The sequence below is a fragment of the Nicotiana tomentosiformis genome, chromosome 3, assembly GCF_000390325.3.
Source record: "Nicotiana tomentosiformis chromosome 3, ASM39032v3, whole genome shotgun sequence".
NCBI lineage: Eukaryota > Viridiplantae > Streptophyta > Magnoliopsida > Solanales > Solanaceae > Nicotiana > Nicotiana tomentosiformis.
Window position 1 is genome coordinate 38,975,630 of NC_090814.1, and position 72,089 is coordinate 39,047,718.

The following is a 72,089-nucleotide window of genomic DNA, read 5'->3' on the forward strand; positions in this document are numbered from 1 at the left end:
AGTAACTCTATTAAAGCATGAAAAATAAACTACATAGCTAAAACCGAAATCTCCACATTTAGCCTGTGTACGCACTCGTCACCTTGCGTACACGGCCTCCATATGTCACAATTGGCACAACAATATCGAATCCTAAGGGCAATTTCTCCCACACAAGGTTAGACAAGTCACTTACCTCAAACCACGCTAAATCAATCAACTAGAAGGCCTTTCCCTTGATTTTCCATAAGAACTCTTACCCCAACCATCCCTCTGAAAATCCCTTGAAATATCTCCTCAAACCGAGCTCTCTTAGTCCAAATTGTGAAATATGAAATTAACCATCGATTTCAAACTTAAGTTCTGCTACCCAGTTAATTACACATCGCGATCACGAAGAAGAAAACAAGGTTACCCCCAAAATGGCCTTCGCGAATGCGGATAACGAATACACAGACCTACGCGATCACGGACATGCCCACGCGATCGCAAAGCACAACTTCGTGTAACTCTATTGTCTTACTTCCTTGTATGAGAACGCGATCAGCTCTACGTGTTCACGAAGCACAAGCTTCACCACTGCCGCGATTGCGACCCTCTCTCTGCGAACCCGAAGAGTAAAAGCCAACAGTCCACAAAAATCCCTCTGTGATCGTGGACCAGGCCTGAGAAAACTAGCGATAGCATTGAAGGAAACCAGACCTGAGAAAACTAGCAACTTCAGTTATTCCTAAATGATCCGAAATGCATTGAACATGGTTTGAATTATACCCGAGGCTCCCGAGACCTCAACCAAATATACCAACAAGTCCTAAAATATCATACGAACTTGCTCGAAGTGTCAAATCACATCAACCAACACTAGATTCATGAATCGCACAACATTTCAAGCCTAAGAACTTATGAACTTCAGAATTTCGAAACCAATACTGATTCATACCAAAACAACTCCGATTGACACCAAATTTTGCACACAAGTCATACATGATATTACAGACCTATTCTAACTTTCGGAATCAGAATTTCACCCCGATATTAATAAAGTCCAATCCCGGTCAAACTTCCCAAATTCCTCCAATTTCCAACTTTCGCCAATTAACGCCGAAACGACCTACGGACCTGCAAATCAACATCCGGACATGCTCCTAAAACCAAAATCAACCTACAGAGCTATTGTAACCGTCAAAACTCCATTCAGGAGTCATATTCACACAAGTAAAACTATAGTCAACTCCTATGACTTAAACGTCCAACTTAGGGACTATGTGTCCCATATCACTCCGAAACTATCCTGAACCCGACACCAGGCACCCCGACAAGTCACGTTTGATCCACTCCTTAAGCCGGGGGACCGCATTGGGAACCCGGGCAATAGCTGCACGACCATAAATACTGATGATGAGAAAGGAGTTAAAGTGAAATTGACACTTAAGGGAAGGCTACACTTACAAGATGCATTCCACTTATCGGGGAATGGTAGAAACCCGGTAGGGATCGTGTCTTCTATTTTTTCCCAAAAAAAAATGCCCCTGCTAACCTCGATCCCGATCTTCATCGATACTCAAAAAGGGAGCCTTGCTGGTTCGGCGAGCAAGCTTGATTAGTCCTTCTTGGAAATTTTGGGGTCTGTACAGACAGAGCAGATGGTCGAGGGTAAAATAAGGAAACTCGGTGTTCTTCATGAAATGATGAACGAGGATCACGATCCTCCAAAGAGACGGATGGATTTTCTCGAGTCACGCTTCGTACCTCTTACAAAAGGACAGAATCACTGGGTCTACTGGGCCCCACGTGAAGAGGTAAGTGTAAATTCTTGAATAACCCTCCACGTGGGTAGTAATATCGTCCTTGGGACCGGGGACAACCACAACCTTGTCTTCCCATTTACAATCTTCTCGGACTATGGGAAGGATATCTTCAGTAATGGAGCATATGTATCTCCATGATTGGAGAAGGCTGTCTCGACTTTGAAGTCATCTGTGATTGAACAACCCCCATGAATAAAGCTTTTCATGGGGGGATCTGGGGCCGATTCGGTAGCAGCTTTTTTGGGAGAAACCACCTTGGGAGCAGCCATCTTGAGAGAAACCACCTTGGGAATGGCCGCCTCGGTACCTGTGGCAGAGTGAGAAGATAAAGAGGCAGCCTACTGAGGAACTGATTTGGAAGTCTATCCATCGTGATCTGGAAAATAAGAAGATTTGAAAGGAAGATATGAAGGTTTGAAGGAAAGGTATGAAGGTTTGAAGGAAAAAGTATAAAGGTTTGAAGGTAAGATGAATATCTAGGTAGAAACCTAAGAAGATTTATGAAGATTTGAAGATCAAAGGTAAAGAGACGATGATTTGAAAGAGTTGATGGTGGTTAAAGCTTTTATAGGAGAAAATGTAATCAATACGCGACGTTTCACATTTGGGGGCAACCAACCGATGATTGACACATGTTCGAAGTCAGAATGCCGCGACTGATGGGACGTTTTGGCTTATTCGTCATCTTAGTTGTAATGTACGAAGGAAGGAACTAGGGTTCATCTATCGTTTCCCATCATTTCGGTGAACCTACTCTCTGAGAAACGAGGGGACTATCTGTATACGGGTAAACTCGGGGTCAGCACACACCCCGAGTTCTCGGTGAGTCAAACGAAGTAAGAATTATGATTGTATGAGATAGAGATCGAATCTGAGAACTCTTTGAATCAAGGCTGGAACGAGGTGTTCACCACCGGGCCTGACAAGACAACACCCCTCAAACCCGGAACGAGCTTCGATTCCTCGAAAAGCACTACGAATGGTTGCACACGACTAATTGAGGGTCGTGATATCCGCACCCAACCGGATATCACGCCGCGGATCTCGCTCGATGTCGGTAGCGTATCGGTGATTGATGTACAAGGAGGATTTTTACCTTTCTTAGAATTATACTAGGGGTAAAACTCCCATACTATATAAAAGGGAAGTTTCTTATTCATTAAACATATTGTAACACGCATATCAAGGCAATACAAATTTATTTCTCTGCTTTCTAGCTATTGACAGGTTCTTATTTTAACCATAGTTCTTCATACATATTTGGCTTCGAATCAAGGGTCTAGTTGAGGGCAGAACTATTGTTAAGCTAAAATCCGAGCCCGGACTCAACATCACAACTGGTTTGGGTATTTATTTTATCTTTTATTTATTTATCTAACATCCTTGATTACTTGTGTTGAATCAATTCACATATCCTTAAAATCGTGTACAAATTTAATTGTTATCCATTTTAAGGTTAAACAATATTCATTACAAGCTATGATGGATCAATGGTGATGCTTATACAAGTAGTGCATGCAATGGTCGAAGGTAAAATCAGAAACATATTTGTCAACATCAACTCCCTCTGCGCTTCTCAGCCAATAAGTTGGGAGTAAGAGAGGCTGCACCATTTGAAATATCATTGTTTACCCTAAAAATTGAGTAACAATAAAACTTATATTGTGGTTTTAAGGATATGTGATTTAAACCAGCACCAATTGATAAACAACGAATTAAATAGATAACTTGGACAATAAAATAAATCAAATCGGTCTGCAAACGATGCCTCGACCTCGATTCGAGATAGTCTCGAGGTTAATTAATAAGAACAAAATAGGATAGAACAAAAAGCGATGAACAGTGATGAACAAAGAAAACAACGTATATGGATATTCTTATCAGTGAATAATATTTTTTTACAAGTGAATGGGATCCCTCTTTATATAATAGAGGGATCCTAAATAAGGTAGAACTCTAATAACGGAAGTAGATCCCATGATTGGTGCTAATAACTGCTTTGATATGATCTATTCCGAGATTTCCACCCTGACTTTCGACCGGTTACTGATATCTTGCCATTCCATTATTACGCCTTACTCTAAGTCAATCATACTCGATCTCAATTACTGCTGGCCTCGATCTTAATGGACACTTTGATCTCCACGTGATGTTCTATCTTCGAGCTCGAGCCTGTTCTATTATAAGGTTATCCTCGAGGTAACTCCCATGCTAACAAAATCGGGTACGCTCGATTTCGACCGTATACAGATAGTCCCTTCATTTTTTTGAATGTAACGAGAAGAAACGAATTTGAGACTTCGATTTAATACCTTGATCAATTATGACGTCAAAATCATGACGTAAGCGATAAAAGCGATTGAAGCATCGTGTCTGAGCAGTTCCCATGGTCATTAATTAACGCCAGTTGATGGTCGGCCACTAGTGTTTTCAAATCTTTTCAAACTTTACTTTCAAAGTTCTTCTAATCTTCAAAATCTCTTCTAATCTCTTCAAGTCCATCAACTTTGTCGGTTTCTATTTGCCAATCTCTTATTAAAACACAAATTCCGCCTTTTCGTTTCTTAAACTTCATATAGCAATAGCAAAAATATTAAAGACCGTTCCTCAAGAGGAAAAGGGCTCCTCATCGCGGTCGGCCGATGACAAAACACCGGTGGAGCCACGTATCGAATAGTGCATCCCCGGTCCATGTGAACTTACTTCCGACTTTAAAGTCGAAAAACCCTCTTCGGTTCATGGCCGATGCGAGCCCATGTCTTGATACATCTCTTCGATATTCGAAGGCAATCTCCAGCAGGTGAAAAAGGACTGCCACTGGGAGAATAAAGAGGTGGTGATTCCTATCCCCGAAGGGGACATCACCACTCATGTAAAAGGGTTCTTAAGTGTGTATACTTACCCTTTCACACTGGGTTTCGTCGACCCCGTCATAATCAACTTCTGCCGCCAATACCGGGTAACCCTAAGCCAGATCTACCCCTCTTTTTAGCGCATTGTCATTTTGCTCAGATTCTTCTCGAGCAAGATCGAGGGGATGTCTTTCACCCTCGATCATCCCATTAGGCTATACAACCCTCGTCTTTATTGGGGTGGACTGATAGGTCTTGAGCGCGAGGCTACGAAGGTGCTATTCTCGAGCATAGACGAGGACAAGGACCGTGGATGGATGTGCCGGTTTGTCCGATTCAGGACCTCCGATTCAATCCCCGCCAAAAAAATGCCATTCCCCTAAGAATGGAACATAAAGTGCAAGTAGAACTTCACCTATAACGTTTGGTCACTTGTTATGTTTCTTTTACCTCTTCTCATCTACATTCTTCTTTATGGTGCAGCTTCCCCCTAGTTTCTTGGTCCAGTCCCGGATCTTGCAGGTTGGGTTCGACAACTAGTTTTAACCTCTTCCTATGCTGAGCGCTTGTATGCTGAGCGCTCGTATGTTGAGGCTCGATGGGAGGCCAAAACTCATGGTAAGTTCCCCTGTCTGTGTTTGATCATTTCTAGTGAAATACTTACTTTTAACTTGATTTCTTGTCATACAGGTCTTGGAGATAGTGTCGCTATGAGGCCACCTCCCCTCGTGGAAGAGGAGGTCCCGAAGCCGACCAAAGATAAGAAAAGGAGAAAGGCCTCGCCACCAGATACCCCAAGGCCCAAGAAAAGCAGGGCTCGGAAGTCGAAGACTGATCTCACCGTTCTGCCTGCCGAGGTAGTCCTAATACTACGAGATGAAGATGAGGAGGGAGAAGATACTGACTGCCTGCTGGTGGCTCGGAAGAGGGAAAACATCGAAGCTTCGGAAGCTGCTGAGCCGGTGACGGTCGAGGGGGGTCAGCCGCAGACCGAGGTAATCTCGGGGGAAGGTCCGAGCAGAGTCCCCGAATCATCGGGTGTTGATGATGCCTCCTGCCGTGATGAGCAACCAGTGGGTGTGACCGAAGGGTCTAGATATGAGGCCCTTCAAAGAGAAGAAAATGCCCCAAGTGACTCGCTCGGGGCAATTAATATTGACGATTCGCCGCCCCGCCACACGTTCTCTGAGGGGCAGTTTCGGGATGCCCGATCCATGGGGACCCCTGATGTGGGGACGGCCCCCGAAGGGGACGATATATTTTGTGGTTGCTTCGCAGGGGTCGATGATGTTTCCGACCTTGATGCCTCACTCATTTTTGATGAGGCTTAGCGGCTTCTGAACCAAGTGAGTTTTAGCCCATGCTACCATGCTTGCGTTTGTTCTTATTTCTCTAAGTGTGATTTCCTTTCTTTCTGTATAGACTACAACGCTTCATCGAGAAGCATCTTCCAAGTACCGAGCTGAGCTGGCCTAATGTGAGGCTGATCTCAAGAAGCTTACGGAGGAGAGAAACGCCCTCAAACTCTTCTATGTGCGAAAAGAAGAGGACATCATGAGCATTCAAGCTGAGCTGACAAGAACTCAACGAGATCAGACTGAGCTCATTGAACGCGTAATGTAAATTTTTGGGAGCTTGTTATGTATTAACTTGATATTGGTAACTAACACTTTGATCCTGCAGGTTCAGCAGAAGGCCGAATTAGTTGAGCAGCTTCGTGAGGAGGCCAAGATAAAAGAGGCAGAGACTTTGGGGTGGAAGCAGAGAATGGACCGTCTCGCCTCGGAGAAAGATGCGGTTCAGGCCCAACTATCTTCGGTTGAGCGTCAACTCCAAAGTGTGAAGGTGGAGAACTTTGCCCAAGCCTAGAAAGTTGAAGAGATCGAGACTCGGTTGGCCGCTGAGCTTGCAATGCCCACATCCTAGGCGGAGGCGCTCGTGGCCTCCTACCGAGCTGACGCTGAAGCCGCTAACACTCGAGTAAAGAAAATTTATGATGCTGCTGAGGTTAGATTGTCCTGTGTTGCCGATTATGCTAGGTGCCAGTCTCGAAGAAAGACTCGATTTCATCATCTTCTAAATCGTTACCCTTGATGGTGCATGTATATGAAGTAACTTGCTCGTTGGGATCAGTGGTCCAATTATATTTGGGTATGTCTGGCATACGATACTTCTTTGGAATAGGCTTTGGAGCCGTACTTGGAGCAAGCGGCTTTTGTACAAACATCTTCAAATCCATTCCTTTCAAGATTGGTGGCGCCCCCGGTATCTGGTCAACTCGAGAGTTGTATGTCTCCACTTTTTTTTCATTGGCTTCGATTCTCTTCTCCCCTGATTCAATTATTTTGGTGAGCTCCTCGAGCATTTTCATTACTGTAGGATCAGTCCCCGATTCGTTACCATTCGACCTTTCTGGTACTGGCTCAGTACGGTGAGTAATTTTTGGCTCGACCCTATTCGGAGCTCTATGTTGATTTTGTAATTGAGCAATAGTGGCTTGCTGAGCCTGAAGCATCTCGAATATTACTAGGAGGCTTACTCCTTCGTCTCCTCTGCCCTGTGTTCCTTGGTCACTAGATTGGCCTTCTCTGCGTATGCTCCCATCGAAACGTGCGCCTAGGTCCGCCTTTAGAGCAACGTGCGAACTGACATCGACTGGGTTGGCAACCAGTGCTTCTCCAAAATAAGCATGTGGCACCTCGACTCCAGGAGCAATCACATTTTCGTTTTCACCGTGGAATCCTAGGCCATTGTCACCGTGTGAGGATACGTTTTGTGAGTTTGACATGTTTTAACCTGAAAGCAAAGAGGCTTGACAAGAACAAGTGTAAAATAGTGCGTTTTACCAGAATCAGTATTGAACAATCACTATTATCCTTAGCCCCACGGTGGGCGCCAACTGTTTATCCTAAAAATTAAGTAACAATTAAACTTATATTGTGGTTTAAAGGATATGTGATTTAACCCAGCACCAATTGATAAACAACGAATTAAATAGATAACTTGGACAATAAAATAAATCGAACCGGCCTGCAAACGATGCCTCGGCCTCGATTCGAGATAGTCTCGAGGTTAATTAATAAGAACAATATAGGATAGAACAAACAACGATGAACAGTGATGAAAAAATAAAACAACGTATATGTATATTCTTATCAGTGAATAATATTATTTTTACAAGTGAATGGGATCCCTCTATAATAGAGGAATCATAAATAAGGTACAACTCTTATAACGGAAGTAGATCCCATAATTGGCGCTAATAACCGCTTTGATTTGATCTGTTCCGGGATTTTCGCCTTGACATTCGACCGGTTACTGATATCTCGCCATTCGGTTATTACGCCTTACTCGAAGTCAATCATGCTCGATCTCGATTACTGCTGGCCTCGATCTCAATGGACACTTCGATCTCCAGGTGTGATGTTCTATCTTCGAGCTCGAGCTCGATCCATTATGAGATTACCCTCGAGGCAACTCCCCTGCCAACGAAATCGGTTACCATATACAATCATCCATCAGTCTCTCATGACCTTCTCGTAAATATATCGCTGTCCAACATGACGATTTGTTCTCTTCCATCGATCTTTCAGGTTTGTCCCTTTCCTTCCATCCGCCGTGCAAGCTTAGCTTGCTCATCCAACTTTGACGTTGAAGCACCTGCTTAAACCTGCAACACAGCCTTGAATAAGAGTACCCCTACTAATCGGCCGTAATTCATGTTTCTCTCCAGTTTCCTCCTATAGGCTAGATCTCCTCCTCTAATTAAGACAAACATCAACATTTTAATAATGCCTGCTGCAATTTCTTTATCTTCTTGCACCCATTAGTGATATACAATATATACTTCTCCATACCTTTATCTCAGATCACAAATACATCGAGTAGTAATAGGATGATGCATGCTAGCTGGTTGAGAAATCAAGGTTCAGAATCTACAAGTATTAATTTGTGTAATCTTGTGGACTTCTCTTGATTGAGCATATGCTAACATACACTAATGATTATAAAGCCAAATTAATTAATTAATTAATCGCTCCATTTAACAATTGTCAAGAAACATAAACCAATGTAGTTGATCAACACGAGAAGGAAAGTAGTACTGGGCAACCTAATTAGCAGTAATCTCTCATGAAATAGTCATGATTCTTGTCCTAGTCATGGCTAGTCGATAAAGGGAACCAGCAAGCGGTAGTAGAGTACCGTTTGCAGGGTTTTATTATTTATATATATGATGTAGACTATCTATAAATCAATTTTCATGTCAAAGAAAGAATCAGATTTTATTCTCTACGGCAATTGAACATCTGGTTAAGGTTTCCAATTTTAAAAACTGAAAACCAGAGCTCTTTTGCAAAAACATATATTGTGATTTGCTTATTCTGCAAGTGTTAGACGGTTAATAATATGCACGTCTAGAGTTTCTAGTTATCACCAAGTGAGAATCATATTCTTTGGATTAGCAATAAAGACGTTAATATTCAAGAAGTTGAATTACGAGGAGGAGTCGATGACGGTTGACGATAGGCAAATAAGAAAATTACGGTCAAAAGAAATTGTATTTGTGAATGTTTTGTGGAGAACTCATACCGTTTCGAAAGCGGAAGATGCTATACAAGGTAGTAGCCTCACTTGCTTCAGTTTACAAATACATACTTATTTTATATTGGGGGACCGTATTTCATAAGTTGATGTAATACCACATAATTTGAATGAGGACATATTGGTCATTTAGTAAGACTAATTAAACAAAAAGAAAAACAAAGAAAAAGCAATGAATGGGCCGTTGCCCATCAGATGGAGAAAGACATGAACTAGGGTAGTGGAAAACTTTATCTCCAACTATGAAGAATCTGAAATAAGGAAAACTGAGAAGGAGCCACGAAGCCTCTGCAAAAGAAAAATTTACCTTCATAATCAGAAAGCATTACAAGAAAATTAAAAGGGAATGAGGTCCTTCTGGCAACAAGTTTTAAAAGGGAACATGAAGAGGAATTTCACCTCGATTCAGTGTAGGTATACATAGAACAAAAACTGACGCAGTGAATAAAAGAATAAGGTAACAGTGTATTCTTAATTTTATTAAACTAGTAATAATACATACATGATCATTGACTTGAGTTAAATTGTGATACTAGGATTAACATTGATGTTTAATTATTATAGGTATCATTAAATATGAATTATTTTATTATGATAAAATTAATTAATTAATGAATGCTGAACATTCCATGAACTGGGGAAGAAAGAATTACAGTGAAGTGTTTGATAAGGTCATGGGTAGCGTAACTAAGGGTATTATGAATGGAACAGTCACTGACCCAAACTCCAACCAGTCATGATGGTATCTAATCCAACCTGTTAGGTAAGCCAAGTAACATTCAACACAACTCGTATGAGAATAATTAAGAGTAAATGAGTAAAATAATTGAATTTTATATACAAACTCCCAAGGATTGATAGTACAAGTTATGAGCTTCTAAGACTTAGAATTTATAAAGTTGGAATGAAATAAATACACCATATGTTCGAAATATTCATAAATAGAATTTCAAAATCTAAAGCTACCAAGGACAAGTAACAACTATCACCGGAACGCAGGTACATCTTCAATGCCAGCTACCACCATACACAGCAAACTCAGCTGCAATATCTGCACGCAATGTGCAGAAGTGTAGTATGAGTACAACCGATCTCATGTACTCAATAAGTAACAAACCTAACCTCAGATTTAAAGTAGTGACGAGCTCGGAAAACGGCCAGAGTCCAACATCAATAGCCAATGACAATTCATAATAATGAAAAATAGATAGCAATAGTGAATGACTTAAAAGATACTATGCTTGGCTCGTTCATAGTTACAGGAAAGGAAACATGCCTTTCAAGTATAACAGTTAAAGTTCAAATCTTTCACTAAAATCAATTAAACTTGAGTTTATCAAAAGAACCATATTTTTTCCCAATTACAACATCAGATAAGCCCTTTTTGTTTACCAATTATTATGCGAAAAAGGCATTTTTATACCTGTATGGCAAGTATATATGTCAAGTAATCAAATGTCATATCACCATCTAGTATGAGAAAGGTACATCTCTATGCTTATATGTCAAATATACATGTCAAGTAATCAAATGTCACGTCACATGCTAGCATGAGAAAGGTATATCTCTATGCCTACATGTCAAGTATACATGTCAAGAAATCAGTTTTGATAGTGGAATCATTAAGTACACACAATCTTGGTACACTCCAGGTGCCTTGCTCAAATGCCCCAAATAATATCAATGTGGATCCATCAAAATAATCACACTTAGCACTGTATTGGTGCCTCACATAAATGCCCATCATCGAGTACGTGTATATAACAATGTGCCTGCGCCCACTGCTAGCATATCAGACTTCGGAGGGGCAAATCCTATCCAAGCGCTAATGATAATCATATAGCCCAATAGTGAGGCCTGATGTACGTGTCGCCCCAAAATAATAACACTTAGCCCAATATGGGCCTAGCGTATGCTTCACCTCATAATCAATACCAAATCGACTTCATGGCCCAAACTCAGTCATTTACCGTTCAAATCTCAGATAAACACATCTCATGATACTCAGTTTATCAGTGTTACACATAGGAGGCATCAACAACATGTGAGCAATCAAATAAGAAGTACTGAGACAGAGATATCATCTACGGATATAGCACCATGACTAAGAACATGTGTACAAATAAGATAAATAGCTCAGAAACGGCAAGAATAACCCTATCAAGTCTCGAACAAATAGCACATAACCTAGACATGATGTCTAACATGAATAACAGTTCAAATAACCGAACAAGTAGGGAAAACACAGGTATAATAAGGTATGATAGCAAAATAATTCCGATCATAGTCTAAAAGACACCACAAATCAGAAACACACCAGTGCATGTATACACGCCCGTGACCTAGTGCATATATCACCCCAATACCTTTCATATAAAGTAGTTTCTAGGGTTAAATACACTCAAATCCTAGTTTGGATATGTTACTTACCTCAAACAAGCCAAATCAAATACCAAGCAAGCCAGCAACACTCTAGAAATGCCATCCCTCGCAAATCATCCTCCAAACGGCTCAAAACTATCCAAAAGCAACTCAAACATATCAAATAATGCTATAGAAAATAAATCCAAGCGATAAAAGTCGAATGTTTAATTAAATACTCAAAGTCAAATCAGAGCTCGCACCTCAGACCCCGACAAAACTCATAAATTCCGATAACCCATTCGAATACGAGTCCAACCATACCAATTTTACTCAAATCCGACTCTGAATCGATATTCAAAACTCAATAATTCACTTTAGGAAAGATTAGACAAAAAACCTCCAATTTCTCTTTTAAATTAATACTCCAAATGCCAAAATCGAAGATAGATCAAGGAATGTAATCAAAACCGAGTCAAAAATACTTACCCCAATCCATGTGGTAAAAATTACCTCCAAAATTGCCCAAATACGAACTTCATAACTCAAAATATGATAAAATGACCAAAGCCTTCGAAACAAAGTACTTATAGATCTGCTCCAGATATACTTTTCGCAAACGCGGAAGAACCATCCCATTCGCGATGAACAAAAATGCACTGCCACAAAATGCCTTACGCGTTCGCAACACTTCCCACGTGAACGCGATGCCCACATACGCCACATTATGCGGACGTGACCCGTATCCCACCGACGGGAAGAAGGGTTCTCCAGCTCCGAGCTTACAAGTGCGAATGCGACTCCAGAAACGCAAACGCGAAGTTCATTTTCCATAGCCTCTACGAACGGGTTTTAACACTCGCGAACATGAAGATATAAAACAACCCATACCAATTTCCTCTACCCGATCGCGATCCTATCTCCGCGATCGCAATGCTCTGCAAATACACCAGCAATCATCAACACAAAATCCACCCGAAATGGCCTGAAACTACACTAAAACTCACCCGATCCTCTCGGGACCCCGTCCAAACATGCCGGCAAGTCCCAAAACATAACACGGACTTACTCGGGACCTCAAATTACACATAACAATATCAAAACCATGAATCGCACCTCAAATGAAGCTTAATGAACTTTTAAACTTTCAACTTCCAAACTCGTGCCGAACCATATCAAATTAACCGGGAATGACCTCAAATTTTGCATACAAGTTCCAAATAACATAACAAACCTATCATAACTCCCAGAACAATAATTCGAACCCAATATCATCAAATTCTACTCCCAGTCAAACCTATAAACTTTCCAAACTTTCAAATTGCTAACTCTCATCAAAACTTCTAAGATGAGAATCATTCTTTCAAATCTCAGACCTAAAGGAATCATCAAAACTCAGATTAGAGGTCAAATACACGAAATTCAAACTTGGTTAACTCTTCCAACTTAAAGCTTCTAAGATGAGAATCATTCTTTCAAATCAATCCAAAATCAAAAAAGACGATACACATAAGTCATATTACACCATATGAAGCTAATCATGACCTCAAACCACCAAACTGGATACAAATGCTCAAAATGACCAGTCATTATATGAACCAAGAGGAATTTGATAGAATAGTTCCACGACCCATAATTCTACCTTAGGCGTCGTTATGGCACCTAGCCTCTAAGTCTAGGTAAGCCGAATACTTACAACAATTAAGCCAGTTTAACAATGATAATTTAAAATAAAGTTTAATATGAATACCGAAATAAAAGGAAAAGAAGCCTACGCAGCAATAATCATAACAACCTCCCAGGACTAGGTAATACAGAATCACGAACTCTAGCTGAATACATGTAAAAATCTCAAAGATTGAAATACAATACTATTCGAATAACAAGCTGACAGTACAATGGAAGGAAAGGACTCTAAGGGACTGCGATATCTCTACTTGAGTCGGATATCTCCAATACCTGGATCTGCATAAAAATGTGCAGAAGTATAGTATGAGTACACCACAGTCGGTACCTTAAGTATTAAGACTAACCTCGATGGAGTAGTGACAAGGTACAAGTAAAGACACCTACTAGTCAAAATAACCTACGCAGTATAGAAGTATAAAGCTAATAATAAAATCAGGGATCAGTAAATGGCAACAAGAGTCAACATGTTATATAAATAGTAAAGTAGTAAGAACACCATGAAAGTACCATTGAGACCAGATAAGGAAAACAATTAATAACCAATTAATCAAGTCGTTCTAACATAAGTCTCGCAATGTAATTTTTCTGAGATACCTTATCTCATAATCACAAGTCACGAGTCTCAAACCACAAATTGTACGCAGACGACACCTTGTGCCCAAAATTCTAATCAGAACCGCACGGACAACTCACGTGTCAATATCTCAATCCTCCCGGCATGATCACAGGCTCACAATCACAATCCACCCGGCATGGTCATAGGCTCACTATCACAATCCACCCGGAATGGTCATATGCTCAATATCAACAAGAAAGCAGATAATACAAGAATACATGGGAATGATCAATAAACGTCAAGTTCTATACTCTTAAACTAGTATAAGCTGCATGCTATGATGTATGCTTGTGCGAATGTACTATTACAACCCAAGTCAACAAGACATATCAAAGACATCGAGTAGCTCATTGAAAGTAACACAACAAGTCACGTAAGGTGTATGACATACACAAGTAGAATCACACTAACACACAGATATTGAACATAATGCCCCCAGGCCATCACACACCATCCCTGACATTGAAATTCTTATCTCTCTGATAACCACTTGTATCATTCCGCCTTGACAATATCATTAGCCACCCGTATCACTCCGATAGCCACCCGTATCACTCTTCATAATAGTCACTCTTATCTCTCCGCCTGAACAATAACACAATATCCACCCGTATCACTCCGCACAATCAATAGTGAGATTCCACCCTTATGCCCCGCATAACAACAACAGTGAAATGCAACCTTTATGATCTGCATAACAACAACCAATCCTCATAACAATTTACATATGATAACATCACAACAACCCAACATATCAATTCGTACAACAAGTGCCCATAGGCCACAACCTTTCCAAAAGAACCAACGATATCAATATTTCCACAACAAATAGCCCACGACTCAAACACAATATGTATCGAATCTCAATAACAACAAAATAAACGGGAAGGTAACTCAACAATGAAAATACCCCCTTTAAACACAACATCAATTAAAATGGATTAATGACTTTCAATAACTTCAACTTCAATTAATTCCCTTAAAGATATACTCGATAATGAAGGCATTTCCATGAAATGGAAAACTTCTGATTCTAGTATATGAAATAGACTAACAATGAAAGAGATGGAACGAACTCGCAACTACGTCTAAATGCATGAGAATAACCTGACAACAAAAAAATATCATGTAACAACAATTTCAAATAAGGCATGTGAAAGTAAACATGACAAATAAAGGATATAACATGTGCTAACAATTCCAAATAAATACATGAAAGAAGAGTAAGAGTCTAAACAAGTCAATTTCCACATATAAGCCCGAGTAGGCACTCGTCACCTCGCGTACACGGCTTTCACACAACACAAATGGCATGGAAAACTCAAATCCTAAGGGTTAGTTGCTCCACACAAATTTAGGCAAGATACTTACCTCAAAGAAGCTAAATTAATACTCTAAAATGACTTTTCGTGTGGAACAATATCAGGACGGCTCAAATCAAGCCACAATGACTTAATGAAATAATTCTGGATAATAAAAATTCGATCTTTAATGAAAACTAAAAAGTCAACTCCAAAGGTCAACCCCGGGCCCGCACCTCAGAACCTGACAAAACTCAAACAATCCGAACACCCATACCGATATGAGTCCAACCATATCAAAATTATCCAATTCCGATTTCAAATCAATATTCAAAACTCAATTATTCACTTTAGAAAAGTTTAGACAAAAAAACCCAATTTTTCTTTTGAATGCTCATGTTTGATGTTAAATCTAGTGATGGATCCATGTAAATCTCATAGATATATTTTAGATTCACTTACCCCAAGCTTGTAGATGAAGGTGTAGGTTGAAACCCTTCAAACTCGAGCTCCGAAGTCTCTAATGTGGTGAAAAATAAAATAAAAGTCCAAAAATCTCATTTATATTGTACAAGATCTAATCTCCCACAGTGCTGACCGTACTTTTCTTTTGTGTGGTCCGCACTTCCAAGTTCTGCGGCCGCAATCCATATTGTGCGGCCGCACTTCAGTAGTAACGGCACTACCAATCTTTAGTAAATTGATCATTACTTTTTGTACAAATAGCCAAATGATGAACGGTTTTATTTTTTGGAAACTAGACTCAAGATCTACAACTTTTATTTTTGGATCATCCCCACATTCTTCAAAGATTGAGAGATATATGCTCCCGAATTTGGACTAACAAACCTGCATATTCCCTGTTGCGGCTCTCAGTGCGATCCGCACTTTGACCAGTGCCTCCGCACTTGGGGGTTTGCGGCCGCACTTGAGGCTTTGCCTCAGCACTCCAAAAGTGACCTCAGCACTCCAAAAATTGCCCTCCACACTTCAATTGCTCCAGAACATCATCGAAGTGCCAAAATGCCCAAACTTGCTCAAAACTCACCCATAAGATACCCGAGGTCCCCGGGACCCCATCCAAACAAATCAACAAGTCCTAAAATACAATACAAACTTACTCGAAGCCTTAAATCACAACAAACAATACCAAAACTATGAATGACACATCAATTCAAGCCTAATAAACCAATGAACTTCCAACTTCTAAAATTCATGTCGAACCATATCAAATCAATTCCAAATGACCTCAAATTTTGCATGCAAGTCCCAAATGACAGAACCAAGCTATTTCAACTCCCGAAGTCATAATCCGAACCCGATATCAACAAAGTCAACTCCCGGTCAAAACTCCCAACCTTCCAAACCTTCAACTTTCCAACTTTTGCCAAAATGCATCAAATCAACCTACAGACTTTCAAATCAAAATTCGGGTCCAAAATCATCATACAAAGATATTGAAATCATCAAAACACCATTCCAGAGTCGTCTACATAAAATTCAAACTCCGGTCAACTCTTACCAATTAAACTTCTAAAATAAGAATTATTCTTCCAAATCAATCTCGAATCATCTAAAAACCGAACCCGGCCACACACACAAGCTATAATACATAATACGAAGCTACTGCAGAGCTTAAGACTCCGAAAGGAATGCTAATTCTTAAAACGACTGGTCGGGCTGTTACAAATAGAACCCAATTATGTTGGTACGTCACGAAGTTGATACTTAGACTTTTGTTTGCGGTAATATAGATTGATCAAAGAAGTCGTATGGACTGCTTGATTTGACATGGTTGGTATTTCGATACGAGTACTGTGAGTAGTAATTTTACTGCAACAAGTGTTTTCATAACTTGCATCATTTACACATAATTTTTAAAATGAATATGTTACCGACTATTTTGAATTTGCATATGGAACCTTTACTCGATTTGATTTCGAAACATTTATTTTGAGATGATTACCGTTATTTTAAATGTTCTCACTGTTACTAGACATGTGTTTAATGTTACTTGAAATATGATTACCGTTACCAAAATAAAATTACATGATTTAAGAAGAATTAAAATGTCCTGTACTGTTCGTACGAGTATTTACTGATTACAAAGATAAGTATAAATGGGAGGAGACTTTGAAAGATCCCGTAGCTAAAGGCGAGTTCATTAGACCTGGTGAACTTTGTAAAATCTGAATTACCGATCACCGATTACTAGTGGGAAGGTAGAACTAACATACCGTTACCAATTTTTCTCGAGTAGGGACTACTATTATATTTGACTTCTCGCAAAAAGATCCACTGTTATACTGATTTCATGATCCTTTACTGAAAACCTCCCAAACATAAATATTTGATATGACACAGTGATTACTGAATTTATTAATTAATTCATATTCACATGAAACACATAGTGAGACTGATTATTATTTACTGAATCTAAAAGGACATTTTCATATATCTTCTGATTATTATACTGGTATATTTTCTGACCTGCCCCCATTAAAAATAATTGTGGTTAAATATTATTACTCACTGAGTTAGCGACTCACTCCCCATAATTTTTTAATAGAAACAATAATTGACGCAAGCGAGGATCTCGTTAGCTAGAGCATACAAGTTAGAAAATTCTGGTCAGTCCCTTGCTTCACATGGGCAAATAGTTTATTTAATTGTTATTGTCCTTTTCGTTTGAACTTTTAGAGTCGCTCCATATTAATCTTTTAGTGTCATAAGTATTCTTTCGTTATTTTAGGCTTGTGACGAGTATTGCACGTTCTTACTGAATTTGAAGATGCATTTAGTATTTCTAATTGTGAGTGGGTTGGTTAATAATGGTGGAGACTTGTTTTGATTAATTGATAAAGTTATATTGTTTGTTGATACTACGATGTTCTTTGTTGATTTGACACAAAAATATTTGGATAGTTCAAAAACAGATAAAATTTTACTGATTTTTCTATAAAATACCGATGAGACTTGCTTGGGAATACATGCTCCTAAGTGCCGATCATGAACCTAAATTGGGCCGTGACATATTCTCTACGCCAATTAATTTGAACATCTGGTTAAGGTTTCCAACATAAAAAAGTGAAAACCAGAGCTACTTTGCAAAAACATATATATTGATATGATTATTTTATAAGTGTTGATGGCTAATAAGGCGCATATGTCTAGAGTTTCTAGTTATCACCAAGCGACAATCATATTCTTTGGATTAGCAATAAAGGCATTAATTTTCAAGAAGTGGGTATCAACTACCAAAAGAATACAGGTGAGGATTTTGATGTACTGATCTTTTGTAACGTCCAACATTTTCTATGTACAACAAAAACATGCACTATTCCTTTCATGATGACTCGTGCAACAACAATTTACCTTGTGTTTAGGGCGGAACAAGGTGTATGTTAAAGGCAAAATATTAGTTTATATTAATTGCCAAACCTATTATTGTAGATGTATCGCATCAACTGAACTAAATCATCAATCCCTTTCTACTGCTCAGTTGTTCTTGTATTTGGCTTACTACCATTTGTACAACAAAGTTGATAAATATTGAAAAGTGAATATTTTTGAGTGTGTTTGCGTATTATTTCTTGTGTGAGTTGGGGAAGTTCACATTATTTTTTACCTGAATTATGCTCATCACATGTTTCTTATGTGTAAAAACAATCTTGTGCGAAAAATGATAAAAATGCGAAAAAATTGGCGAAAAAGAGTTGAAGAATAAGTTATCGGCTAACGAAAGCGGGATTTGCTTCGCCAGACCGAAACCGGAGATGCCAAGTGATAGAATTTAAGAGTCCACCAAACTATATAGAAAACTAGGTTCTCTATTAGTTCCCACAGAACACACGCATGCTGCAGCAGGTAAGTCACAGAAGGAAGTTTTACGTGGAAAACTCCCAACTCACGGGATTAAAAACCACGACCTACCCTTGTAGGATTTCAACTTCACTACTGAGCAAACTTTAGATTACAACCTATTGTAACCTAGGAATTAACCTCTTAATCCCTCACTAACTTGTAACTACTTTATTACAAGCCACTTTATAATAACTCTATTACAAAGACTTACAACTCGACTAGTTCTAGCCAAGACACAAACATAAGGGTTTATGATTTATAAATATTTCCTACACAATGCTTCTAACTAAGCTAAGTAGGAATTATAAGTAAAGAACTTTAACAAAGGTGCAACACAACGAAGGATATGTAATTACTCAATACAGGGAACTGATCCGTCGTTATGTTATTCTTTGTTCTTGATGTTCTTGAGAATCGCTTCCCAGATTGATTGGTCACTTGAGAGAGTGCTTGATGGATTCTTCAAAAGTTCAAGTGATGTTTTGTCTTTGGTTTAATATTAATATAACAATGGTGACATCACTTGAATGATGCAAACATGGATGGTACAGGATCATTCCCATTGAAGTTGACTGCTGCACTGTTTCGTACTATTGCGTGTGCATGCAGCAACTTTACAACTATTGGAGAGTTGACTAGTACGATCACCAGGGGAAATAATATCCATTTGTTCCCCTTGTTGATTCTTTGACTCATGAAGCATTGATTAACAATTTCAGCTTAAGTCTTGTTGCCACATACTTGAGGATGTGTGTCGGGTTCCTTATCTGGTTCTTATCATTAATTTTGTTAGATCATCAATACATAACAAGGTACATATAACGTATCAATTTCTCCCTTTTTGATGATGTCAAACATATAATTGAGTTCCTCCTAAGAACCAGAATGGCATACACACGTATCCAGTATTCCCCCCTGAATCTGTTCCCTAGCTTGTTCCCCCTAAATTATTTTTCCCCCTTTTGGCATCATAAAAATATCAGTAGCAAGCAATAAGCAAAAAGAAGTCTAGCCTTGTTAACTCATGCCACATGTGTGCACACAATCATGACTAAAAACAGAGCAAAAGAGCAAGACATACACATCAAAACGATGAAACTTCTATTAATTTTTGGAAATTAAGCAGGGAGCAGTTCCATTGTTACCAACACATCCACAAAATAAAAACAACAAAAACAGAAGTACCAGTCATAAACATCATCAAAACTAAAACAAAGGACATACACTAGGATTTGATACTGGAAAGGGAACACGTTCTAGCTTAGTGGAAGAGGCAAGGGTTTTGAGGACTATGTCCATTTGAGCGTTTGCTGATATCTGCTCATTGAGCAGTTTCTCCTTCAGGTCCTCAACCTGTTTCTTGATATCGGCATTCTCCTTGGACAGACGGGCAACCTCTGTACTTTGAGAGCTACTAGAACTAGGTGCCTCCTGAAGCTGACCCTCAAGAATGACATTCTTTGCCTTCAGCTTCCTAATCTCGTCAGTGGCACTGTTTTGGGCGTTGATCAACTGGGAGATAGTAGAAGTGCTTCCAACCCCTCCAACTTTATCAATACACCCACACTCCTCTAGAGTGGTCTTAGAGAAGGTTTGCTTACGAGTACCCACCTTAGCTTTTCCCAGAGGGACTTTGAAGAACTCAAACACCTTGGTGAGAAGGAACCCATAAGGCAGACCATGATTACCATCCTTAAACTCTGCCACCTTTTGCATGTGTTCTATCATAATGCCAGGCATGTTGATGGTGGTGTATCCATCCAGTGCTTGCATGAGAACTAGGTCTGCTCGAGATGTAATTGACCTTCTTTCAGCACGAGGGAGCAAAACCTTGTTAACCATCTCAAACAACAATTGGTACACTGGAAGGAGGGCCTTCTTGTGTACCTGTTCCCCCTGCTGAACTGCCTTATCCTTCACGATAGCATTTCTAAAGTTTGAAGAGCAGGAGCCTTGAATCGACGACAATCCCTCAGCAGGCACACATAGAATAGATCCCAGCACAACAGAGTCCATCACAAAATTGACACCATTCACCATCATGCAAATATGATCATCCTCAACTGTGAAGAAGTCAGCATAGAAACTGCGCACTTCTTCCTCATACACTTTGGGACTGTCACTTGTGACCAAGTGCGTCCATTGTTGAAATTCACAAATCTCCACCAACTGTCGCATGCCAGCCATATCCAGAATAGCAGGGGTAAATGTACGGCCCCACAACATCTTTTTATTTTTCAATTTTTCCTTCCCAGCAGCCAGGGTATCATCAACCTTTGCCTTCTTGGAAGAACCAGGTTCCTCACCGGCATCACCCTTTATTTTCACCGATTTGTGAGCACTCTTTCCTTTTCTCAGCCGACTTCTCAAACACTATCTTTCCAACTGATTTTTCTATCACTTTTTCTCAAGATTCTTCCACTACTTTTCACCAGAGTTATCACCTTCACTCTTCTTCCGACTCTCACCACTCGCAGAAGATCCCCTTTTTGACTAGGAGATAGAATGCTTCTGTGAGAACTTGCAAGTCAAGGAACCATGTTCCTCACAATCTTCCCATCCTTTACCAATCTTCTCCTCTTTCGGTGTTCTTGGCTTTTCCTAATAACAGACTCAAGAGCCACCTTCTTTTGTAACCTAGTGGTAGGTCTCTTAGGAGTTGGCGCTTGAGTAGTGGCCTGTCCACTTATAGCCCTAATAAAACTAACAATAGCCACAGTATTATAATCAATCTTCACTATCCTCATTCTCCTCTTCAGATAAAGATCTCATTTCAGCAACAACCATAGATAAAGGCTCATCTTAGAAGTGAGGAGAGGGAGCGGGATCAGTACTGACCTGGGGTTTTGGGAGAGAACTCAAGAGTTGGCTCCTCTATGGAGGGAATATGTCCCTCAGTAGGTGCCCCAGTAGTATTGTCCGATGCCGATGGTTTAACAGGCACAAGTTCCCTATTCTCCACCAGAGTCCTATTTTCTTCCCCCAGAGACTCAGACGCACCTTTACCATCCTCAATAACAACACCCTCAACAACTATCGATAACATATTTTCTATGGCTTCTTTTTCTTGTAACCCCAAGGAAAACCCGGTAGAAGAAGGAATGTTACATGTAGACTCAAGACTAGGGGCTGTCATTGTTGATTCAGCATGGACATGACCAACAACTTGGTCTTGATCAGTGTATTCTTCCATTAGTAGACTCGATATTTCTTGTTTTTCTTCTTCTTCGACTGTATCCGCTTCAACTAGTTTTTCCGGCGAGGCAGAAGGAGAAGTCGTAGCCACAAACTTCTTATGAGTCGATCTTTTGCGACTCCGATGAGAACCAGTACTCGATTGGGTAGGAGAGGAGGCAGAGGGTGGTGGTGATTCTGCCTTAGGGTTTGGACTGGTTGGTGTGGAGAGTGTGGGTTCTATGATTGGCGTTTCAATAGGTGAGGGCTCAGTGGGGGTGACACTTGGAACATTTTGAGTTTCCTGGTGTTCAGACATGGTGGGAAGCTGTGAGTTGATGAAGAGATAGTTTTGGTTTAAAGATAGAAAAGAAAGGGAAATTTTGGATTTTTGATGTGAATAGTGCTGGAAGTGATGGTTAAAGGATGTATTTAAGATAGATGAGGGACTGGTTAAGAAAGCCCGCAGTTTGGGTAGTCGGGTCGCTCCACAATGGGTGAAACGCTTATGTTCAAAAATTAGAAAAGTAAAGAAACTGACAATGTGATGACATGGCGCCGTTTGAACCATTTAAAAATTATGAATGAGAGTACAGAGAAACTACTAACCTGTGTCAAAGGAACCAGGTTCCCTGACAGTTTTGTAAATGTAAGCTTCATCCTTTGACCAACGTGCAATGCATCAACTACTTGTTTGCTCTGTAATCATCATGCGTGTCTTTACCTGTAACGGTATAGAAATGAGTTAGACTTCGCCAGAAAACACTTTTTAGCTAAACTAGCTATATATTTCTTTCATAGAAAAGCATCGAGGGACCAGGTTCTCAACTTGGGTTTATCAGCCCTAGTGCCAAGCGGTTTCTTTCAAAGTGCTCTCTGTTCAGTGCTTTGGTGAATATGTCTGCAATCTGATCTTCTGTGCTGCAAAATTTCATACATATGAGCCCTTTTTCAACATTGTCTCTAAGAAAGTGGCGACTCACATCAATGTGCTTTGTTCTCTTATGTTGGACTAGATTCTTGGCCTGCACTGGTATTGTCACATAGCAAGGGCACACAATCAGAGAACACTCAAAAGTCTTCCAACTGCTGCTTAATCCATAGTAGTTGAGCACAGCAAGATGTAATTGCCACATACTCTGCTTCTGCAGTGGAGAGGGCCATTGAGTTTTGTTTTCTTGTACCCCATGAAATTAGACATGAACCTAGAAAATGTGCCATTCCAAACGTGCTTTTCCTGTCCACCAGATACCATGCATAATCAGCATCAGCATACCCAACTAAGTAAAAGTTATCTCAAGAGGGGTAGTAGAGAACCAGGTCCTGTGTTCCTTTGAGATATCTCAGGATTCTCTTGGCAGCCTTCAGATGAGATTCCTTTCGATTAGATTGAAACCTGGCACAAAGTCCCACACTGAAGACAATATCTGCTCTGCTTGCTGTGAGATACAGGAGTGACCCTATGATACCTCTATACATGGTCTGATTCACAAGGGAACCAAGTTCATCCATGTTTAGACGAGTTGCTGTGGCAATGGGAGTGTCAATGATTTTTGATGCTTCCATGTCAAATCTCTTCAGCAGCTCCTTGATGTACTTCTGATGACTTATCAAAGTCCCCTTTTGAGATTTCTTCACTTATAAACCCAAGAAGAAATTCAATTACCCCATCATGCTCATTTCAAACTCACTTCCCATTAGTTTTGCAAATTCCTCACATAAAGAGTCAACTGTCGCTCCGAAAATAATGTCATCAACATAAACTTGCACAATGAGGAGGTTCCTCCCGTGTTTCTTCAGAAAAAGGGTGTTGTCAATTTTTCTTCTTGTGAAACCATTTTCTAGAAGGAATTTTGACAACCTTTCATACCAAGCGCGAGGACCCTGCTTTAATCCATATAAAGCCTTGTCAAGTTTAAAGACATGCTCAGGATGCTCATAATTCTCAAATCTAGGAGGTTGCTTGGCGAAGACTTCTTCTTTTAGAAAGCCATTCAGAAATGCACTTTTGACATCCATTTGTAATAATGTGAATTCCATATGTGATGCAAAGGCAATAAGAATTCTGATAGCCTCCATTCGAGCGACTGGAGCGAAAGTTTCATCATAATAAATCCCTTCTTCCTGATAATAGCCTTGAACTACTAGCCCTGCCTTATTTCTTGTGGTGTTTCCAAACTCATCAAGTCTGTTCCTGAATACACACCTGGTTCTAATAACAATACGATCCACAGGCCACGGAACCAGGTGCCATACCTTGTTTCTCTCAAATTGATGAAGCTCTTCTTGCATGACAGTAATCCAGTCTGTATCTTTTAATGATATTTGATAGTTTTGGGGTCTATTTGAGAAAGAAAGACTGAGAAGGCAAGTGTGTTTCTAGCCTTTGATCTGGTTTGAATTCCTGAATCAAGAGGAGTGATTATGTTTTTAAGAGGGTGTGAACCTTTGTGCTTCCAATTTGGTACCTAAATCTCATTGATAGAAGATCCAGGTATATCTAACTATGGTTCTTGGCCGCTTCTCATCTCAGTATGTAGGGTGCCTTGGACCGCATCGACAACTCTGTTCTCAGTTTCTGTTGTCGTGATTGTGGGACTAGGTTCCTCTCCATCAATTAGAGACATATGTCACGACCCAAATTGATGGGCCGCGACGGGCACCCAGTACCTTACTCAACCAAGTACCAACATAACATATCTTTTCATATCATACTATCATAGATAACTAAGCTGGGGAGGCTGCCGTGAGATAAGTAGAATACAACATGTAATACCAACTTATACATAAGATATATGGGCCTATAAGACCAAAATAACCACTCGTACACTGAACATAGGCCGACAAGGCCATACAATCTTTTACGTACATGACATCTATCTACAAGCCTCTAAGAATACATAATTGTCATAAGGGTAGGGACAGAACCCCGCCATACCAAATAATACACATCTAAATCATACTGACCAAACAAGAAACTCCGGAGCAAAATGAGTGCACCAACATCTTCCGCTGAGCTAATTGCCTACTTGGAGGACTTTCGACCTGTCTATCGAGACCTGCGGGCATGAAACGTAACATCCCCAGGCAAAAATGGATGTCAATACAAATAATGTACCAAGTATGTAAGGCAATATACTGAAAGCCGAAACTGAACTAATAATATAATAACTGAAAGTAACTGGGAGTCAAAGATAGTCTGAAGATATGCTTACCTGCTGATACTAACTCAACTCTCTCAATATAGTAAGTAAAATAACTGTCCGACCCTATAAGGCTCAATATATATAATTGTTGTGCCGTAGTAGGCTCGCTCATAGGCGCTCGGCCATACTAGGCTCTGTATCTCGGCCAACTGGGATCGCTCATAGGCGCTCGGCCACAGTAGGCTTGGTATATAACTTACCATCTGACCAGAGGTTGCCCAATAGGGGCCTGCCCATTGATTATAACTCTCTTGACTGGAAGAAGACAATACTCATTTAAATATGAAGTCCTGATAAGGAGAATATTGTAATTTATGAGACTAGGATAATGTATATAAATTCGGGAGTATGAACTTCTCTTTATGCCTCGTTATCAAACACATGTAATTAAGAGATCATGCCAAAATGAAAGAAAGGTTTAGTATTAACATACCTGAGCCGATTCTCTTGACAATCCCTCAAACACGCGTCAATTGCGACAACACATAACTGCGGATCGAAATAGGAAAAAATCCGTATGATGTTCTTGATAAAGATTGTACCGTGCTCTCTTAGAATTTCAAATCTCGTTGCGATTACACTAAATAGCTTCGTTGCAAATCTCTTAGAGTTGCGAATCCGAATTGAAGCTAAATCCGTCTCTTGCCATACTTAGAACCATACTTAGAATCATACCTTAATAAGGTAAATTTCGTAAAATTGTTGGATTTTTGTGGGCCCTACTTGATAGGGATGTCTTGGCCAAATAATGTCCAAATTATGACACCTAGCAACTTAATTTAAGAGTCATTTGATTGACTACATTTTGCTGCAACGTTTTTGGCTTTAAGATTATCCAATAACTTAATTAACTTTGTAATCCCCCACTAATCCAATAATTAATCAATTACCCACATAATTAAGAATTATCCCAAATTACTCAGATTACTACTCACTTTTAATACACTTCATGTACCTTATGATCATGGTCATGTGGTACCTTATATGACACTAGTCTATAAATACAGGGTATTTATGGCCCGAACCGTATTTTATCTCAAAATGCCAAACTTTGATGAAATTCATTTTCATCGATTTGCTTACCCTCTCACCTTTATGAATTTACTTATCACTTGCTTGAAATAGCGTAATACCTATAATCCCAAAATAATCTCATTCCCGAGCTTACATCGATGAACTTACGATGAAATTTCAACATACGAAAATGCGGGATGTAACATCTCATTTTTGAGCTTCCATCAATTTACTTATGGCGTACTTTCATTAGTACTCCTCTTGACATCTAGGCAACTGTGCTGTGAATGAATCCCAAAGGCCAGGGCATTCCCCCCTTTTGGCCTCTTTCTCACACCACTACTCGAGGTCGGAATCCTCCCAATCTTGTAACTATTGCTACCTTTTATCATGCAGCCTGTACGACTCTAACTTTGTAAGTGCGTTTATGCGACCCTTCTCTCATTTTCTTTCCTCCACCTTTTAGCCAAACTTTAGGCTTCACTTTGTGTTCATATATAAAATTATGTCAAGCTGTCCCTCTGGGCGTCATTAGCTTTACTTCATCTAAGTAGGCCATACAATACCATAATTCTTACATCAATTTATCGTTACTGAGGTCTGCTACCAAACTCCAGGTTACTCTCGTTGCTTATCTTATATGCATAAAACTAAGTCTTTTAATGCTTCTTCATTACTGTTCATCTTAAGAATGATGGCCTAATCTCATCTTGTACTTTGCAGCTTTTACCCATCCATTGTTGATTTACTCAATGTTGATCTATAATCTTCCATTGATAACTTGAAATTTCTTACGTAATATATTTCCACTAGGGCTTACGCTGCATCGTGGAACATTTGAAATGATTAGATTGATCCACCAGGGGTGATACCATGCTTCCATAACCGTATTTCATAGCATCCCAATGTGATTCACCTTACGTGAGTATTTTAATCCTATACAATGCATGAAATCATTACTCAATCGAAGGCCCAAATGTGATCTTTCATTTATCACAATTACACCCTCATTCTACTACCAGGGCAGCATTCCATATCTTCTAAATGCTACTAGTCTTAGATTCCTTTGAGTTCACTCAGGCTATACTGAGCTTTCTATAACTTAGAGAAACCATTAGCTCTCTTGTTTTAATGGGCTTAATCCTGAGGACTTATCCATTCTCATCACCTTCTCACTCGTCATTTTTTATCCTGACTCCTGCCTTCCTAAAAGCTTGTCGCTTTACCATACTTTGGCTTGCGACCTCCACATATCTATTTATACTACTCGTGACCTTCCTTCAACTTGCTTGCCTCGTGTTATTTTGGAACATCAAGCGAGACATCACATCGTCTCTAATTCTTCTTTACTCTTTTAACTAGACCTTTCGATGCATAGAAGCCATAGGCCAGAAAATATGCCACTAACGATGCCGTTATCATTCTTGGATACTGAGTCTCAGCGCTTCTGGCCTTCTATCTGAAGTGTGGACTATTCACAACCTTATGCATTTGAGTATCTCGTACGTTGTTCACCTTTACCTTACTTACCTTAAAATCTTGCCTCACATCTTCTGTCTCTTTTATGACCTCCCTTCCACATAGGTATAATTCACATCTACGACTTGAAGCTCTATTATAATACCTGCACCTCTGGTGCATACACAATCCGGTGGGAGCTTCATACTGACTTCTTATGTGGCTTGTACTCTTCTAACTGGCTTTCTCGTAGAGCCGTTATGGAATACGATTGTTGTACTATATCTCTTGTACCTATGATATTAAGGGTGATTCCGTAATGTTTTCAATCGTGATTTCTATAATTTTCTGGGTCCAATAATCAGACTCCTGATTTACTTGGTTGATGTAACTCTTTAGTTTTCTCTTCCTTATGATCAACCTTTATGTAAGCTTAAGCTATCTTCTGATTTACGGCTCCTGGTATTAGTTATTACTTTATCCTTTTATCGGCGCTATGGAATATCTATGATACAATCTTCTGACAATTCAATCCTTTATCTATGCCCTAAGCTCAAGTCATTCTTTTAATTTATACCGGAGTCTTCTACGGCTGTATGAATGTCAACATATATGTTGCATGGATATAACTCTGAAGTCTTAAGCGCATAATCACTTTTGTTCCTTCTGAGCTTCCTTTAAACGTAAACTATTACTTTTCTTGGTCTTTCTGCCCCTCTGTTGCGTGTATACTTAGCTTTTTTTAGTTCCTATGCATGCCGGAATTTTTTTGCAACTCACATGGTCTCGAATATTACTTTTGGTTTCATTTCCCGCTCATTAGCTCCGATAGGTGCCACTTTCTTATGGAGTGCATACAATGTTTTAGTGAGACTGCTATTACAAGACCATTTCTTCTTCAAGTTACTATGCTTAGGTTGAACCCTTCTTCCTTATTTCCTCAGCTAGTCTTTTGTTGTCATACTTAGGGAGGACCCTCTAACTCTTGTAAAGCTTCGAGCTTATTACATCGTATACTTGACAAAATTTTTGATGTTCTTCCTCACCTATAATTATCCGTAGTTACTTATTTTCATGCACTTGTGCTTGTAGGGTTGCTCCTTAACTGAAGTTTTGACTTTCTTCCCAGTGAGACTATCTTTTATTTCCATAACATTCATACGGTACCTTTAACTACCCCAACTCTTGTCTGAATATTTCCCAAGGGTCACGATGTCGTATCTGCTAGATTGAATTCCCCATGTTAGGGTTCACTATGTTCGTCTTACACAATCTGTTGATTTTTCTGTGTCCTCTTGTTTAGCCATAACTAAGCTCTTCCTGAATCAACTACTAACTACTCGTTGGCCCATTCTCATATCAATATTCCACATAATCTTTCTTGGGTTATTTACTTTGTCTTAACTTACGTCTCGCACTGGTTCCTTATCTATCAATAACATCTCGGGTAGGAACCCTTACTTCCTCTTCTTGACATCGTGCTTGCATAATGTTCTAGAATCATAGCATATCTATAGGATTTGAATGAGTGCAATCTCATCTCTTTCTCATTTTTTATCGCATTCTTCCTTTACCATTCCATAGTTACTAGAACCACTTAATTTTGACTTAATGCCACATCACACCATATTCCCCTCTTTAGGGGAGCACTAAGATTTAGTGCCACGATGATGTACGTATAAATGTTTTACCTTTTCATCTTTGGCATCTTTTCACATTATCGATGATCCTTCCTCGCCTCGCGGTAATCCTTGTGTACAAGAGATGACAAAATACCTCACTCGCGAGGGTGACACTTAGTGTAATCGGCACATACAGTCCCTTAAGCTTAACTTTGCTCACCTTGCTTGCTTTAGGGAAGCGTCTTCCTGAATGGCCTTTAAAGGGTATTCTTCTGTCCTCTATTCTATTATCGCCATGACACAATCTCTGAAATTCTCATGATGCTGACTATTACTCAGTCCCTAGTTCATGTTTAGTTTACCTTGTTCATCAGTCCATACTGATTTCTATTACTCTGGGGTCTAACTTTTCCTTCTAGTAGTCGCGTTGGAGTAACAAACTTATTTCTCAAAATGAGGATATGACTTTATCGCCTATATTCTTTTGTTGTCTCAAGGCCTGTCACCTCTCGTCTTTTCCTTCACTTGACTATAGACTCTGTAATATTGTCATCTTCTCATCTACCATTGTCATCCATGTATCATGTCTTACTCATAATGCTTCATTAACTCTTTTCTTATTTCCCGCTAACATTTATGTCTATCACTTTATTCTGAAAACTCGAACAAGACATTCTTTTGTTCTTAGCTCTCCTTTGCTCCTTCCAGTGGCTCTTCGGGTTGCTTAACATTCTCTCTCTACTAGAGACGCGAGCCACACTAAGGTAATATTTATCCCTTCCAGGCTTTTAGTGCCTATCTTCTGAATTTGTTTTTTAATCATGCTAGTATTCACATCTAATTATAATATTCTATAGTGCACCACCTGGGTGCCTCACAAGGAGATCTATTAGCACCTTTGTAATATCCTTCGGAAATGTCAACTAACACAAACAATCCATTCAGCATTTTGGGTTACTCTAACCCCAACCGGATCCTGATATCCCATCCTTTTCGTAAACTACACCTTTTAGCCCCCAATAGGGTATAATTGAGATGGGTGTGGCCAATTATATATACCTCTGTTATTGTTGAAGGTAACTCAAAAGGCTTATATTTCTCTGCTTGAATTGTAAATACTAATAATCTTCATTAGCTGGGCGCCTCGTACCCTTCTTTATCTTGCTTCTTTTACTTGTTGAAACTTGTATCTATCTTTTGAATCTCTCATTGCCTTTCACCATGGGGGGATAGATATTCCTTCCTTAAGGCTCCTTATCAAAAGGCTTACACGTCTTAGTACACACATGATCTGCTAAAGACCTTACATTTATCCATCATAAGCATCATGAAAAATCCAGTTCCTCTAACTCAACTCTTTCACAGTCACATGCAATCTCTTACCAACCGTCTTTTTAGATGTAGGAATCGTCGTATTATGAATAAGAAAGAGTTTAGGAAATTGAGTTCCTACAACTGAGCTCTACCACACGATCTAGAGAAAGAAGAAAGAGTGACAGTCCTAAATGCCCTGTAGCCTCCTGCTTATGAGTGTGGTGTACAAGACACCCATAAACAAGACTCTACTAGGCACAGCTTGTAGACTCCCTACGACAGAACTGCTCTGATACCACTTTTGTCAAGACCCAAACCGATGGGCCGCGATGGGCACCCGGTACCTTACTCAACCGAGTACCAACATAACGTATCTTTTCATATCGTACTATCATAGATAACTGAGTCGGAGAAGCTGCCATGAGATAAGTAGAATACAATATGTAATACCAACTTATACATAAGACATATGGGCGTATAAGACCAAAATAACCACTCATACACTGAACATAGGCCGACAAGGCCATACAATCTTTTACGTACATGACATCTGTCTACAAGCCTCTAAGAATACATAATTGTCATAAGGGTAGGGACAGAGCCCTGCCATACCAAACAATACACATCTAAATCATACTGACCAAAGAAGCAACTCCGGAGCAAATAGAGTACACCAACATCTTCCACTGAGTTGATCGCCTACTTGGAGGACTCTCGACCTGTCTATCGAGACCTGTGGGCATGAAATGCAGCATCCCCAGGCAAAAAGGAAGTCAGTACAAATAGTGTACGGACTATGTAATACAATATACTAAAAGCTGAAACTGAACTGACAATAAAATAACTAAAAGTAACTGGGAGTCAAAGATAGTCTGAGGATATGCTTACATGTTGATACTGACTCAGCTCTCTCAATATAGTAAGTAAAATAACTCTCCGTCCCTATAAAACTCGGTATATATAACTACTCTACCGTAGTAGGCTCTCTCAAAGGCGCACGGCCATACAAGGCTCTGTATCTCAGCCAACTGGGCTCGCTCATAGGCGCTCGGCAGCAGTAGGCTCGGTATATAACTTACCATATGATCAGAGGTTGCCCAATAGGGGCTTGCCCATGGATTATAGCTCGATGGTAATGAAAATACTATAATACTGCATATATAGGCTCTCTGCTCTCTTGACTGGAAGAAGACAATACTCAATTAAATATGAAGTCCTGATAAGGAGAATACTGTAACTTATGAGACTAGGATAATGTATATAAATTCGGGAGTATGAACTTCTCTTTATGCCTCGTTATCAAACACATGTAATTATGAGATCATGCCAAAATGAAAGAAAGGGTTAGCCTTAACATACCTGAGCCGATTCTCTGGACAATCCCTCAAACACACGTCAATTGCGACAACACATAATGGCGGATCGAAGTAGGGAAGAATCCGTATGATGTTCTTGATCAAGATTGTACCGTGCTCACTTAGAATTTCAAATCTCATTGCGATTACACCGAATAACTTCGTTACAAATTTCTTAGAGTTGCGAATCCGAATTAAAGCTTAGTCCGTCTCTTTCCATACTTAGAACCATACTTAGAATCATACCTTAATAAGGTAAATTTCTTAAAATTGTTGGATTTTTGTGGGCTCTACTTGATAGGGATGTCTTGGCCAAATAATGTCCAAATTATGACACCTAGCAACATAATTCAAGAGTCATTTGATTGACTACATTTTGCTGCCACGTTTTTGGTTTTAAGATTATCCAATAACTTAATTAACTTTGTTAATCCCCCATTAATCTAATAATTAACCAATTACCCACATAATTAAGAATTATCCCAAATTACTTAGAATACTACTCACTTTTAACACACTTCATGCACCTTACTATCATGGTCATGTGGTACCTTGTATGACACTAGTCCATAAATACCGGGTATTTATAGCCCGGACTGTATTTTATCACGAAATGCCAAACTTCGACGAAATTCATTTTCATCGATTTTCTTACCCTCTCACCTTCACGAATTTACTTATCACTTGCTTGGAATAGCGTAATACTTATAATCCCAAACTAATCTCATTCTTGTGCTTACATCGATTAACTTATGACGAAACTTCAACATACGAAAATGCGGGATATAACATCTCATTTCTGAGCTTCCATCAATTACTTATGGCATACTTTTACGTACAAAGTGTAACAACATAGTCGCACCATATTCATTGGATTCCTTGACATGACTCATCATGTCAGCCTTTCCGTTTGCCATGTCAATAACTTCACCAGGGATATTTGATAGCTCTGCATCTTGATCAGCCGTATCATGTGCAACTTTTCGAAGAAGGTGTAGTTCTTCGTCAAAGATCACATGTATGCTTTCCTCAACACTGGGTTCTTTTGTTGTATATCTTGTAGGCTTTGCTTTGTGATGAATATCCAAGAAATATTCCTTCGTCACTCTTGGCATCAAACTTTCTCAGAGCTTCCTTACCGTTGTTGAAAACAAAGCATTTACAACCAAATGTCCTAAAGTGTGTTAGCTTAGGTTTTCTCCCATTTAGCAGTTCATACGGGGTTTTGTTCAGGAGGGACTTGATCATGCACCTGTTCACCAAGTAGTATGCAGTATTGACTGCCTCTGCCCAGAAACCCTTTGCAACACCACTATCAATCAACATTATTCTTGCCATGTCTTCAAGAGTCCTATTCTTCCTCTCCACAACACCATTTTATTGTAGTGTTCTTGGAGCTGAAACATTGTGAGTAATGCCATTTTCAACACAGAATTCGTCGAATTTGGCATTATCAAATTCTGTCCCATGGTCAGACGTGATACATACTACATTATTACCCATCTTCACTTGGATCTTCTTGACAAATGCAACAAACACTTGGAAGGTTTCATCCTTGGTTCTGAGAAACAAAGTCCAGGTGAATCTGGAGTAGTCGTCCACAATGACAAAGATGTGCCTTTTTCCTCCTCTGCTTGGCACTATCATAGGTCCACATAGATCCATATGGAGAAGATCAAGTGGCCTTGAGGTACTAACTTCCCTTTTGGGCTTGAAAGAGGATCTGGCATGATTTGCTTTATCACATGCATCACACACCTTGTGATCCTTGAAGCTTGACTTGGGCAAACCACGAACCAGGTCCTTCTTGACCAGTTTGTTCAGTAGTAAGAAACTTGCATGATCGAGCCTTCTGTGCCATAACTCAGCATCATCATCAATAGCACTTAGACAGCTGAGATCACCACTCTGCTGGGACTCAAAATCAGCAACATAGATATTTTTGTATCCTTTCGCCACTAGCACCACTTCACCAGTCACAAGATTTGTGACTGTGCATACCTTTGACACAAATTCCACCTTGTTTCCCTTGTCACAGATTTGGGAAACACTCAACAAGTTGTACTTCAATCCGTTGACATAGTACACATTTTCAGTAGAATGAGAGAGTGACTCCCCAATCCTTCCAATTCCCAAAATGTATCCCTTTTTGCCATTTCCAAAGGATACACTCCCTCCTTGCAGGGCCTTCAGTGAAAGGAAATCGATTGTACTTCCAATCATACCATTTTTTGTTGTTCCCCTTCATTTCTCCCTGCACAAGGAAATCAAGGGGTAGATTTAGGAACCCAAACAAGTTTGGATCCCTTGTAATGAGGAAAGGGATGAATGAGAGTTCTTTTGGTTCAAGCAGGCATCCTGCGTCGTTTATATGTGGGACCAGGTTCTCTAGCAGTACTTACCTTCTTAGAAAACACTTTGTTTTTCTGTTGAGACTGAAACTTAGCCTTACAGGTTTCCTTAAAGTGCCCAGTGTTATCACAGTGAGTACAAAGCCAATTTTCAGGTACAATAACGTACTTGCTATGAGGGTTGTAGGGTTTTTTTCCCTTTGGAACCCGATTCCCTGCCTGTTTCCCTCATTATTTGTGTACATGGTAGTGATAGCATCAGACGACCAGGTCCACTTGAGTGATTTTTCAAGATCACTCTTGACTCTACCTAGTTCTCCCTGAAGGTGTTTGTTCTTCTCAAGTTCAGCACACAGACTAGATTTCACCGATTTTATCTCAGCTTCAAGCCTAAGATGTATTTCATCCGCAACTTCCTTTCCCTCTTGAAGAATCTCATTCCCGCCTTCTCCTTTTAGTCCTTCAGATCTACAACTACTACTAATAGATCATCTCTCTCATGCTCTATGCTAGCAACCTTTTCAGTCAAGGCTTCTTTCTATTTCTTAACACACTCAATGGTCTCCTTTATACTGACCACAACAACTACTAGATCATCTCTCGCATGTTCTATGTTTGCAATTTTTTCAGTTAAAACATCATTTTCTTTCTTCAGACTCTCAATGGTTTAGTTTAAATCTACCACAACAACTACTAGTCATCTCTCGAATGTTCTGCTTCTCCTAGTTCAATAGTCAATTCATTTTTATCATTTATAAGACTGTCATAAGCATCAATTAAAACATTTGCCAGAGATATAAGTTTTTTAAGAGAATATGATTTCACATTTCTTTGAACATCTAGAAAATTTACCTTATCATCATCGTCGTCATCTTCATCGGATTGTGCCATCAAGGCAAAGATAGAGTCATACTCAGCTGCTTCACTTTCCATTGCCATCATGGAGCTATCACCTTGATCATCATCTTCTTTAGATTCACTGGAAGAGTCTCCTTATGCAGCAAGAGCTTGTTTCATAACATTGTCAGCGTCATTTTTCCTCTTGAAGAGTTTGTTAGGAACCGGGTTTCTCTTAGCTGCTTTGTCTGTGTTGTGTTTGTATTCATCTTGCTTGAGGAGAGGACAATCCTTGATGAAATGTCCTGGCTTACCACACTTATGACAAAGGTCATAATATTTTGGCTTGCTGGAATTGCCCCTTTTTGGAATGCCTCCATTTATGCGAACCATTTTCTGGAATCTTTTTGTCAGGTAAGCCGTATCAGCATCCTCACCACCTGAATCATTGTTGTCCGTCTTGAGGACCAGGTTATTGTATCACCCCGGAAAATTTTGAAGTACTTAAGTGTAAAGCCCGATAAAGTTTACAAAGAAAATAATGTTTCATGGTGCCGGACTAGGCTTACATGTTTGAACAATGCACCGAAAAGTAAAGGAAAATTTTTGCCGAAAAAGTGCATTTCTGCGGTCCATTATGCGACCGCAGAACCACTCTGCGGACCGCATAATGGCCGCAGAGTGAGGCAGTTAATTGGGTCAGTTGGAAGCAACTATGCGACCGCATAACTGTTATGCGGTGCATCATGCGACCGCATAACAGTTATGCGGACCGCATAGTGACCGCATACACCGACAGTTCTTTTGGCTATTTTGTAACCAATTATGTGACCGATATGGAGTCTGCATATCGGTTATGTGATCTCATACCTTATTCTGGAGCTCCATTTTTTGGTTTTGAAAACCTGACCCTATTTCATTAAATACACTCTCTAGGACATTTTTGAGACATAATCTGATATTTTAAAGTGAGAGAGAGTGCCCTAGAGTGAGAAGGTGTTCTTCAATAATTTTTCTTCAATTCTTGATCAAGTTTTGGAAGATTAAGAAGGGAAGCTCTCTAGGTCTTCATCCTAGAGGTAAGATTCTACACCCTAAACCCTAATTTCGAAATTTTCTGAAAATGGGTAACTAGCAAGATAATTTTTGGGCATGAGAGTAGTTTATTTTACATGCATGTGTTATCAAAGGGTGTAGGAAGATTGTTGAGCTAAAAATGGTAAAGATTGGGCTGTGGGATGATGGAATTCTCCATAAAAGGACCTTGGAAGCTTAATGCACACTTAGTGTTTGATAAAATGCTTAAATGAGCTCGAACCATGATCACCTTCCTAATTTTGATTCAATTTGTTATATTTCTATGATAGATTGAAGTTGCTAAGAATTCTGAAATATTTAGAGCATAAGGAAGCTCAAGTGAGGTAAGTTGGCTAAACTCTTCTCTTAGAATTAAATCCCACGATATTCATGTAAATTATGTAAGTCCCGAGTGATTCATTATGAAATTGGCTATTCTGAGTAATATTGGGTTGAAATATATATGTCCAACAAGCATCCCAAATGCTCTATTCATGTTATGTTAGCAATTGAGGATGTGTTAAAATATGGGCTGTGCATTAATAATGTTTCGACTTTAAGTCAAGTTCAAATGAAGGCTATTATGCCAAATTTTGTGAAATATCTTTATGTGCATTAGACTATAAATTGCTCACATGTGTACTACACACTTTGATTTGAATTGTATTTGTTGTTGATGATGAGGATGATATTTGAAATTGATAATGTGAGCATGAAATACTCAATATGGCCAATGTGCCAAGAATGATTTTATAATTATGGCCACTAGTGCCAATGAAATGAAAGGATGTGAATGTATTATGAGATGCGATGATTGATATAAAAAGGTTGATGTCTCAAATAAGATAGCCTAGCCAACCGGGTCGTGATCGAACACCATGCCGCACATATGGTGGTGATTGTGCTGGATATTGTAATTGAAATTGTGATTGTGGTCGATGTCCCTAATGGATAGCCTAGCCGATCGGGTCGTGATCGGACTCCGTCTTACAGACGGTGGTATTGATATTGAGAGAAATTGTGGTTGATGTTTCTACTGAGATAGCCTAGCCGATCGGGTCGTGATCGGACTCCGTGCTACGAGTGTGGTGGTACAGGTTTTGTGAATAATGGTATTGTGAATAGTGGTATTGGTATGGTGAATAATGGTACTGGTATTGTGGACAATTGTATATCGATACTAAAAATCTCTCAATGTGAGATAAGGAAATTAATTTGAACTTTGTCTTAATCCTAAATTGAGTTTGATGTTAATTAAGGCTTCCATTGATATTATGATAATCATATTTATTTTATTTGTCATTCTATTGAGAAGCTGTTTAGTTATATATACTAGTGCTATTCAATAGTACTAACGTCCCTTTTGCCGGGGGTGCTGCATCTTTGAATGGATGCAAGTGGTTCCACAACAGGAGATATTGGTCAGTGAAAGCAGTGCACCTTCTTCCCAGCTGTCTTGGTGAGCCCCACTTTATTCCGAGGTCATGAATCTTTTGTACTTTATGTATTCTATTTGAGGTATAGCCGGGGCCTTGTTGCCGGTAATATCATTGTACTCTTCGGTATCTGTAGAGGCTCCGTAGACATAGTGTGGGTTGTGTATTGGTGCTGGGAAAGACAAACTATGCTATGTTGTGGTTGTATTACGTGTCCATTTGAGACTTTAAAAATGGTGAAACTTATGGTCAGAAATTGGTAATTGCAGACATGACCACTTTATTGTTTAATTAAGGAAAACATATATTCTCTTTATTCATGAATGAGTTTGGGTAGAAGGAATCTAACAGGCTTGCTCGGTTGGGTTCACTCGGTTGAGCGCCGGTCGCGCTCCTCGATTTTGGGGCATGACAGTTATTCTCCCTTTTAAGCTATCTTCTCTCATTGCCCTTCTTATTCTTCATTTCATAGGTTTTCAGATTGCCAACAAGTTCATCGATGGTTAGCTTCTGCAGGTCCTTTGCCTATGTGATAACATTCACTCTGCTTTCCCAGGAACTGGGAAAAACACTGAGTATTTTCCTGACGAGTTTGTTTCTTGGAATGATTTCTCCTAGAGAGTGAAGCTCATTGATGATAGAAGTGAACCAAGTATGCATGTCCTGGATGGATTCATCATCTTTCATTTTGAACAACTCATATTTTGTGGTAAGCATGTCAATCTTTGATTGCTTAACTTGTGTTGTTCCCTCACAGGCTGTTTGGAGCACCTCCCAAATCTCTTTAGCAGATTGGCATGATGAGATCCTGTTGTATTCATTAGGACCAATACCATAGACAAGAATTTTCTTTGCATGAAAGTTCTTTTCTATGGCCTTGTGGTCAACATCATTGAACTCCTTTCTTGTTTTGGGGATTGTTAAAGCTGGGTCACCACTGGTTTTTGTGGGGACTAAGGGTCCATCGCAGATGACGTCCCAGAGCTCTGAGTCTTCATCCATGATGAAGTCATGCATCCTAGTCTTCCACCATCCATAGTATTGGCCGTTGAACCTTGGTGGTCTGTAGGTAGATTGACCTTTTTCAAAGTTTGGTGGAGCAGCCATGGGGATCCTTTCTAGGTGTTAGCCTGATAGAAAGAACCTGCTCTGATACCAATTGATTGAATTTAAGGGTCCACCAAACTATATAGATAACCGGGTTTTCTATTAGTTCCCACAGAACACACACACACTACAGTAAGTAAATGACACAAGGAAGTTTTACGTGGAAAACTCCCAGCTCACGGGATTAAAAACCATGACCTACACTTGTAGGATTTCAACTTCACTTCTGAGCAAACTTTAGATTACAACCTATTGTAACCGAGGAATTAATCTCTTAATCCCTCACTAACTTATAACAACTCTATTACAAAGACTTACAACTCGACTAACTCTAGCCAAGACACAATCACAAGGGTTTATGATTTACAAAGGTTTCCTACACAATGCTTCTAACTAAGCTAAGTAGGAATTACAAGTAAAGAACTTTAACAAAGGTAAAACACAACTAAGGACATGTAATAACTCAATACAGGGAACTAGTCCGTCTTTATGTTGTTCTTTGTTCTTGATGCTCTTGAGAATCGCTTGCTAGATTGATTGGTTACTTGAGGGAGTGCTTGATGGATTCTTCAAAAGTTCAAGTGATGTTTTATCTTTGGTTTAATGTTAATATAACATTGGTGACATCACTTGAATGACGCAAGTATGCATGGTACAGGATCATTCCCAATGAAGTTGACTGTTACACTGTTTCGCACTGTTGCGCATGCAGGCAGCAACTTTACAACTGTTGGAGAGTTGACTAGTACGATCAGCAGGGGAACTGATGTCCATTTGTTCCCCTTGTTTATTCTTTGACTCTTGAAGCGTTGATTTACAATTCCAGCTTAAGTCTTGTTGCCACATACTTGAGGATGTGTATCGGGTTCCTTATCTGGTTCTTGTCATTAAGTTTGTTAGATTATCAATACATAATAAGGTACATATAACCTATCACCAAGTTTTCCCAATGCAACCCTACCTTGTATAAATATGATATTTAGCCAGTTTTTTGGAGGGACACAAGATTTTCTGAGGCAAAAACACGCTGGAATCAAGAAAAAGGATTCAACTTCACATTTGTTTTTCTCTTTCTTCCTTTTTTTCTATTATTATAAATTCTAGTATTGTATTTTTACACACCAGTGAGTAGCTTAACTTTTAATTTAGGGTTTGATAGATACTCTTAATGATGACTTTTCATTATGTTTAATATAATTTTGCCTTTGAATTTTCTCTACTTGTTCTACTACATGATTATCTTTTTTGATTGAAGGGACCTTAGTTGGCTATACCTATTTATTTTGTATTGCTTGAGAGAAAGTGCATATTTAGGTTATTGTTTAACAAAGTTACTCCTAAAGTATATGAGAAATTAGTACGGAGAGTTTAAAGGTAGGTTTAAAAATTACAAAAAATTGATGTGATCTTAGTGGGCGACAAGAGAGTGTAACTAGCGTAATTCGAGAGAATACGTTAGTAAATTATTGTACTTACTCGAGAAAGAATTACAATAAGTGAAGTACTCATGATCATTAGAGAATTCAGTTGAATTATAGGAGAAGTAGCGGAAGGGGCTTCAACATTTGGGGAAATCACAAACCCTTTGTTTTCATCTTGTTCACAATCTTCAGTTTATTTAGTAATAATTTTTATTGCATTTTATTACTTGCCATTAGTTAGTAAAACAATCAAGAAATCACTATTTGCTACTTTGAGAGTTGACCGCATGAATCCCTATGCAAAATATAGTCATAACTAATAGGTTATTCCTTGTGGAATTCGACTCGGAACTCTCACACTATATTATGTTTACATTGACCGCTTGTCCTCTTAGGTGAAAAAGTTGAGCGTGATCAAAATTTATTATCGTTAATCGGCAGTTAACATTGTTATTTATTATAGCTAGAAGAATTGCTAGGATTCCTAGTTTAGTCAATTTTCTTGATTCTATTTTTATTACTATAAAATTCTAACTTTTGAATTCTTTTGTGTTGCAGGTGTATGCCTAGAAACTCATCAAGGAACTGGTGAATTATTTAAAGCATTAGCGGAACCTGAGAAGGCTTTCAGGGCATTGAATCAGGATAACAAGAGGAACAAACATATAGAAATCGAATAAACAAATTAAATTTGAAATAGGGAAAGTTAGAAATAACAATGAACGATGAACTTCACGTTGGAAATCATGAAGTGGCACCTCTTGTGCGAGAAGCTGCTCCCCACATTGGGTGGACCCAACCTGTCACGACCCCAAACTCCCCACCTTAGGATGTCGTGATGGCAGAAATAATAGCTCAGACATCAAATTAAACTAGTAAACTATCAAAACAGAATCCAAACGGTACAACTGGCAAAGTAACTCCTAAAAACTGGTGGAACTAAGTCATAAGCTCTAAAAGAGTACACTAATAGTCTCGAAAATACAGTACTATTTCGGAACAAGAAATAAACAGTAGAGAATCTAAAAGTAGAAGGTGACTTCGAGGTCTGCGAACGTCGAGCAGGTGTACCTTGAAGTATCCGACAAAAGCTAATCAATCACTGGCGTCCAACACGTGCAGATGTACCTGGAACTTCATAAAAATATACAGAAACGTAGTATGAGTACACAACAATGGTACCCAGTAAGTATCAAGCCTAACCTCGGTAGAGTAGTGACGAGGCCAGATCAAGACATCTACTAGGATAAAATAAACTAAACAGAGTACAACATAGTCTAATAATGAAAAGCAAGGAAGTAAATGATAAGTAAGTAGTTCAATAATGTAGGCCAACCACAAAAATATAAGTGGTAAAGGCAACAAGGAGTGAACACATGAGGAAAACAACAAGTAGACAAATACGGATAATTACAAGTAGAATAATGAAGAAACAACAACAACTACTCATCCAACAAACCTTTTAACATAAGAGGTGCAACAAGAATCACAACCTAGGTACCGCCTCGTATCAATACTTCACAATTTCAATCACAATCTTTCCTTACATCACCGCGTGAGCCTTACATTTAGTTTTGAAAATATTTTTCTGAAATAGCTATACACGTTTTAGTCCCCTTATCTCACTGTGTTGCTTCAATTAATTCCCTTACTAGCAACACGTGTATTAGTTCCCACCTTATCTCACCGCATGCGTATCAACCCATATCCTTATACCACCGCATGCATATAATTATAACAACACAATTATCAACTCACACTACAAATTCTCATATGCCACAAAAACTTGCCAAAATCAATAATACCGATGTTATCACAACATATAGCCCATGGCTCAATCACAATGTGTACAAGAATCTCAATAACAACAAAATGAACGAGGAATACTCAACAAGGAAAAATATCTTAACAATTACCATCTTCAACCTCAATGTGATAATGACTTCCACAACTCCAACACTAATAACGCAACAAGAACATATTCCACGGAACAACATCTTCAAGTAAGAGCAATTCAACAATAAAAGGGGTGACAAGACAACAAGGAAGGTAAATACTTAAACTAAGCATATAAGAGCAATTACAATAATAAAGAGTATAACAAATTCAAGAGAAACCAATTACAATAGATAAAGCTATGATCTTTACACATTTATAAAAAAGTCAATAAAAGTCAACCCCGGACTCGCCCGATCAAAACCCGATTCCAAGGGTCGATTTCGACTACCCATAACCCTACGAGTCCATATATTATTTTTGTTTTCAAATTTGAGTCCAAATCGACTCTCAAAATTCAAATCTTCATTTTTCAAAACATTGACAAAAATCGTAAATTTTCATCTTTGATTCTCACAAATTTAATATTAAATCTAGTATATAATCATGAAATATAGTTAAAAATTGATTATAATAACTTACTCAATGTTTGTAGATGACAATCCCTTCTCCAAATCGTCTCCTACCGAGTCTAGGGTTCTAAAATGAGAGAAAATGATATGAATCTCGACTCCCAGCTCTTTTGTTCTGTTACAGATGTCGCAATTGGCGACACTGGATTTGAAATTGGGAATAAAAGCTCGCAATTGCGGCTACTAACACACCGAGGATATGTTGCAATTGCGATGCGAAGTCTGTCCTCCTCGCAAATGCGACAAAACAGTCGCAAATGCGAATTAGCCTACCCCAACCACTGACTTCGCAAATGCGAACAAGGTATCACAATTGCAATACCTGAGCCTTACCTATTATGTTTGCAATTGCGATTCTGGTGCACGCAATTGCGACATCGGAGCACAAGCACACCAACAAATCCTATTTTCAGTTCAAAACCATTCCAAAACATGTCTGAAACTCATCTGAGGCATCGGGGCTCCAAAGCAAACATCCACACAAGTCTAAAAATATCATACGAACTCTCTCACATGATCAAAACATAAAAATAACCTCTAGAACTTAGAATCGAACATCAAAATGCATGAATTTCAAAGAAAAGTTCAAGAACCTCTAAAATTGCAACAAAGCATCCGAATCCTATCAAATCAATTTGAAATGACACCAAATTTTGCAGATAACTTCTAAATAGCATAACGGACCTATTCTAAGCCCCAATACTAAATTCTGAATCCGATAGCCAAAAGTCAACCTACGGTCAAACTTCGGAAATCTTCTAAACCTCAAATTGCCAACTTTCGATAAAACAACACAATTCAACCTACGAACCTTAGAATTCGATTCCTAGGATATGCCCAAGTCCAAAATCACGATAAGAACCTATCGGAGCCATCAAAATACCATTCCAGGTTTGTCTTTATAAAAGTCAAACGTTGGTCAATATTTCAAACTTAGGCTTCTAAGCCAAGAACCAAAGGGTCCAAATCAACCCAAGACCTTCCCGGAACAAAACTAACTAACTCCCCAAGTCACAAGATCACAAATACACATGTGTGAAGCATTAAAAGAGTAAACAGGGCACAAATACACAAAATGACCGGTCGGGTCGTTATATTCTCCCCTTCTTAAAATAAACATTTGTCCTCGAACCTGCATAATGTTACACCCCATATTTTCATACATGAGAGTACGTCATAAGTTAATTGATGTAATCTCATAAGTGAGATTATATTTGAAAGTACATAAATTGAGTTCATGTTACCTTGGAGGTTACAAATATATAAGATCATGAAAAAGAAGTACCAATAGGGTTGGAAGGCTTAGAAGCTACACGAATTAAAGCAAATACGTTTTGTCGAAATTCGTCGAGTTGGGAATATTATAACATGTACTTTTAGGGTGAGACTAGGGTGCTTAACATGATAATAAGGTTATTTTATGAGTTGTTTTAGTTGTATGATAGTCATGTATTACTAGATGATCTGCCTAACAAATTGAATACCTACGAGTCTAGTTTCTAACGCATAAACCATTCGTCGATACGACATTGGAGTAGAGAGATATTTATATTTTTTCCAAACTGCGCAGACTGCATAGGTGACAAGTAGGTGTGTCAACTACTTGCTTAAATGAAAGGACCAAATATGTCCAAAAATAGGCTAGTTTGGGTCGACCAAATAGCCCTTTTAAGGGATGATTTACTTCATATATTCCAGCCACTATAAAGCAAAAATATTGAGATAAACCCATGTAAGTTTTTCCCAACAATTCAACACAACCCTAAATGATTTTCTCTTCTTTTCAAGTATTAGTTAGAGGAAAACCGAAGGGTTGAAAAACCAAGTTAGGAGCTGAGATATTCACCAAATAAGTGAATTATACTGGCCTTTTTCATCCATTTTTTCTGCTATAAAAGTAGAGAAATTTGTTCTATAATTTCAAGAACTCACGGGACAGTGATCGAAAGCCGCGAGTTCGAGTTATTCAACTTGTAGTGGACTAATTTGTGGGTTATTTCATGTTGTTGTTGGGTTGTCACTTTTTCTACTATTTTTATGGAGTTTTGGAGTAGAAAGGTTTTGGAGAAACACCAAGTAATGGTGGGGTGGTGGTTTGGTCGTTCATCGTTATATTTTCGGGACTCTACTATGGTTGTCATTTTGTGTATGAAGTGATTAGGATGTGTGGGCTGTTTTGTGGTATTTTGTGATGGTTGTATGGTTGGAAAATGATGTATACATATTGTTATTATTGTGTTCTTGTTGTTTTTGGTGTTATGTCGAATTGGGAGGAAGTCAAGATTATAGGGGATATGCTGCCCTTTTTAATATAAAATAAGCTTGTCATTCGTTGTTTGATAGTTGTACCTTTCGTAGCTTATCAATAGCATTAGTATCGTTGTTGTAGATTAAGGTGTGATGAGATGGGTTCAACATGGTTATTGGATAGATTGTGATAAGGCATGTTAAGGCTAAACCTTTCCTTCAATTTGGCATGATTCCGTAACTACGTGAGTTTGATAATGACAAATAAAGAGAAGTTCGTACTCCTGAATTTATCTACATTATTCTAGTCCTATAAGTTATATTACTCTCTCTTATCGGGTCTTTATATTCAGTTAAGTGTTGTCTCAATTCAGTCAAGATAGTATAGGCTATATATATATATATATATATATATATATATATATATATATATATATATATATATATATATATATATATATATATTACAATATTTTTACCACCACCGAGCTATAATCGGTGGGCAGGTCCCTATTGGACAACCTCTGATCAAATGGTAAGTTATATAGGAGCCTACTATGGTTGAGCGCCTATGAGCGAGCACAAAATGGTTGAGATACCGAGCCTAGTGTGGCCGAGTGCCTGTGAGTGAGCCTACTATGGTGGAGTAGTTACAGGTAACGAGAACGAATGTTCCAAATGGGGGAATGATGTTACACCCCCATGTTTTCGTACGTGAGAGTACGTCGTAAGTCAATTGATGTAAGCTCAAAAATGACATTATATTTGAAAGTACTTAAAGAAGGTTAATCATTTTACCTTGGAGGTTACAAATATTAAAGATCATGAATAACAAGTACCAACAGGGAACAAGGCTTAGAAGCTAAACGAATTAAAGAAAATATGTTCCTCAAAAGTCGACAAGTAGGGAATGTTATAACATGTACTTTTGGGGTGCGACTATGGTACTTAACATGATAAGTAGGTTATTTTATGATTTATTTTAGTTGTATGATAGTCGTGTGTTACGTTTTGAAGTCAAGCGAGCTGTGGAACAAATGTTGGCAAAGGTCATCACAAGCAACATTAATTATGTGCTGAAGATTAGGTCAAATGTAGCTTCAATTTTCTCCCTATATACTTATAATTATGGGACGCTCCTCCTACAAAATTGAAGATCTACGAGTATAGTTTCTAACTCATTAATCTGTTTGTCGATACAACATTGATGTAGAGAGATATTTGCATTTTTGCAAGACTGCGCAGACTGCATAGGTGACAAGTAGGTCTGTCACTTACTTGCTTAAATGAAAGGACCAAATATGTCCCAAAAAAGGCTAGTTGGGGTCAACCAAAGAGAACTTTTATGGACTTATTTACTTCATATATTCAACTTATTATAGAGACAAAAATCAGAGATAAATCCCTGCAAACATCTCCCAAAAATTAAACACAATATCCTAAATTATTTTCTCTACTTTTCAAGTTCTAGTTGGAGAAAAACCTAAGGGTTGAAGAACCAAGTTAAGAGCTGAGATCTTCACCAAATAAGTTAAGTATACTGACCTCTTTCATCCTTTGTTTATGCTGAAAAAGTAGAGAAATTCGTTCTATAATTGTAAGAACTCACGAGACAGTGATCAGAAGCCGTGATTTCGAGTTATTCAACTTGTAGTAGACTGTTTTGTGGGTTGTTTCGTGTTACTGTTGGCTTGTCTCTTTTGCTACTATTTTTATGGATTTTTTGAGGAGAAAAGTCTGTGGATAAAAACCAAGTAATGGCGGGGTGGTGGGCTGATCGTCGTCGTTATATTTTCGGGTTGTTTGACACTACTATGGTTATCGTTTTGTGTATGAAGTGACTGGGGCGTGTGGGCTATTTTGTGGTATTTTGTGATCGATATAAAGTTGTAAAATGATCTTTACATGTTGTTATTGTTGTGTTCTTATTTTTTTGGGTGTTATGTCGAATTGGGAGGAAGTAAAGATTATAGGGAAGATGCTCCGTTTTAATATAAAATAAGTTTGTCATTCGTTATGTGATAGTTGTACTTTTCGTAGCTTATCGATAGCATTTGACTCCTAGTTAGTTTCAATTATTATATTATTAGTTCTGTCTCACCCTTTTAGTTATTCTATTTCCTTACATACTCAGTACATTATTTCGTATTGATGTCCCTTTTGTCGGGGACACTGTATTTTATGCTGCAGGTCCTGATAGATAGCTGGATAGACCTTCCCAGTAGATAGAGCAAAACATCAGATTGGTTGATAGGCTCCACTTCCCCGGAGTTACCATGTCTAGACCTTGGAGTCCATTTTATATATACAGTTTTAATGGGTAGGTCGAGGTCCTGTCCCGACCATGATACAATTTAGTTATCTCTAGAGGTTTGTAGACGAGTTATATATATTTTGTATGTTGGTATTGTGGCCTTGATAGCCCTGTGTACATGTTAGTTTTGTGTTGCTAATTGTAGACGTTCATGGCGGCCTTGTCGGCCTGCACAATTATGCATATGAGCTTTTGGGTATGTTTACCCCTCAGATGAGAGATGATTCATAATATGGCCTCATCGGCCTTGATTGGTATTGTCAGCTTGCAGGTAGGCATCGTGCCTAAGTTGAGGTTTATCAATCTAGAGTTCACAGTTACAAAGTGGTATGCTCGGGCTTAGTATGGCACCGGGTGCTGGCCTGACACATAGAGACATACCTGAAGTGATGAAGAGGTGAGGGTAACGACTCCGCATGTCGTGCTCAATCTCCTAGGTGGCCTTCTCGACCGAATGACCCCTTCATTGAACCTTCACTAAAGCAATGTCCTTTGATCTCAACTTTCGGAGCTGTTTGTCCACGATAGCCACCAGCTCCTCAACATAAGTCAAATTCTTGTCAAATTGGACTGAAATGAAATCTAATACATGGGACGAGTCACCATAATACTTTTGGACCATGAAAATATGAACCGCCGGGTGGACCGCCGATAGGCTGGGTGGCAATGCAAACTTGTAGGCAACCTCACCAACTCTCTTAAGGATCTTAAAACGACCGATATACCTAGGGCTCAACTTGCCCTTCTTCCCGAACCTCATCACACCCTTCATGGGTGATACCCGAAGCTAAACCCTCTCTCCCACAATAAATTCTACATCACGAGCCTTTCGATAAGCATAACTCATATGTCTAGATTGTGCTATACGAAGCCGATCTTGAATCAACTTGACTTTCTCCAAGGCATCCCGAAGTAAATTAGTGCCCAACAACCTAGCCTCCCCTGGCTCAAACTAACCAACTGAAGAACGACACCGTCTCCCATATAGGGCCTCATAAGGAGCTATCTGAATATTCTACTGGTAGTTGTTATTGTAGGCGAACTCTACATGCGGCAAGAACCGATCCCAAGAATCCCTAAAATCCATAACACAAGAACGCATCATATCCTCCAAAATCTAAATGGTTTGCTCGGACTGTCCTTCCGTCTAGGAGTGAAATGCTATACTCAACTCAACCCGTGTGCCTAACGCACGCTGTACAACCCTCCATAAATGCGATGTGAATTGCGTGCCTCGATCGAAGATGATGGACACCGGCACACCATGTAGCCAAACAATCTCAAAGATATAGATATGAGCCAGCTGCTATGAAGAATAGGTAGTCACCACCGGGATGAAATGTGCCGACTTGGTCAACCTATCCCCAATCAACCACACTGCGTCAAGTTTCTTCAAAGTTCATGGGAGGCCAACAACGAAATCCAGGGTAACACGCTCCCACTTCCATTAGGAAAGCTCAAGTCTGAGAAGCAAATCACCCGGCCTCTGATGCTCGTACTTCACCTGCTGACAATTCAGGCACTGAGCCACACACTCCACTATATCTTTCTTCATTCTCCTCCACTAATAGTGCTGCCTCAAATCCTGATACACTTTAGAGGCACCCGGATGAATGGAATACCGTGAACTATGGGCCTCCTCAAGGATCAACTCATGCAACCCATCCACATTGAGCACACATAACCGGCCCTGCATCATCAAAACCCCATCATCCCCGATAGAAACCTCCTTGGCATCGTTGTGCTGCATAGTGTCCATATGGACAAGTAAATGGTGGTCGTCATACTGATGTTCCCTGATGCGCTCATATAAAGAAGACTGAGAAACCACACTAGCATGAACTCGGCTCGGCTCCGAAACATCCAATCTAACAAACTGATTGACCAAGGCCTGAACATCCATAACTAGTGGCCTTTCTACTGCCGGTAATACTCTCCGCCTTTCTACTCAAGGTATCAGCCACCACATTGGCCTTCCCGGGATGATACAAAATAGTGATATCCTAGTTTTTCAACAACTCTAACCATCTCTACTACCGAAAATGAAAATCTTTGTGCTTGAATAGATGCTAGAGACTTCGGTGGTCGTTATAGACCTCACATGGGATACCGTACAGATAATGCCTCCAAATCTTTATTGCATGAACAATAGCTGCCAATTGTAAGTTGTGCACCGGATAATTCTTCCCATGAACCTTTAGTTGCCGAGACGCATAGGCAATCACCCTATTGTCGTGCATCAACACCGCGCCAAGCCCAATATGAGATGTGTCACAATACGCAGTGTAGGACCCTGAACCCGTAGGCAACACCAACAATGTGGCTGTAGTCAAAGCAGTCTTGAGCTTTTGAAAGCTCGGCTCACACTCCTCAGACAATCTGAAAGGAGCACCCTTCTGGTCAATCTTGTCATAGGTGCAGCAATGGATGAGAAACCCTCTTCAAAACAGCGATAATATCCTGCCAAACTAAGGAAACTCTGAATCTTAGTAGTTGAAGACGGTTTGGGCCAACTCTGAACTGCCTCAATCTTCTTCTACCTTGATCCCCTCACTAGACACCATATGACCCAAAAACGCCACCGAATCAAGCCAGAATTCACACTTGGAGAACTTTTCATATAACTTCTTCTCCCTCAAGGTCTAGAGTATGATCCTCAAATGCTGCTTCTGATCCTCCCATTTGTGAGAATATACCAAGATGTCATCCATAAACACAATGACAAATGAGTCAAGGGATGGCTGGAATACACTTTTCATCAGGGTCATGAATGTTGATGGGGCGTTGGTCAGCCCAAATGACATCACTGGAAACTAGTAGTGACCATACCGAGTCCTGAAAGCAGTCTTCGGAATATTCGGATCTCGAATCTTCAGCTGATGATATCCTAACCGCAAATCAATCTTTGATAACACTCCTTAACCCAAAAGATGGTCAAATATGTCATTGATGCGCGATAATGGGTACCTGTTCTTCACTGTAACCTTGTTTAACTGCCTATAATTAATACACATCTGCATCGAGCCATCATTCTTCTTTGCAAATAGAACCGGAGCATCCCAAGGGGACACTAGCCCGGATGAAACCCTTATCAAGCAACTCTTGCGGTTGTTCCTTCAACTCCTTCAACTCCACTGGTGCCATACAATATAGTGGAATAGAAATGGGTTGAGTGCCCGGCACCAGGTCAATACCTAAATCGATATTCCAATCAGGTGGCATGCCTGAAAGGTCTACTAGGAACACATCAGGGAACCCTCTCACTACTAGAACTGACTTAATGGTAGGAGTATCAGCACTAACATCTCTCACAAAGGCTAGATATCTTCACACCCCTTCTCAACCATCCGGTGTGAATTAAGGAAGGACACAACCCTACTAGGAATATAATCCAATGTACCCCTCTACTCCAACCACAGAAAACTTTGCATAGCCATTGTCACAGTCTTGGTGTGAGAATCCAGAATAGCATGATAGGGCAACAACCAATCCATGCCCAAGATCACATCAAAGTCTACCATATTGAATTCGATCGATAAACACTATCCACAATAATATGATAGGTCTCAAAACCACCTATAAACACTAAACACTATCGATAAACACTATCCACAATAATAGAATCTCACACAGGCATGGACACATATACAGGAGAGTTCAAAGAATCACGAGATATATCCAAATACAGAGCAAAGTAGGATGACACATTTGAATAAGTAGATCCCAGATCAAATAAGACTGATGTATCTTTATGACAAACTAGAATCATACCTATGATGACAGCATCCGACATAACTGCCTCCGTCCTACCAAGAAAAGAATATAAACGAGCATGGCCTCCCCCTCTAGGGTGACCTCTACCCGCTTGACCTCCACACCTAGCTAGCGGTGCAGATAGAGCGATAACTGGAGTAGCAACTATGGCTTGAGAACCCTGTGGACCCTGTGGAATCTGTAGAGCCTGAGTAGTATGTGGAGGATTACCCCTCCTGAGTCTGGGGCAGTTCCACACCATTTGTATGGTATCACTACACTCAAAGCAAGCTCTCGGTGGGTGCGGCTGCAGAAACTAACCCTGTCCTAGTCGGTTAGACTGACCGCTGAAGGCACGCCTTGCAGAAGGTGCACTAGACAGTGCCTGAGCAAAATGGGCAACCTGAGACCTCGGAGTAGCTGGAGCACTTCTAGATACTGGAAGAGCTGAATTAACTGGGCGACTCACATAGCCTCTACCATGATGGGCTACAACTGGAGCGTGGGCACCACTATATCCTCCAGAATCTCGAGGCCTGTTGGACTCCCTATCCTCTCTTTCAAGGCCCCAAATACCCTCCAACCCCCGTGCGATCTATACCACCTACTGATACGGAGCCATGCTGAATATAATAACATAGTTGAGCCCTTCAATGAATTTGTTGACTCACTCTCTGACTGTAGAAACTAAGGTAGGTGCATGTCGGGACAACACACTGAATCTAATAGCATTCTCTAACACATTCATAGCCCGCTGACTCAGCTACTCAAACTCTGTGCGCCATGCATCCCGACGGGTCTTGGGAACAAAGTCTCTCATGAACATCTCTGAAAATGGAGCCCAAGTGAGTGGGGCTGCATCAGCTGGTCTACCCTCATCGTATGCCTGCCACCGCTGATATGTTGCTCCTGATAACTGAAAAATACTAAAAGCGACCCCGCTCACCTCCACAAAACCCATGGTGTAGAGAATACGATGGTACTTCTCTAGAAAATCTTGTGCATCCTCGGTAGCTGCACCACTGAAACTCGGATGATTATACGTCTTGAACCTCTCAAGTCTCCTCTACTCCTTGTCAGATGCTGCTGGCCTGACCTCAAGCTGATCCAGAATAATGGGTTGTGCAAGCATGACACCTTGAACCTGATCAAGTGGACCCACTACTCTGGAGTACGGGCCGCGGGAGTCTAAGCTCCTCCCCCAGCCTAAGATGTGGCTAGTGCAAGGGGAATCAATCCCACTTTAGTAAGAGTGCCGAACATGCTCAAGAACTGTGCTAGGGTCTCCTGATGTCCAGGGGTAGTAACAGGCACCTTGGTTGCCTGTCCCCCAAATAGAGCGCTACTGTTGGATCCTCAGTCGCTACTCGGGCATGTGCTCTAGCTGCAGCACGTGACCCTCCTCGGCCTCTGTCCGACCCGGTCTCGTGCGGCTCTAGTATGGGGCGTAAATGTCTAATCGTTGAATCCAGTAGTGTGCATCCTTACCATCTGTGAGAGAATAAAATAAAAATATTCAAATTTCGAAGTCAACCAATTCGCACAATAAGAAATCAAAGAAGTGGAATTTTCTAATTGTTTCGTAGACTCTCGAAGATAAGTACAGACGCCTTCATACCATTCCGGAAGACTTTACTATACTTGCTTATGACTCGTAACACCGATGAACCTAGTGCTCTGATACCAACTTGTCACAACCCCAAAATCCCACTTGTCAAATTAAGCCGTTAAGATATTAAAACAAAATCCAAACGGTACAACTAGCAAAATAACTCCCAAAATCTGGTTGATCTAAGTCATAAGCTTTACAAGAGTACACTAATAGTCTCGAAATACAGTAGTGTTTCAGAACAAACAATAAATAGTAGAGAATCTAAAAATAGAAGGTGACTTTAAGGCCTGCGAACATCGAGCAGATGTACCTTGAAGTCTCCGACAAGAGCTAATCAATCACTTGCGTCCAGCACATGCAGATGTACCTGGATCTGCACAAAAATGTGCAGAAGCGTAGTATGAGTACACCACAATGGTACCCAGTAAGTATCAGGCCAGGTCAAGACACCTACTAGGATAAAATAAACTAAAAAGAGTATGGCATAGTCTAATAATGAAAAGCGAGGAAGTAAATGACAAGTAAACAGTTCAATAATGTAGGATAACCACGGAAATTTAAGTGGTAAAGTCAACAAGGACCGAACACATGAGGAAAACAACAAGTAGACAACAAGCCTTTTAAAATAAGAGGTACAACAAGAATCACAAATGAGGTACCGCCTCGTATCCACACTTCACACTTTCAATCACAATCTATCCTACTATCACCATGTGAGCCTTACATTTATTTTTGAAAACATTTTCCTGAAATAGCTACACATGTTTTAGCCCCCTTATCTCACCGCATGGCTTCAATTAATTCCCTTAATAGCAACACGCATATAAGTTCCCACCTTATCTCACCGCATGCGTATCAACCCCTATCCTTATACCACCGCATGCTAATAATTATCACAACACAATAATCAACTCGCACCACAAGTTTCCATATGCCACAACACTTGCCAAAATCAACAATACCGATGTTATTACAACATATAGCCCATGGCCCAATCACAATGTGTACAAGAATCTCAATAATAACAAAATGAATGATGAATACTCAACAAGGAAAGATATCTCAACAATTACCATCTTCAACATCAATGTGATACTGACTTCAACAACTTCAACACCAATAACTCAACAAGAACATATTCCACGGAACAACAACTTGAAGTAAGAGTATTTCAACAATAAAAGGGGTAACAAGACAATAAGGAAGGTAGCAACTTCAACTAAGCATATAAGAGCCATTACAATAATAAAGAGTATAACAAATGCTAACAACATCAATTAGAGCATGTGAGAGTAAATCTAACAACAAAAGATGTAATATGTTATAACAAATTTGAGTAGAAGCATGGAAGAAGTCTAAGAGTCTAAAACAGTCAAAATACCACATATAGCCTGTGTACACACACCTTGTGTACACGTATTTCACATAGTACAATTAGCACAAACAACCCAAATCCTAATGGGTAGTTTCCTTCACAAAAGGTTAGGCAAGATACTTACTTCAACTAGGCCAAATCAATCCTCAATATAGCTTTTCCCCTAAAATTCGCCACCACACGGCTCAAATCTAACCAAAACTGACTCAATATCATCAAACAATGCAAAGGGAAACCAATTACAATAGATAAGGCTCTGATCTTTACACATTTCTCAAAAAGTCAACAAAAGTCAACCCTAGGCATGCCAATCAAAACCCTAGTCCAATGGTAGATTTCGACTACCCATAACCCCACGAGTCCATATATGTATTTTGCTTTCAAATCCGAGTCCAAATCGACTCTCAAAACTCATGTTTTGACAAAAAACCTAAATTTTCCTCTTTGATTCTCATAAATTTAATATTAAATCTAAGATATAATAATGAAATATAATTGAAAATTGATTAGAATCACTTACCCAATGTTTGTAGATAAAAGTCCCTTCTCCAAATCGCCTCCTACCGAGTCTAAGGTTCTAAAATGAGAGAAAATGACATGAATCCCGACTCCCAGCTCTTTTGTTCTATTTTAGATGTTGCAATTGGCAACACTGGGTTTGCAATTGCAAAGAAAAGCTCGCAATTGCGGCTACTAACACACCGAGGAGATGTCGCAATTGTGACGCAGACTTCGCAAATGTGAAGTATGTCCTCCTCGCAAATGCGGTACTTTATTTGTATTGACATTTCTTTTGCCTGGGGACGATGCGTTTCATGCCTGCAGGTCCCGATAGACAAGTTGACAGTGCTCCTAGTAAGCTATCAGCTCAGTGGAAGGTAATGGTGCACTCCATTTGCTCCGGAGTTGCCTATTTGGTCAGTATACTTTGGACATGTATTGATTAGTATTGTGGGGCCCTGTCCCAAACTTTATGATATTTATGTATTCTTAGAGGCTTGTAGATAGATGTCATGTATATGGATACTTGTATGGCCTTGTTGACTTATGTTTTGAGTGCACAAATGATCATGTCGGCCTTATAGGCCAGTATGTCACATGTATAAGTTTCTATATCATGTTGGGTCATCCTATGTCTAGTATTACCTTATGTTTTATTCTGGTTATCTCATGATGGCCCTTCTGGCCCATTTACCCATGATGGTGTAAAAATAAAGATACGTTACATTGGTACTTGGTTGAGTAAGACACTGGGTGCCTGTCGCGGCCCTCCGATTTGGGTCGTGACAAAAGTGGTACCAGAGTAGTTCTATCCTAGGGAGTCTACAAGCCGTGTTTAGTAAAGTCTTGTTTATTTGTGTGTTGTGCACCACACTTATAAGCAGGAGGCTACGGGGCATTTAGGACTGTCACTCTTTCTTCCTACTCTAGATCGTGTGGTAGAGCTCAGTTGTAAGAATTCTAACTCCTAAATTCTATTTTATTCGTAATTTAATGATACATACATCTAGAAAAATAGTTGGTAAGAGACTGAATGTGGTTGTGGAAGGGTTGATTCAGTGGAACTCAATTTTGCATCATGCTTATGATGAGTAAATATGAGGTCTTCAGCAAATCATGCGTGTACTAAGACGTGTAAGCTTTTTGATAAGGAGCCCTAAGGAATGAATATCTATCCACCCATATGGTAAAAATCAATAAGAGAATTTGAAGATAGATACAAGTTTCAACAAGTAAAAGAAGCAAGGTGAAGAAGGGTACGAGGTACCTAATTAATGAAGATTATCGGTATTTACAATTTAGGTAGAGAAATATAAGCATTTTGAGTTAGAGTAACTAAAAATTGTGATTGGATCGTTAGCGTTAGCTAATATTTTCGAAACATATTGCAAACATGGTAATAGTTCACCTTATGGGACACCCAGATGGTGTACTCTAGAATAGTATAGTTAGATATGAATACTAGCATGTTCATAAAATTCAGAAGATAGGCACTGGAATCTTAGAAGGGATAAATATTTACATTAGTATGTCTCCCGTCCCAACTCAAGAGAGAATGTTAGGTGACCCGAACAGCCAGTGGATGGAGCAAGGGGAGCTAAAAGAGAAAGAATGCTTTGTTGAAGTTTTAAGATTACAGTGATAGCCAAAAATATTAGTAGGAGAATAAGAAAAGAGTAAGTGAAGCATTATGAGTAAGATGTGATAAATGAGTGATAACGGTAAATCAAAATATGACAGGATGATATAGTCTATAGTCAAGTGAAGGGAAGACAAGATGAGACATGCCTTGAATCAATAAAAGCATATAAGCCATAAAGTCATATCCTCATTTCGAGAAATAAGTTGGTGACTCCAACGTGATTACCAGAAGGAAAAGTTAGACCCAGAGTATTAGAAATCAGTATTGGCTGGTGAACAAGATAAACTGAACATGAATTAGGGACCGAATGATTAGATACTATTCGGCATCATGATAATTTTAGAGATAGCGTTACGGAAATAATGATAAAAGAAGAATAACCGTTAAAGGTCACTCAGGAAGATGCTTCCCTAAAGCGAGCAATGTGAGAAGACTTAAGCTTAAGGGACTAAGTGTGCCAGTTACACTAGGTGTCACCCTTGTGAATAAGGAATTTAGTTATCCCTAGTGCAAAAGGGTTACTATCACTTTCAATTTGAAAACCATTTTGAGCTTTAAAATCACAGTTACCATAAAGCGAGTAAGGGTCATTAATGATGGGAAAAGATGCCAAAGATAAAGAGGTAAAACATCTATAGTTAGATCGTCGTAACACTAAATCTTAGTACTCACCTAAAGGGGGAAGATGGTGTGATATGGTATTAAGTTGGAGTTAAGTGGTTCAGGTAACTATGGAATGGTAAAGGAAGAATGTGGTAAAAAGGAAAAAGAGATGAGGTTACATTTATTCAAATCCTACAAATATGTCGCGACTCCAGAAAATTATGCAAACATGACGCCAAGGAGAGGCAGTAAGAGTTCTCGGCCAGGATGTTATTGATAAATAAGTACGAATGGACACTTGATACATCAGGAGCCAGTGCAAAAGGTAAGTTAAGACAAAGGACTTAGATTTGTCATACATGATAAGCAACAAGAGTAACCTAGAGTTGGGTAGCAGACCTCAGTAATAATAAACTGAAGTAAGTGTCATGGTATAGTAGATGTAGTTAAGCCATAAGCATATATAGTTGAGGCTATGAAACAAGATATATCAATTGTCGTAAGTTCAACAAAGAACCGAGCGAAGAACTTCAATACACCTATAGATCCCCAGAGGGATAGCTTATCATAGATCTGTATATGTTCACAAAGTGAGGCCTAGAGATTTGCTAAAAGCTTGAGGAAAAAGGAGAGACGAGTCACATAGGCGCACATACAAGGTTAGAGTCGTACATGCTGCAAGAGAGAAGATAGCAACAGTTATGAGATTGGAAGAATTTCGATCACAAGTCGTGGTGTAACCTTGTCAAGTGGGCCGGTCCTGGATCGGGACAGGCCCAGGACCATGGCCCATATGGGTAGTGGGCCTAAACGGTCCTAACCGTTTAAAACCGGGACCGGGGGGAGGTGGGCCTGCAAGTGGGCTGGTCCTATTCGCGAGGCCCGCGAGACCAGACCATTTGGGACCGGGACCGGACCGGTCCTAGCGGGCCTAAACGGTCCCAACGGCTCCAAGTTTAAAAAAAAATCTGCCCGTTGGGGCATTTAAAATGTTGCCGTTTCCTCTACCAAAATAGCCATTGGCCATTTACAAATTAGCCATTTACCCCCTCCCCCCCCCCCCCAACTTTGTTTTTACCCCAAATTTTTTATAATTACACTTTTTCCTATTTTCAACAATAAATACCCCCTGATTCTTTCATTTTTCTCACAAAATCATCAATTTCTCTCAATATCTCTCTAATTTTCTTCTGTAATTGCTTACTTTATTGTTACAATTTGTACAAAATTGTGAAATTGGTGAATTGAAGTCTTCAAGTCTTTAATGATAATTAATTTTCAACAAGCTGTTCGTCAATTCGGTAAACTCGTTCCAAATCTTAAGTTTTAATATTATAATTTTGTTTGTTTTATTTACTTTGTATTGCTTGATTAATTAAGATGGATTATTCCTTAAAAAAAATGTTTAGTAAAAATAAGGAAAAATCCAAGAGTGGTGAATATAGTGGCCAATCTGTTCCTCCTCCACTTCCCCCGACTCCCCGACCCAAACCTGTTACCCGTCCTACACCTGCTATTCTTGATAGCGATTACAATTTACCGAGAGTTAATTTTGCCATAATATTGCACCCGGTGAACAATTAAACCATGGATATATGAATGCTCTTTATGGTAAACAAACTATTGATAAAAATGATGATGAAGAAATAAATTTTGATGAAACGCAACCGGATGACGATACATCCACTAATCCTGCTCCTGAAGTTAACCCAACTAATAATAATCCAAATGATGCCCCGTCTGACCCCCTACTTTTTCTAGACAACCTTCTAAACGAGCAGAAACATCTGTTGTTTGACCATTTTTTACTCAACTCAGATAAAAAATAGGGCTGAGTGTAAAACTTGTGGAAAAAAGTTAGTTTTTAAATATGTTGGAGGTCGGTGGGGGGGGGGGGGGGAGGGACGGAAACTTTGACTAGACACATATTCCTACACCCTCAAGATAAAGCTAGATATTTTCGTATGAAAGCTTTGGCCAAGGGGACAAGTGTACCTAGTCAGGCTGACCTTAGTACCGGGTCAAATCAATTTCAACCGGGAATTAACACTATTACAGGTGGTATTTTATATTATGATCCAAAAAATAATCAGGAAGAATTGGCAAAAATGGTTACTGTTATGTGCGTACCCTATAGTTTTCCTTCTAACCCTCACTTTGTGCATTATATTAGTAAAGTTTGTAATCCTACTTATAAAGGTTTTCCTCGCACAACCATAAAGACCGATATTTATAAATATAAACATGAATATGAACAATATTTGTGCTATCTATTTACTCATATAAATTGTCGTGTTGCTATTACAACTAATATTGGTAGAAGTTGTAATGACTGTGATTTTCTTACTGTTACCAGTCATTGGATTGATGAGGATTGGATAATGCAAAAGCGCATTATTGCTTATAGAATAATTAATTCACGTCACACATGGTAGTTTATTTCTAGCACAATTATGGATATTTGTAGATATTTTTGCATTAGTGATAAAATAATGTTAGTTTCAATGGATAATGCTACTAGTAACACAAATGTTGTAGCCTTGCTTACCACTACACTAATTCCTGCATTTAGTAATATTTTTCATGTTAGATGTATTTGTCATATTTACCATTTAATTGTGGGTGATGGTATGCGAATTTTAAATGTTGAAATTGAAAAGGTTAAAATGGCTCTTAATTGGATTTTTTATTTAAACCGTAGAAGTAGACTTAGAGAATATTTTAAAAGATGCGATGAATTTAGCCTAAGAGAAAGAAAGGTTCCTAAACTAAATGGAATTACATGTATGAAAGTTTAGTTGTTGCATATGAATATAGAAACCCAATAAACTCAACGTTTAATGCTCATGTAAGTGATTGGAGAGCGCTTTAAGTCAAACAAGACTTCAACTCAGTGATTATAGAGCGTCTATGAGGGAGAGCTTGGAAAATCAGTACTTTCCAGAGATTGGATCCATTCGGAAAGAAGAAATTTTGGACTTGCTGAATCACAACTAGAGATAAACGAAGCTTACGAAGAAATGCTAGCTGAACTTGCGGAGGATGTTGCTTCGCCCGGAAGCGGTGATGACCAAGCTTCTTTTCCGCCACCACCAACGGAAATTCCTCTGGACCTTGAAGGATTTATAAAATTTGTAAGAGATACCATGTAACTTGTATGAACAAAAATTAGTATATAACTTGTATTTTGGCACATCTTGATTAGTTTCTTTTTCTTCTCAATGATGGTATTAGCACCTTGTTGTGCTCATTCCATGGGAGGAGGAAGACTAAGAAAGATATTGCCATATTTTTTTAATGCTCTAATAACATTATAACGCATTGCTTTGAATATCTCTTTAAAATATTTTTGTCTTTAAATTTGAATTAAAAACATTAGGTCACAATTCTATAATATAATTTACAAGGAATTGCCTTAGATATTTTTATTACCATTTTTTTTCTTTAGCTTCTATAAAAAATATTTTAAAAATAGAAAGTATTTGTTGGGCCCACTTAGGACCGGGACCAGCCCACTTAACCAGCGACCATTAGTTCGTAGTCTCTTTCCCAGGCTAGTTCCAACAAGAAGCCCACGAAGCCCGGGCCCACTTAAGACCATTTAATTTGGGATCGGGCCCACTTAGAACTGACCCACTTAGGATCGGCCCACTTCGGACCGACCCACTTAGGACCGGCCTACGAAGCCCACTTAAGACCGGCCCCGGCCCACATGCCACCCTTATCGTGGTGTGAGAATGAGGCAAAAGGGGGGAATGTCCCGGCCTTTGAATTTATTCACAGAACAGTTGCCTAGATGACAAGGATAATATTAAAGTATTCATAAGATCTATAGGTTATGAGATTGATAAACGCATCATTCAACATTCGAGGACGAATGTTACAAAGGGGGAATGATGTTAGACCCCATGTTTTCGTACATGAAAGTACGACATAAGCCAATTTATGCAAGCTCGGAAATGAGATCTTCTTTAAAAGGATATAAAGTGATTTAATGATGTTACGCCTTATTTTCGCAAGCCTTTAAGAGTCAATATTCAAGGACGAATATTTCTAAGGAGGAAAGGATGTTATGCCCCATACTTCAGAGGTCACTGCCATTATAAGATTATCTAATGTAAGCTCAAAAAGGATGAAATCCTTCTACAAGGCTAAGGAAGGTTTATCGACCTCTTAAGTAAGTTTAGATGAATGGGACTTGTTAATCATGATTTAAATGAGCTTAAAGTCATAATATGACTATATAATATGTTTGAATGTAAAATATAAAGTTTGGAAAAAATCGGATTTAACTTGCGGAAAAATAGAGTTAATATTTGCCTTGTAACAAGCTGTTTTGAGAAATTAAATTTGTAAGCTTTATGAGGTCATTTTGGGACATATCTCATACCAAAATGAAGGCCTTGGAACCTAGTTTTCAATGGTCCAAACCATTTATTCATACGACATCGGGGTAGAGAAATATGGATTTTTAAAATAGGGTCGCCAAGTCACGTCGCCGCACTTCGGAGAAACTGAAAGGTTTATTGGCCAGATTGCGAGGTAGTTTTCTCCCAATCTATTGAAATTTACAGGGAGATATTCATATGGAATTAAAGCCTAGTGTGTCTAGTTTCTAAAGCTGCAAATAGTTTGTCAATACAATGTCGGAATAGAGAGATACAAGCATCCGGAGTTGCACCGCTCAAGCTGCCAAGCAGAAAACTTACCCACCTGCTTGGAGAATTGAGGCGGTCAGCCCATAAGTGCTATTTTCCCCTTATATATCGTCACCATACAGAGAATACCTACACCAAAACACTCTCAAGCTCTCCAAGGACTGTTCCAAGAAATTTCAAGCAAGATCAACATTCCTTTCACGAAATCAAGAAGCGATAACACTAGAACGATCCCTACGACGTAAGTATCATTACACTGCCTCTCTTTTTCATTGTAGTTTGAGTTGTGGAAGGTAATTCATGGTTAAGAAAATACCTAATTTCTGTATTTAAGTTTTTTTAAATCTCAAGGAAGGTTGATAAATTCGTTTCCTAATTGTAAGAACTCACTGGACGGTGATCGGAAGCCGTGAGTTCGAGTTGTTCAACTTGTAGTGGACTATTTTGTGGGCTGTTTCATGTTTCTAATGGGTTGTCTATTTTGCTGTTGTATTATGAATATTTGGAGGAGAAAGGTTGTGGTTAAATACCACATAATGGCGGAATGGTGGGCTGGTTGTTCTTCGTTACATTTTCAGGTTGTTTGACACTACTACGGTTGTCATTTTGTGTATGAAGTGATTAGGGTGTGTGGGCTGTTTTGTGCTATATTGTGATGGAGATAAGGTTGGAAAATGATTCATACATGTTTTTATTGTTGTGTTCTTGTTGTTGTTGGTGTTATGTCAAATTGGGGGAAAGTAAATATTATAGGGGTGATGTTGTCCATTTTATTACAAAATAAGCTAGTCGTTAGTTATGCGATATTTGAACCTTCCATAACGTAATGATAGTATTATTATCATTGTTGTAGATTAAAGTGCAACACAGCGTGTTCAATAAGGTTATTGAGATTGTGATAAAGTATGTTAAGGCTATCCCTTCTTTCCTTTTGGCATGATCCATATGATACAGCGAAACGAGCAAACATGCAACTTTCACAAATGACTCTATTATTAGAAGTAATAGGGTTGCCTATGTTCTTGATTCCCCATATGTCCTATTATCATAACATCTGTTCATGGGTCTTAGAAAATACATAAGTTGATAAAGTTTATTTGTGATATTAACCAAAGGCATATTGATCTTATGACATTCCGAGGGATCTTACTGACTTTCTTCATTATGCATTGCATTCATTTATACATGTATATTGACCCATGGCCAGATGGCATTATATACGCATATATTGTATGTATATGGGGTATGGGAAAAGGTTATGGCGTTATATATGCACCACCACCTGATCAGCTAGTATACGTTGATGATTTCGCCCACAGGGGCCGAGATGATATGATGGGATGCCCTTAGAGGCTTGATGATGTTATGTACGCATATAACTATGCATGGTATGACATTTATACACATATGCATGACGTTATAAATTTTTCTTGATTCACAGAGCTATTCAGACTTACAGGTATTCTTTACTCGGTGTTTCTTTCATGCCTTTTATATACTACGTTTAATTCCTTACATACTCGGTACTTTATTTGTATTGTCATCCCTTTTTCCTGGGGACGATGTGGTTTATGCCCGCAGGTCTCGATAAACATGTTGACAGTTCTCCTAGTTGGCTACCAGCTCATCGGAAGGTGTTGGTGCACTCCATTTGCTCCGAAGTTGCCAATTTGGTCAATATGCTTTGCACATGTATTGATTAGTATGGCGGGGCGCTGCCCCGACCTTTATGATATTTATGTACTCTTAGAGGCTTGTAGACAGATGTCATGTATATGGATACTTGTATGTCCTTGTCAGCTTATGTTTTGAGTGTACAAATGATCATGTCGGCCTTATAGGCCCGTATGTCAAATGTATAAGTTTCTATATCATGTTGGGTCATCCTATGTCTATTATTCCCTTATGTTTTATTCTGGTTATCTCATGACGGCCCTTCTATCCCATTTACCTATGATGGTGTAGTAATAAAGATACGTTACGTTGGTACTCGATTGAGTAAGACACCAGGTGCTTGTGGCAGCCCTCCGATTTGGGTCGTGACACCGTGCTATGGTTGATGAGATAGAAACATTGCCACCGCCCACCTCGGTAAAGGTAATAGGAAGTTTTCTTGGTAACGCATTCATAAAGAACTTCTTCAAGATTACTAACCCTCTGTGTAAATTGTTTGAAAAAGATCACACATTTGTGTTTTATGTGACTGTCACCAATATTTATGGGATGACCCTTTTTTGTTTAGAATTTGTATGGATATCATGATCTAGAGGCGTGTCTCCGAGAAAGACAAAAATTTTGTGTTGCAACTTGTCATGTATCACCATATGGTGGAAATTTTAGAGGAGTGAGGTCAACTGCAAAAGTGTTGAAATCGGGCTTCTACTGGCCGACCTTATTCAAGAATGCACATTTTTAGGCGTAGAAGTGTAACGAATGTTAAAGGACTGTGATTATTTCCCGCCAACATGAGATGCACATGAACCCCAATTCAGGGGGTGAAATTGTTTGATGTATGGGGAATCGACTTCACTAGGCTATTTGTCAGCTCATATGGTAACTAGTCATACTTGTAGATGCGGACTACATCTCAAAATAGGTTGAAGCTATGGAACTCCACGTGGATGATACAAAAGGAGGCATTAGCTTTCTGAGAAAGAACATCTTCACCAGGTTTGGCACTCCAAGGCCCATACTTAGTGATGGAGGCACCTACTTCTGCTATCGAGTCATCACAAAGTTGCTAGAAAAGTATGGCATTTGCCATAAGGCGACCACTCCATATCACCTGCAAATAAGTAGGCAAGTAGAGATGTCAAACAGAGAAATTAAGAGTGTGCTGACCAAAACTATGAATGCAACAATAATGGATTGGGCAAGAAAGTTAGATGATGCACTTTGGGCTTAGCGCACTACTTTCAAGACTCCAATTGGCATTTCCCCGAATAATTTGATTCAAGACTCCAAGTCTCCAAAAGTAGCTAATCAATCACTGGCGTCCAGCATGGGCAGATGTACCTAGATATGCACAAAAATGTACAGAAGTATAGTATGCGTACACCACAATGGTACCCAGTAAGTATCAAGTCTAACCTCGGTAGAGTAGTGATGAGGCCGGGTCAAGACACCTACTAGGAGAAAAGAACTAAACAGAGTATAACAAAGTCTCAGTATGGGAAACAAGGAAGTAAATGACAAGTAAACAGTTCAACAATGTAAGCTAACAACAAAGATTTAAGCAGAAAAGGCAACTTGGAGTAAACACATGATGAAGCAACAAGAAGGAAAATACAGAGTAAACAAATAAAGGTACCGCCTCGTATTCACATTTCACAATTTCAATCACAATCTTTCCTTATATCACCGCGTGAGCCTTACATTTAGTTTTGAAAATCCTTCTTTCCTGAAATAGCTACACGCATTTTAGCCCACCTTATCTCACCGCGTGGCTTCAAGTAATTTCCTTACTAGCAACACGTGTATCAAGCCCATCTTATCTTACCGCATGCGTATCAACCCCTGTCCTTATACCATCGCATGCGTATAAATATCACAACAAAATAACAACTCGCACTAGAAATGCCCATATGCCACAACTTGCCAAAAATAACAATACCAATGTGTCCCCAACAATTAGCCAATGGCTCATCCACAATGTGTACAAGAATCTCAATAATGACATAATGAATGAGAAATAATCAACAAGAAAAGATATTTGAAAAGTCAACAATATTACCCTCAATGATAATGGTTTTCACCACTTCAACGTCAAAAAGCCAACAAGGATACAATTCCCACGAGATAACAGCTTTCAAGTAAGAGTAATGCAACAATAAAGATATAACAAGACAACAAGGGAGGTAACAACTTCAAGTAAATCATACGAGAGCAAATATGACAAGTAAGAGATAGAACAAGTGTTATCAACGTCAAATTTAGCATGTAAGAGTAGATTAACACATTTAAGGGTAAATTAACATTGAAAGATATAACATGTTATGACATTTAAATTAAAGGCATCGAAAGAGTCTAAATAACCTAAACCGGTCAAATACCACATATAGACTGTGTACGTACTCGTCACTTCACTTACACGTATTTCACATAAAACAAATAGCACAATCAACCAAAATCTTAAGAGGTAGTTCCCCCACACAAGGTTAGACAAGATACATACCTCAACTAGGCCAACTCAACCCTCGAAAATAGCTTTACCCCTAATATTTGCCACCACACGACACAAATCTAACAAAAATGACTTATTATGATCAAACAATGTAAGGGGAATCAATTACAATAGATAAAGCTTTGATCATTACACAATTCCCAAGAAGTTAACTAAAGTTAACCCCTAGCCAGAGTAGTAAAAACTCGGGTCCAACGATAGATTATGACGACCAATAACTCCACTAGTCCATATATATGTGTAGTTTTTAAACCCGAGTCCAAATTGACTCTCAAAACTCAAAAATTCATTTTTCAAAACTTTGACAAAAATTCCCAATTTTTCTCATTGATTCTGATAAATTTGATGTTAAATCTAACATATAATCATGAAATATAGTTGAAAATTGATTAGAATCACTTACCCAAAGTTTGTAGATGAAAATCACCTCTCCAAATCAACTCCTACCGAGTATTGAGATCTAAGATATGAAAAATGAGACCTAAATCCCAACTTTTCTAACTTTTGTTCAGTTACCTATGTCGCAATTGCGAAGAAATTATTGAAAATACGACCGCTGGTAGCCTAAGAGGAAGTCACAAATGCGACAATGGTTTCGCATTTCCAAAGTCTCCCCTCATCGCAGATGCGACACTTTTATCGCAAATGTGAGCCTACCCAAATCCCGACACTCTTCGCAATTGTGATCTAGGTATCGCAATTTCCATACCTGAGACCCCCTGCTAGGATTGCAATTGCGATGTTGGTGTTTGCAATTGCGATGTTGGTGTTAGCAATTGCGACACCTGAGGCATCAACACACCGGTAGTCCAGTTTTCAGTCCAAACTATTCTACGACACGTCTGATACTCATCCGAGCCCCGGGGGCTCCAAACCAAACATCAAGAGCTACGAATTGGACACCAAAAAGCATAAATTTCAAAGAAAAGTTCAAGAACTTCTAGGATTGCAGCCAAGACCTTCTACGAATTGGACACCAAATTTTATAGACAAGTTCTAAATAGCATAACAGACCTATTCCAAGTCCCAAAATCAAATTTTGAACCCGATATCCAGAAGTCAACTTTCAGACAAACTTCTAAACCTCAAATTGCCAATTTTTGGCAAAACAACACAAATCAACCTACGGACCTCCGAATTCGATTATGGGTACGCCCAAGTCAAAAATCATGATACAAAATTAATGGAGTCATCAAAACACCGCTCCGGGGTTGTTTCACAAAAGTCAATATTCGGTCAACATAATTGACTTAGGCTTCTAAGCCAAGAATCAAAGGGTGCAAATGATGGTAGGCTAATTGAACTCTAATTCACTTCGCTAATTGAACTCTAATTCACTTCACTTTACTTGTGTTGAGCTTTAATTGGTAGTATTCTGCACTTATTGTGTATTTTGTGCCTTGTAGGAATGATTCCGAGTTATGTAGATGTTGTGGAGCTAAATCAAATAATTGGATCTTTGAAGTCTGAGTAAAAGCCCAAGGGATTAAGCCGGGATCGTGTTCAGGGGTCGAGGGTCACTTTTGAACGTCAAAAATTACAGAAGAAGCAACACTCTGAGGAAATGCACTAATGCGACGCACCATGCGACGCATCAGTGCAAATGTGCATCCGAAATTTGAGAAGTTCAGAGACTTGAAATTTTTGGGCCTGCCAGAAAAATAAACTAATGCTAGGCATAGTGTGTAGCATCAGTATAAAATTTTGTCAGACAAGCTAATTTCATAGAGCTTACAACCGAGAAAATTGCACTAGTGCTACACACCCTGCGACGCATGAAAAGTAATAAGTTTTCAAGTTTTCCTATTTCGGCTAGGAAAGGGAGGTTTCATCTGGGCCCGACCCTACTTGGTATAAATACGTAGGAAAATTTATTTTCTAGACTTTTGACATACTTTAGACCTAAGGAAGCTAAGGAGGAGTTGGAAGAACACAAGCACAAGGATTTCACAATTCCTTCCCCACCCAAGACCCGAGTTTGGATCGAATTTACATTTTCCTATACTTTAATTTTATTTGTGATGAATTACTCCATATCTATAGAGTAGTTCTCTTTAGGGTTTGATGGATTTATTGTATTGATGATTGTTTGTGGATTATAACTCTAGTTTTATGTATTGAAGCATTTTAGGATGATTTAATTATTGCTTCTATATTCACTTGTTCATGTAATCGAGAGAGGCATAACTTGTGATATCGTTGAATTATACTATTGGTTGAGTTCACTAATTCTTCTTATTAATCGAAAGAGGCTAGTTGAATCATTGATTAAACCTAGTTAGGAGGATAATCTAGAGAGGTTCTCCTAAAGACCAATCCACTATGCATTCTTGCATATCTTCACAAAGCTTAAATTGTTTCATCTCTTAAGGTTGAGACTTAATCGAGAGAGGAGTTTCTACTAAACGTCTGAACTAATAATTGAGTGAATTCGAGAGACTCACTTGAAAATTAGAAGTGAATTATCTAACGTTAGATCCTTAACAATTACCTTGCACCTACCCTATCATAACCCTAACTTCTCCCATTGATAACCTTCTTTGCTTGTTCCTTGTTTCGACTGTCATTCGTCAATAGCTTTAGATTCTTAGTTAATTTTAGTTAGACATCTTATAAATCTCAACTGTTGATCATCTTGGATAGCAATCAAGCTAGAAACTACAAGAATACTGTTTAAATCCAAACCATATAGATATGATATAATACTATACTATATTCGATTATCGAGCATAATTTATGTGTTTATTTTGAGCTCGTCAAATTTTGGTATCGTTGCCAATGATTGGCAATCAGTAGTGTTTGAAATACTTTGTAGTGCTAATTCAGGAATTTTTTCATTTTCTTTTTATTTTTCTTTTTTTACGGTTGGTGTTCTTTGACTGTGCGCAGGTTACCGGTTAAGAGTGGTGCATGACTCGGGCCTCTGCGAAATAAGTGCTACCATATGAACCAGAGATAGAAAAATAATTGTGACAACTGAGGAAGGAAAGAAATCTCTCCGAGACGTTAGAAAAGGTTGGGCAATTCTCAACCACAGAGACTATAGCTGTAAATGGTGATGACAATGTAGATTTGGTAGCAAGGGAGGCATTCCAATGATGAAAAAAAGTTGCACGGGATGCTTAGGATGCAGCCATTAGAGATGCACATATTATCTATGAAGAAGAGAGGGGTCGGAGAATTGCTCAGAATAAACCCTTGGCTGCAGACTAGTACGGAAATATAGCTCATATGCCTGGGAGACCACTGGGTGATTACGCTAGACCAGTTTACAACCAAGGATTATCAAGTGTTATACCACCTCCAATTGCAGCTAACAATTTCTAGTTGAAGCAAAGGTTTCTTCAAACCCTTTAGAATTGATGTGTTTTAAGAGGGAAGATGAACGAAGATCCAAATACACATCTAATGGACTTCGAGGAGATTATGAACACCTTTCAATACAATGGTATGTGACAAGATGTAGTGTACTTGAGGGCATTACCATTCACACTCAAAGATGATGCAAAGCAGTGGCTTCGAAGCTTTCCCACGGGATTGATTAGAACATGGGCGGAGATGACCTGAAAATTACTTGATAAATATTTTTCCTCAGCTAAGACGGGCAAGTTTAGAAGAAAAATCCATAACTTTTGCCAGAAAGTGACTGAAACTATTTTTTGAAGCATGGGAGAGGGTTAAAGAGTTATTTAGAATGTGTCAACATAGCGGAACTAAACTCTGGATGCAACTCCTGGACTTTTGGGATGGATTGCCACCGGCCTCGCGTAGAACATTGAGCAATGCAGTTGGAGGCCCTTTGATAAATAAGACTCCAGAGGAGACATTTACAATTCTTTATGAGTTATCTGAAGATGCCAATCAGTGGCCCTTTGAGAGTGCTGAAAGAAGAAGATCAACTGGTGTTTACCAAATTGATGATAATACAATTATGCAAGTACAACTTGATGCTATGGCTAAATAAATACAAAAGATGACCTTAGCCTCGATACAAAATGAGCCTCACGCAACTTGTGATATATGTGGAAGAGGACACCCTACTCATGAGTGTCAACTGAGGAAGTGAATGCTGTGGGAAATTATAATTTTAATGCAATAGGTTAGAAGCACCCCGGTTTTTTATGGAGTTCACCCGGGGGTAACGCTAATGCATGGAAATAAAACAACCCCAGATTTCAGGGACAACGAGCTCCTGGTTATATGAATTAGCCGAGGTAGCAGTTTCAGCCTCAACAGCCCAATCAACCTGCTCTAGAAGATCTAATGTAGGACTTTATTGTGAAAACTGATGAAAGATTTGAAGTACAAGGGGTAGCAATTCGAAGTTTAGAGAAGTAAGTGGGACAGATTGCAACAATATTATCTGAGAAGGTTCCAGGAACTCTCCCCGCTGATACTAAAAGAAATAGTGAATGTTGTAACCTTGAGAAGTGGGCAAGTGATGAAAGATCCCACCCCGATCAAAAAAGATATGATACTTGAAAAAGAAAGTGGGGAGCAACTGAAAAGTGATGATTATGATAACAAGAAGAAAGACCAGAAGAAAGTTGAGAAAAATAAGAAGGAAGAAAATTTGAGAAGGGAGGACCCTGAGGGGAGCGAGCATATGCCTGCTTTACCATTCCCTCAAAAACTATATAAAGAAAAGCTGGACAAACAGTTTGAGAGATTTTTGGATGTGCTGAAATAGGTTCATGTAAACTTACCATTCACAGAAGTGCTCTCACAGATGCCTGTTTATGCTAAATTCTTGAAAGAGATCCTTGCGAAAAAAAGAAAAATAGAGGAGACCTCAGTGGTAAAGCTCACAGAGCATTGCAACATGATATTGCAAAATAAATTGCCACAAAAGTGTGGAGATCCAGGGAGTTTTACTATACGTTTCTCTATAGGAACTATTCATTTTGATAAATCATTATGTGATTCTGGTGCCTCAATTAATTTAATGACTCTATCTATTTAAAGGAAATTGGAGAAGGATATTGGAGAGATAAGGTCTGCACCAATATCATTGCAGCTGGCAGACAAAATGACTTTAATACTCGAGGGGGATAGTGGAAGATGTGTTAGTTCGGTTGGATAAGTTTTTATTTCATGTGGCTTTTATAGTGGTGAATATGGAGGAAACCAAGGAGGTCCCCCTCATCCTAGGAAATCCATTCTTAGCAACGGTCAAAGCGATATTAGACATACATGAGAGAAAACTCATGCTTAGAGTGGGTGAGGAGACTGTGACTTTTTAGATAGATGTAGAAAAGGGGGTGCAAAAACGAAAACCAACTGCAAGTGTTGAGAGGTAAGAGAAGGCTGTGGTGAGCGAGAAAGATAAGAGTGGGGTGTACCCAAAGAAGGTCGAGAAGAAGCTGTCCGCATGGATGTGTGCATTAGTTCGGGTGCGAGGAATGGAGCCTGACTTCGACTCAGACCCCGACTAGATATTCAGGGAAGTTTTCTTTACCTATATGCTTGTTAATTGTGTGTCATGGGGTTAGGGATATTTGGATGTATGTTTGTATATGTGTTTCTTTTTGTTAGTTGTAGTAGTTAGAGATAGAAAAAAGTAATTTTTTTAAAATTCTCTGTTTTTCCCAACGATGGATATCATCGACAGGTTTCTTGAGGGATTTAAGTCGAAGGAAAAAAGACAAAAAAAATTTCTTTTGTGGGTAGTATAATAAGTCCCCCTTGGTTTTTCTTTGTGCCTTGTTCCTTTCTAAGGGCTTTGTTTGAACCGGGTGTAGTTAGTTTTTTATTTTTTAGGAGTAGGAAACCTTGTGCTATGATTGGAATTGAAGGCAATATCTCTTGACTTTATTATCCCTTGAGAATAGTAAGTGCTTTAGTTGCGACAGTTAGGCTCAGTTTTTGACTCTTGTATAAGTACCTTAAATTGTATGATTTAAACTTTGCTTAACTGCTTTGACTAGAGTGTGTTGATGAGTCCGATCCTAATGAGTTATGTGCCATGTGTGTGTGAGGTTTTAGTTATTATGTGCATTGCATTTGATGTCTAGAACTTGCCCCGTGTATTTGCAAAGCGAAATAGTAGTTTTAGTTAGTCTTGGAAGTGATATAGGCATTTCTTTGTTGAGACAGATATATGCTATTACCTACCTAATTTTTATGTATCGTAATTAACCCTTTTGAGCATGTAATCCTTTTCTCTGGCGACCACATTACAAGCCCTACCCATTTGGTTGAATTGACCATTTATTTGAACTTTGTACCTCTCGTGAGCACTTGAATTTGTAATGAACTTTGTAAAAGTTGAAGTGTGGGGTGGTGGGTTTGGCTTTTGAGTGGAACTATTGAAATAGGAGAAAAGTGCATTGCTTTAAAAAAGTAAGAG